Source organism: Megascapheus bottae, chromosome 10, assembly GCF_031878675.1.
Source record: "Megascapheus bottae isolate mThoBot1 chromosome 10, mThoBot2.hap1, whole genome shotgun sequence".
Taxonomy (NCBI): domain Eukaryota; kingdom Metazoa; phylum Chordata; class Mammalia; order Rodentia; family Geomyidae; genus Megascapheus; species Megascapheus bottae.
The window spans coordinates 10,201,759-10,273,847 of NC_143518.1; the positions used below are offsets into that span (position 1 = coordinate 10,201,759).

Genomic DNA, 72,089 nt, shown 5'->3' on the forward strand with positions numbered 1-72,089 from the left:
AATCTAATTATTTTGGGGATGAGGCTTAGGCTTAAGCCAAGACTTGCATGGACTGTGATTTCTTATTAAGAGTTTCTGTATAGCTGATGTTACAGGCTTATACCATCATTCCCAGTTGTTTTCATTGAGTCTCATGATCTTTCGTGTTTGTGTTTACCTGTAAGAACAATTCTTCCAATCATATCCTCCCATGTAATGCTGGGATAATCAGCATGTACCAAGTCACCCAGCAAGTGAAATTTTACCATACTCCAAAGGACATTTGAAATTCAGTAAACTCTATATAAGAATTAATGTTATTTTCTGTAATTTGCTATTTTCCTTCAAGTAATTATTAGTTTTTGTCTGAATTATTGTTTTTACAAATGAACTAGTCTCACATACGGTAATATATGGACTTCTGAATTGATAGTCTTGTTCGTTTGACTATAGTTTCCTTTCTATTAAAAAAAACTATAGATCATTGTGAATTTCTAATATGAATAAGAAGGAAGACAAAAACTCAAGAGTTATCACTGCATACTCACAGTTAAGGATTCATCATAAAGTAAAGAAGAGAGCAAAGCTTTCTCATTAATTTTTCCAAATAAAAGCCTAAAGATGACATAACTTCAGGTACATAAAATCCTCCATATATTTTTTAAATGGCTCATTTGTATTCTCTTGTCTACAATGTGGGCCTTTTCTTGCATCACAAGCAAAGTCTCTGGGAACTCATTTCTTTAGGGCCCAGGGGAAATTTCTGTCAGGTAATAAACTTCAGAGGACAGGAAACAGGACCCAAATAAATCCAAAAGTTCACATGCATTGAAGAATAGAATTAGTGTTAGCTATTAATGTTTAGAGTTGATAACTCATTTGTAGGACTGGTAAACTTAGGGAACATAAATAAATCTTAATGATTGGAAGAATGTTTTGGAATCATCTTTGCAAACCTACCTTAAGACAACATTCTATATTTTAATCATTCACTCAACACACACACACACACACACAGACACACACACACACACACACACACACTCTCACATGCTCACAAAGGGAGCTACGGGGAGGGGGAGAAAGACATATAGATACAGACAGATTATAGTGTTATTTAGTCATGAGAAAAATTTGAAGAATGAAATGGAAATTATTTCATTTAAAATGTCAAAATAGGGTTTGGGCTAGTTTATTAGTGTAAATGTACCTGTGTAGTAAGTCCAATGACCCGAATTTAAATCCTTGTCTTAGAAAATGCAAAATGTCACTCCCCCAAAAGGCCAAATTTTTTATAAAAATACAGGATTTGGGAAGTGGTGCTGTGGCTGAAGTGGTAGGGCAGTAGCCTTGAACTGAAGAGCTCAGGGACAGCAATCAGGCCCCGAGTTCAATCTCCACAACTGAAAAAAAAGGACTTTTCTGCCTGGGCTAGCTTTCAACCGCAATCCTCAAATTTCAGTCCTCTCAAGTAATTAGGACTACAAGCATGAGCCAGTGATGCCCAGCAAATTTTCCATTTTTTCCTTTTTCTCTTTTCTTTTCTTCTTTTTATTCAGTTATAGGACTTGAACTCTTGGCTTGGGCTTTTCAGGTCAAGGCTACTGCCCTAGCCCTTGAGCCACATCACCATGTCTGGTTTTCTAGTGGTTAATTGGAGTTAAGTGTCTCAGGGACTTCAGTGCCCGAGCTGGCTTTGTACTGCAGTAGTCAGATCTCAGCTTCCTGAGTAGCTAGGGTTACAGGCATGAGGCACTTCACCTGGCAATATTTCACTTTTTAAAACATTTTACTTGATATAACTTTGGTTTTGTGAAATAGTCACGCACAGCTATAAACTTTCCATGCACACGATCGCAATTTCTATATTCTAAAGGTTGTACAAGTTTCCATTTTCATCTTTTGAATCCTAGGCATTTATGGATTTTCTCTCTGATTTTTTCAATGGGCCACTTATCATTTTACAAGATATTTTTCAACTCCATGAGTTTGAGTAAATTCGGTTATTTCTTTTGCTCTTCAGATCTAGTTTTATTACATTATGAACTGATAGTAATACAGGAAGCTGTTTGAATTATATTGCTAGACTTGTTTTATGTCTGAATGATCTGTTTTGGGGGGAAAGTTCCATAGGATGCTGAGAATGTATACTCAACATCTGTTGGTTGAAATATTTTATAAATATCTGGCAAGTTCATCTGTTCTATGGTGTCATTAATTTTGGTGTTTCTTTACTGATTTATATTTTCTACCTTCATGACCTATCAATTAGTGAGAGTAGATCATTGAAATCGCCTACAATTGTGTTGGGCTTTATGAATGTTTTTAATTCTAATAGTGATTCATAACATCAATTTGATAGTCTTCTTTTCCTTTCTATTATGTGGACTGATTGTAGAGCAATATTAGTTCCTTAAAGGTCTGTTTGTTGCTGATGTTGTTGTTGTTGTTATTTGGAGACTCCCTATTACTGTTAAATTGTGTTGTTCATATATTTAGAGGATTTTTTTTTGCCAGTCCTGGGCTTGAGCTCAGGGCCTGAGCACTGTCCTTGGCTTTTCTTAAGGCTAGAGCTCTACCACTTGAGCCTCAGCACCACTTCTGGCTTTTTTTCTATGTGTGGGTACAGAGGAATCGAACCGGGGTCTTCGTGCATGCTAGGCAAGCACATTAACCACTAGGCCAAATTCTCGGCCCCTATTTAGAGGATTTTTATTTCCTTCATTCAAATTTAATTAGGTCTTATACATTTAGAATATATGCATTTCTCTAGATATTCTAGATAAGCATTAGAGAATTCCCAATATTTCTCTAAATTTCACTTAATACATACTGATATATTTTCTGATATTTAATTTCATTAATTAGGATCTTTTCTCCTTTTAGCCAATCTTCTTTATCTTTTCCAAAATCAAGCTTTTTGTCTCATCGATCATTTCTGTTGATCCTCTAGTCATTACTTAAAACACTTTGGCTGCATTCATATTTCTTATTTCTTTCTATGAAATTTTGGGTTTGAATTGTTGGAATTAGAGCTTTCTTGAAAATATAGCTTGAAAATCTGAATTCATTAACGCCAAGGTAAAGTAACATAAATGTAAAAAGGGCAAAATATTAGATGTTTACATGTAATCATTTATACTATTAATAAATTATGAAAAGATAGTAATGGCAGGGATTTTTAGTTAGGATTTACTAATATTAACAAATCACATATATTATTTCTTAGTAATGCCACTTTTAACTTTAGCACAAGAAATTTACACGTAGCTAGTAAGGCCCCAAGGGAAATGTCTATGCACAAGTATGTTAAAGTGCAAAGTTATACAGCTATGTGAATACAAGAAGGTATCATAAAGGATGAAGAGAGTGCAATATAGCTGGAAAAGTACATTGATATGCAGAAATGTCTGATAGAGAGTGAGTGAGATTGGTCCTTTTCCTGTTTAGCTCACATTTGGAAGTTAGAATACAGTGAACTGAGGTGCATTGTTGGTAACTCTTCAGTGTTGGGACAGATTCCCTGCCCCTAAAAAAACATTTTAAAGAAAAGAGAGAGATGAACACATATAATATATAATATATAATATATAATATATGAATATACATTATATATGTGTATCAGTTAACACATGAACAATTTGGAATGGTTAGCTCAAATGAGTATGAGCCTGGCATTCCATCTTGGTGGTGTGTAGACTTCAGCTGTCTGTCCATTCACACTAAGTACTAACTAGAGCCAAACACACTATTGATTTTCCAGAAAATATTCATTTCCCAGGCTTACCTGTAACAAGCACTGTGATCCTAGCTACATCAAAGTGTGTGGGGCTTTTAAAGATACATCTGTACATCCCTCCATCTGATAACTTGATAGGATAGATCTTAAGTTGAACATGTCCATTTTCAATGTTCTCCATCAGAAGTGTTGTCCTGTCTTGGTACGCCGGGGCTTGCCCCTCCATATACTCCTTGCCCTTCCTATAGGCATCCACAAAGTCTGACTGACCATGATACCATGTTATATTCATGTTGCTGGCATCCATGGATGGGCTGAGGTAGCAGTGAAGTAAAGCCTCTTGGTCAAGTGAGGCAATGACGGGTGTTTGTGGTCCTTTCACTTGAAATTGTCCTGGAAGTGATTAAGGAAAGAACAGGGTCATTGCTGATATCAATTAGGATTGATTTTGACTATCTGATGGGAGAGGAAGAGCAGCTCCATTATCACAATGGCTTGTGGTTCATTAAAGAGAACAACCAAAATAAGAATGCTCAACTGTATTTTTGCATAGGAGTCAATAGCAACAGATGTTACCAATGTATAACAGTCACGTCATCTAAACACAGTTGACAATCAAGTTCATATAAATCATTTTAAGTCTCTTGACAGCTCTACATTTATGGAGTATTACCTTCATTTCTTCATATTACAGAAGAGAAAATTGAGTCAGAGAGCAAATGCCTAATTTTCCCTGTAATCTATGTGCAAGAAAGCATAATGTAAGAGTTGAGATATCATTTACCAAATGTTTCTTTGCTTTAAAACATAGTAAAATATGATTGCACTGAAAACAGTAGTTTATGCTAGGAAAAATTTGAATTCCATTGTACTATCAGGGAAAAGAAAGAACATACAAGAATTTATATAAAATACTTTACAAATGTATAAAAGACTGTAGCAGAACTGTTATAAATGTAGGTTTTGCATCCTTAATTTGAATAACTGAAACTCAAAATGTTTCAAGATCCCCAAATTTTATGTGGGCTGAAACAATGTTACAAGTGAAAACTGCCAACATCATGACCTCGCCCTGTAAATGACAGTGAAAATGAAAATACAGGACAATATGGTAAATATTTTATTTATAAGATAAGGCTTATATGAAACAAGTTCTGTGTAAAGATATTTTATTGTATTAGGAAAATACTTCAAAATTTGGAAAGATAGGATATCCAAAACATGAAATAAGTGTTTTGGAAAATGGATACTCAAACTTTGAAATCTAAAGAAAACCACTCACTTTGCCTAGAAAAACTAAAAAGAGAACTAGTCTTTCTCCTTCTTTCTTGAGATACTTCCGTAAGATTTTCTCTGTTAAGAAAATTCAGGGCCTGGAGTTTGGCCTAGTGGTAGAGCGCATGCTGAGCATGCACAAAGACCGCGGCTCAATTCCTCAGTACCACATACACAGAAAAAGGCCAAAAGTGGTGCTGAAGCTCAAGTGGTAGAGCTCTAGCCCTATTAAAGTCCACAAGGACAGTGCTCAGGGCTCAAGCCCAGGACTAGCAAAAAATAAAAAAGGAAAAAAATTCATATTTCACTCCTGCAATAGAAATAGCAGTATTTTCCAATTCAATAAAGTGCTTATGTTTATGTATATTGTCTGGAAAGCACATCTCTTTTTTGAGGAGCAATATCTATGCTGCAAATTGTTCCTCTCATCAGCTCAAACTTCACTTTTGACAGTTCTGGGTTTTTGGGAAGAATTCTCCCACAGCCCTTTTCGTTTTAGTTATTTTTTCAGATAGGATATTATCGTTTTACTAGAGACCAGTCTCAGGACGATATCCTTCATCTTCTGCCTCCTTTGCATCTTGAATTGTGGCCATGTGCAGCTCTCTACACAGTAGCCCTCCAACAAACTCATAAAACAAAAGTGGAAATAGTGAATTGAAAGGATAAAGGAAAGAATCTAATTTGGTCTGAAATAAGAGAATCATTCCCAATCTTATCTCTCCTGGTATAATATGGAAGTAAAAAGACAATAAAATAAAATAAAGAAAATAAAAGTAAAAACGTTGAAACCCTGGAAAGATCTTGGAGTCCCAGAGCCCAGAAAACTTATTTTAGTAATGGAACAGCAAGCAACCCTCAGGGAAGCACATACTATTATTTAGGGTCAGATTTACACAGGGCACATAAGACAGTGCAGGATAAATCCAAGAAAAAGTGACTAAAGGTATTACTTTAATGCTTACTTATTTAAAAATCATCAATGTAGGATTGAGGAAGAATGATAAAAGGGGTGACATCATACAAGATGCATTGTAATCCTAAACTGAGTTTTAGAACTGTCACCCCTTTGTACAACTATTTACAGATAGTAAAATTTGATATTGTTATTCCTCCAAAACTATTCTGCCTGCTAATAATTGTTTGCTTTTTGAGGTCATTTGTTGTCCCATATGAATTTTTTGATTGCTTTCTCTGTCTCACTGAGGAGTGAAGATGGGGTTTTGATGTGTGGTACATTGAATTTACAGATTGCCTTGGGAAGCATTTCTAAGAAAGTCTTTCCCGTTCCTTAAGTCACCTTCAGTTTCTGCACAGGCAAGTACGTAGTCAACAAGTTAAGAAGAATCCTGCAGAACTGGAGAAAGTTTTTACAAGCAATATCAGACAATAATGTAATATCCACAATACACAGAGAACTGTAAAAAAAAATCAATCCTCCAATCAAGCCAATTGAAAATTGGGAAATGAGCTAAAGGGTCTTCTCAAAAGAAGCAAAAGATGACCAATAGATACTTGAAGAAGTGTTCAACACATCTGCCTATAAAGGAAATGCAAATCAAACCCAACATTAAGATTCTTCCTCACCTCAGGAAGAATGGCCATTATGAGGAAAGCAGTAAGAGGTGACCCTAATAAACTGTTGATGGGAATATAAATTTGTTGAAGGGAATATAAAATTCCTCCAAAAATTAAACATAGAACAACATATGATTCAGCAAATTACACTCCTGGGCACTTAATCCAAAAGATTACAAATCAGCCCAACCATGGTTATTGTAGCACCATAGCCAAGGTATAGAAGCAGACCTGATGCCCCTCAGTAGATCAATGGATCAAAACAATGTGGTACATGTACACAGTGGAATTTTACTCAATCATTAGAAAGAATGATATTGTGCATTTGCAAAGAAATGTAAAGATGTGGAAACAGGTATACTAATAGCAGTGAGTCTGGCCTAGAGAGAAAAAGGACATATAGTTTCCCACATATGTGTAAACTAGATATAGCTTCTAAACTAGCTTTGTAAGTATGTTGGATAGTATATGTATTAAGTGAAATAGGGTAGATTCAAGGGAATCCTCAAATAGAATAATTCTTCAGAAAAACAAAGTTAAAGATCAGTAAAATGAGACAGCAGGAAGAAAATAGCAGAAAGGGTAGTGTGGGATGAAGAGGAAAAGGGTATAAAAATGAAGAAGGAGAAATGGACTGAAGAATCCTATGTATATCCTAAAAAATTAAGAGGAGTGAGGCAACAGTTGGGCAAATGTATGCTAATATCGAAAGGGCCGACACTGATCAAGACATTTGGCATATATAAACTGTTAAATGGCAACTCCTACGTACTATTACTTAAGATTCAACAGATATAATAAAAAAACGATTTAAAAATGCTTGAAAATTCAGTGTTGGGAGAAAATTTGGAATAAATTATATCTATAAGATAACAATATGACAATATTTATGATGTATTGCGTACTTACAATATTCTAGGCATGTGATATAAATTATGATAAACAATTAATAAATGTATTGTTGACTTTGACATTTTACCCTACATGATTTTATAGCATTCAGGCAGAGATTTTTATCTTTCCTATTCTCTAGCATGTTTCTCAAGTTTTAGTTTTTTCATCTGTTAAAGGACTAAGATGAAATTTATGGCTTTAAAATGTTGTGATTCAAAAAAAGACCATCATTTTCAGGCTGGAATTATCAAACTGAATAAATGGATCTATTGCAAGAATGACTATCATTGGATATTTGAAATATTTCATCTTCACTAAGAAAAGAGAAAAGATAAAGAGAACAGAGGACAGACAAAAGTGAAACTAAGCCTGTGATTCCCAGCTCAGGAATTAGTGAGACTGAGGAGCATTGTGAAGAGCAGAAACCCTTCTGAGCTAGGCTCCCATGTGCAGGGAAAGCCGCTGATTCCTCCCCACTCACCTGAGGCTGCCCAGTGAAGGAGGATGGAGAGCAAGAGGATCCTGATGTTGGGGCTCCAGGGCTGCATCACACACCCCTGCCTTCTCCTGGACCACCTCAGTCACAATTATAGGGCTTGATGAATATATGTTCCCACTCTCCCTAAAGATATGATTCAATCTTCTTTTTCGCTATTATAGACCTAGGATAAAAAAGAAAGAAATATTTTTTCCAGGACTACTGGTTCCATGGAGAACACAAAGAAAACCTGACCTCTAAATTGTTTTTTTTAACCCTAGTTCATATTATGTTATGTCATTCTATCTATTTTATTTGATTGCGTGAGGTGCCAGTGATGAAACATGGCATCTCTTCTGCATGCAAGACATGTGTGCTACATCCCCAGTCCACCTGTGCAATAAGTTCAGATTTTGATAAGGTGTCATGTAAAAATGAGCAAAACTGACCACAAAAGTATATAAACCACATTTACTTAAAAATAATCATTGGATCATTTTGTTGTTCAAGCCTCACCAAGAAATAATTTGTGTGTGTGCATGACTGTGTGTGTGTTTGTGTGTTTGTGTGTTTCTGTATGTACTAGTACTAGGGCTTAAACTCCAGAATAGGATGAACTCTTTGTTTTTTAATTGCCTTTGTTTTTTAATTGCCCTATCTCTTGAAAGTCAGCCCCATTTCTGAAAAAGAGTTCATTTTTACTTTCTTAATTAGAATTTTAATTAGAATTGCATACTACTCATTTACTTTTCCCTGGGTAGATACAGGCAGCCACTTTAATTAACTGTGATATTACATTATTTTTCATTAGGGAAATATAACATAAAGCCATTTGGAAAACACCACATGCTTGTTAGAGTAGGAGAAATAAGAAAAGAGAAAATAAAAGCCCATTTCCATGGTGAGAATGTTAAGGGGTTGATTGACATCATAGCATTCAGATTGCAAGAGGTGTACCCCCATGGACAAACAAATTTCACAGTTTTTTCTAAAAATCTCCTTACTCTAGGATATGAAGAGAAGAAATAACTAATCTCCATGTAAAAACAGCTCAGAATTTAAAAGCAATTTGTTATTACTCTATTGCTCCATGAAAAGAATATGTAGAAATAGATAGGAGTATACCTCAGAAAGGTATTTTACAGAGTCAAAGAGCCAGTGTCAAAAGGTTCCATTCACAGGGCAATGTAGAATACAAACTTGATGGACAGGGGAAGGTGAAGAGTTTATAGAAGGCAGGTGGAGAGGAGCTCCAGAGACAAAACTAGGGGCTGTTTGAGGAGTTGGAACTGTTCTGTATCTTGAGGTGGAAGCCGTTGTGCAATTCTGTGTTTTTTCATATAAATTTATTGTAATTAATAGAAGGGTTACACTATATTTTCCAGATGGAAAGTGCATTACTTCATATACATTGATACCCTTTCACATGTCTTGGTCCCCATTTCCCTCCCCCCACCCCCCTTATCTTGTTTTCCTATCCAATTTCAAATAACCAAATACGCATATATCCAATATATATATGAGGTAAGATACTGCATATCACTAACAATAAAGGAAAATACGTTTCATGCTGTCTGAGGATAATATATTAGTCCTAGAATTGATTGGAACCTAATTGAAAATTGAATGAGTAGAAAATGGAGGATATTTGAGATGAGTGAAACAAAAGTGAAAGCCTTAAAGAAAGGTAGTTTGAATATGACCTTAAGCGGGGGTAATTATGAATACTGACCACAGAACAAACAGTAGCCATGGAGAACCTTCAGAAATATTAGGAATACAGGTCACGGTGTTAAGTATTTAGAAAACAGACAATACAGAAACTCTTCAATTCAGCAATGGTATATAAGGTATTTATATTCAGCTGAATTTTGACAAAGGCACTATAAGCATACATTGTTAATACAAGTCTTTTCTTTTTCTTTATTCATATTTCAAATATCATGTTTAACAAACAAGTTTTCAAGAAAGGAATTTCTATATACAATCACTGGCACACAGATTTTAGAACATAATAAAAATTAAGCTGAAGGTCTGTATGTCATAGATAAATATTAATATATGATCAAACATTATATCTAAACAGTGTATTCAATATATGACAAGATTGGATATGGCTTAACACGATACTGTGATATGTTTGATACACAAGAATGAAATTCTATTTTTCACCATGTCTGAAAGTCAATCTAAAATAGCTGAAAAACATAAATACAGAACTAAAACCAAAGTGAAGACCCTGATGCATCAAGCTACCAATGCACAACATGAAATATTTGAACTCTCCAAATATTAATGGTGAGTGTTCCCTACGGCACTTGATAGAGACATGAAAACATAAGAAACAATCCTGAGAGCCTCAAGTCAGAATGGATTCAGAGAATAGCTACAGCTATACATGTCATGAAAAATAGAAAGAGAGCAAGAACAATAGAGAGAGAGAAAAAGAAAGGGAGGGAGGAAGGTAGGGAGAGAGAGAGAGGGAGAGGGAGAGAGAAAGAGAGAGAGAGAGAGAGAGAGAGAGAGAGAGAGAGAGAGAGAGAGAGAGAGAGAGAGACACAGACAGAGACAGAGACAGAGACAGAGACAGAGACAGAGAAACAGAGAGAGACAGAGACAGAGAGAGAGAGAGATAGAGAGAGACAGAAGGAGGCAGAGAGGGAGGATACAGATAAGAGTGAAACAACCCTACAGAGATATAGGCAAACAACCTGAAGTTCTGCAGGGGGCCACATCTATGTGTAAAATATAAGACAAAAGAAGTGAAGAAGAGGAATGATGTCTGACTGTCACCTTAATGCAGTAATGCTTTGGAATTACTGAAAAAATATCCCACCAATTGTGACTTTATAGAAGTTAGTGTTATTTTTGGCAGTAAAGTTTCTGTAAAGCAACCTTCATGTTCTTGTTCCTCAGACAGTAGATAACTGGATTCAAAGCAGGTGTGAAGATGGAGTAGAAAATGGAGGCTAGGCGTCCCTGAGCTGGGGAGTATTGAGAAGATGACCTGAGGTAACTGAAGCTTCCAGTGCCATAAAACAAAAGGACTGTGGTCAAGTGAGAGGAGCATGTAGAAAAGGCTTTCCACCTGCCATCCACAGAGGGGATCTGGATGATTGTAGAGATGATGAAGACATAGGAGAGGAGCGTGAGGGTGAAGGAGCTCATGATGATGCAGCTGCTGACAGCAAAGCCCACCTGCTCATTGTGGCGATAATCAGTGCAGGAAAGTCTCATGACAGGAGGGATGTCGCAGAAGAAATGTTCAACAACATTGGGTCCACAGAAGGGGAGGGAGAAGGTGTTGACAGTGTGGAAGGCTGAGTAAATGGCCCCACTTAGCCAGGCTGTGACTACTAGTTCACTGCAGTGTTTTTGGTTCATGATGGTCCCATAGAACAGAGGCCTGAGGACAGCCAAGCACCGGTCATAAGCCATGGCTGTGAGTAGAAATCACTCAGTAGAAGCCAGTGTAATAAATATGTATAGCTGAGTCACACATTCAAAAAAGGAGATGACCCCAGAGCCTGTGAGAGAAGTCACCAGTGCCTTGGGGATGGTGACTGAGGTATAGCATGAATCCAGGAATGACAAATTCTTCAGGAAGAAGTACATGGGAGACTGGAGCCTGCTGTCTCTAGACACAGCCATAATAATGGAGAAGTTTCCCAGGAGACAAAACATATAAACAAAGAAGAAAAATAGGATGACCATATATCTCAAGTTTGGGGTATCTGAAAATCCCATGAGGATAAATTGACTCACTCTGGTCAGATTGGACATGTCTCCTCTTTAAAGTATATTCAGATGTAGAGCTCACCACAGCTAAATGGGATATAAAGGGGAAGAACAGTTTAAAATACCTACTTTGTCCAGAAATCCTTATTATCTATCGACTGGATCTATGAGACAATCTTATAAATCAGCCTTCCATGCAAGTTATGTATTTAAATCACTTTGCTAGCTGTGGATAAAATGGTGGTAGTTGGATTATGAGGAACCAGGTCAGGTGAGAAGAGGAGGAAGAGACACACCTTCCCAAGTTCCCTCTCTCTCTCTCTCTCTCCCTCTCTCTCTCTCTCTCTCTCTCTCAATTCTTTCTCCCTCTCCTTCTCCCTCTCCCTCTCCTTATTTGGCCCTTCCTGGGCTTGGGCTCAGCTATGTGCACTGTATTTGGGTTTTCTCAAGGCAAGAGATCTACCACTTGAGCCACAGCACCACTTCTGCCTATTTACTATGTATGTGGTACTGAGGAATCGAAGCCAGGTCTTCCTACATGCTAGGGAAGCACTCTTCCATTAGGCCAAACTCTCATCCCAATGTTTTATTTCTCTTAAATTTTGGATGGCTTTAGGTGAGAAACTGTAGCATGCATTTTTTTTATGTTTTGAAGCAGTTTAATATAATGAATTTTGGTGTCTATTTTGCCCCTGGTTAGAAGTGTAAAAGATAGTCTAAATTATTTCTAGCACATGAATAATTATCACCAAGCAGAGAAGGAAAACCTATTCATATCATTGGCCTTAAGTTTCCAATTACATTTTCTCTGGTTCATTTGCTTATCTTTGCATGCCACTGTGTAGATTGTAAGCAATTATTTACATTGTGACTACATCTTAATTTCAAAAGCATATGGACACATATACTCAGGTCTCTGTCAGAGGTAACATGTCTTTAAAAATTCATATGAAAATATAATTGTTTGGAGATTTAATTGAAAATTCCCTAAAAGCACATTATGTGTGCTCAAAAAGTTCTCGTATTTTTCTTTTTTTCTGTCCTAGTATTCTCTGTAGGCCAGTTTAGGCCATGTTTTCAAAGTCAATACATGATTCTAACAAATGCTTATAAATTAAGTCATATCCTTGAATTTGAGATAAGGTTATAAAAAGAAATATGCATTAATTCACAATTCTTGCAACCACAGTGATATAAAACAATATGTTCTGAGGATGTCATGGAGATAAACAGAATAATGAACTTTTCCTTTTCTATTTTCATTGTTACTAGAAAAAAATACAAAGGCAAATCCTAAGAGGTTTTTTTTATTTTCATTTTTTATTATTATACATATTTGAAAATACATCCTCATACTTACGATCTGAGATACTCAGGAGACTGAGATCTGAGAGTAGTAGTTCAAAACCATCCAATGCAGAAAAGTTTGTAAGACTCTTATCACAAATTAACTATTCAGAAAAAGATTAAAATGGCAGTGTGTCTCAGGTTTTCAAATGCTAGCCTTATACAAAATATACTTAGGGGCACAGAATCCAAACTCCAGGAACTGGGGGGGAAAAACAAGAAAAAAATACACAGATACAGTGATAAAATTAAACCCAAATAGTAAATGTGATATTACTTAACCCATTTTTTCAAAGTCTGTGATTAATTTCAAGAGTTTTTCTAAAAGAAATAGAAGTCATCACAAAATAAATGCCGCATTTCCTATTTTGCAAAGCAGACTCTGTTCGTTTATTTATTTTGTTTTCGTTTTAAATCTCACTCAGCTCTCACCTGGAGGAAAAAAGGCTTACTTTTTGCATCCAAAATATTTAGGCATCCAGAAAAAAGACAGAATCTTCTCAAAGAGCAGGTCAGCATGTCCTGGCAAGAAGTAGACCAAAGGTGTGTGTGCAGCTAGCTGATTCTTATTGCTTGTCTATTAAACACTGGCACTGATTTCCCTGCAAGACCACCTGGGAAAATGAGATATGCGCTTTGATCTCCCTTGGGAACATAATTTTTGCATAATTTTGGTGCTGTCAGTGAAGAGTTTTATTCCAGATATTACTGATGAAACTAGAGTTCCCAGGACCTCCATTGGGTTGAGAGAGAACTTGTTGTGAATGAACAAGTTCTGAGTGAACACAAAGCTGACAGTCAGATTTTCATCTCTGTGCCTTTCTGAGGTATGCAGGTTTATGGATACTTGGCCAAGAAGTAGAACAGCAGTTTCAATCAGACAAAATGTCCACTGACAGTGGACACACAGTTAAGAGCACACTGACCTCTCCACATTCCAAAGAAGGAAAGTAAAGTGAGGGACTGCATTTATCTCCTAATTTACAACAGTCCAGGCATGAGGCCACCACAACTGTGCATTTCATAAAAGATTAGGGTCCTCAGTTCTATTCCATTGGTCTTCAGGCCTGTTCTTGGGTCAGTACCAAGCTGTTTTGAAAATTGTATCTCTGAAATAGAGTCTAAAGTTTGGTATTGAAATTCCTCCTGCACTGTTCTTTCTGCTAAGAAGTGTTTTTGCTATACAGGGTCTTTTATTATTCCATATGAAATTTTGGATTGCCTCTTCTATTTCTTTAAAGAATGACATTGGGATATTGATGGGTATTGCATTGAATTTGTAGATTGCCCTTGGGAAACTCATTTTCACGATGTTGATTCTTCCAATCTAGGAGCATGGGAGGTTTTTCCATTTCCTCAGTTCTGCTTTAATTTCCTTTTTCAGGGTTTTAAAGTTTTCATCAAAAAGGTCCTTTACATTCTTAGTTAAGATAATTCCTAGGTACTTTATTTTCTTTGAGGCTATTGCAAAAGGAGTTGCTTTCCTTATTGTTGCCTCATTCCTCTCACTGTTGGCGTAGAGGAAGGCAGTTGATTTTTCAGGTTTAATTTTATATCCTGATGCACTTCCAAAGTTTTGAATCAGCTCAGGGAGATTGGGAGTGGAGTCTATAGGATTATTTAAATACAGAATCATATCATCTGCAAAGAGGGAAAGTTTTACTTCCTCTTTCCCTATTTGAATCCCCTTAATGCTTGCTTCTTGCCTTATTGCACTGGCTAGGAATTCTAATACTATGTTAAAGAGAAGTGGAGAGAGTGGCCAGGATCAAGAAAACTAATAACAAGAAATGCTGGAGGGGATGTGGCCAGGAGGGATCACTACAACACTGTTGGTGGGAGTGCAAACTCTTTCAACCAGTATGGAAAGCAGTATGTCAGTTCCTCAAAAGACTAAACATAGAACTCCCCTATGATCCAGCAATTCCACTACTAGGCATTTACCCAATGGTCCAGAAACAAGGACATACTAAATCACTAGCACAACAATGTTCATTGCAGCACTATTTACCATGGCAAAGATATGGAATCAAACCAGATGTCCCTCAGTTGATGAGTGAATCAACAAGATGTGGTATTTGTACACAATGGAATTCTATACTACTGTCAGAAAGAATGACATCGCCCCATTTGTAAGGAAATGGAAAGACTTAGAAAAAATCATATTAAGTGAAGTAAGCCAGATTCAAAGGAACTTAGGCTCAATGGTTTCCCTCATTTGTCATAATCAGTAGAAACCTTGGGCTTTCCTAGCAGAGATTTGCAATAGAGAAAAACCTAGATATATAAGTCCATACGGTAGGACACTAAATGAAAGGACCTCTAGGATATAGAAACAAAAGCCATATAATGAGTGATTGTTGTCCTTAATGTACTATGTTATTTCTCATCTCTTTTGCTGTCCTTTGGTTATCTCATAGTGTCACAGTATCTCACTTTGTTATCTGATATATTGGATATATTTCTATTTGGTTATTTGAAATTGGATAGGGAAGGGGGTAAACAAGATGAGGGGTGGGGGTGGGGGAGGGAAATGGGGACCAAGACATGTGAAAGGGTATCAATGTATGTGAATTAATGCATCCTATCTGGCAAATATAATGTAACCCTTCTATTAATTACAATAGAAAATATATGAAAAGAAAAAGATTACGGACTAGATTAGCTTGAAATCTGAGGTCGGTCAGCCACTCAATGCAGCCAAATAATCCTCTGGGTCTCTCTCAAGAAGAATATCTGTCTTCTGGCTAACAAATGTAGGAGGCTTTGTTCCTGCAGGTCTACAGCCACTGGAAGTAGAAGCCAGTCCTAGTACCCAAAAGGTTACCATGGCTTCCCCTCATGCTGCTCATTAGCTCATGTCAGGTAGGGCTTTGTTAACTGGGGTACCACAGTGTGGGATGTTCTGCCTGAGCTTGCCAGCGCCCTATCCTGTCTTGCCTGCCACATCCCTGGTATCCCTGCCTTCATCCCTTTCTCCAGTATTTATTAAGCTTTTCTTCAATGTAAAAGTCCCCTTCTTGTGTAGGGGGAAAACGTGATTCCAGAGCATTTATCTTTGCTAATAGACACATACAATGTGATTAATTACTAAACACTGTCTTCATTCGATAAATTTGACATAACTTATCTCCTATTTTAATTCAGATTTTTAAAAAGAAATTTACTACATCCTACATAGTTTTAAGGATCCTATTACTTAATTTACTAGTATTAGATAATTGAAATCACTGTTATTATCTTCTTATTTAAGGATTATTGTCATCCAGAAAGTTTTTATCATCTGTAATTTTTTTTTTTGGCTAGTCCTGGGCTTGGGCTCAGCACTTGAGCACTGTCCCTGGGTTTTTTCTCAGGGCTAGGCTCTACCACTTGAGCCACAGCACCACTTCTGGCTTTTTGCTACATATGTGGTACCGAGGAATTGAACCCGGGTCTTCGTGCATGCTAGGCAAGCACTCTACCACTAGGCCAAACTCCCGGCCCCATGATCTGTAATTTTTAAATATTGTGATTTACTATTCAGACTATGGTCAATCTCGAAGTTTTTTCTGTCACTTTGTGTAGAATATGTATTTTAATATTAGTAACAGATTTTTATAAATGTAATATAAAAAGAATCAATAGTGTATTTTCCGATATTTTTCAATTTTTTGGTTGCTGGATTTGAGTTATTATCAAATAAGTTAATTAAAAAACTCTGTAATTTTGAATCCATTATTTCTCAAACTTTTTTTCTCCATGGGTGTTTTGAAGTTTTCTTATATTGTGCATACAAATAAAGATTCTATGTACCTTACTGTAGTTTGGCTATAAAAATGCTATAAAAATTCCTTTTTTTCATCAATTTTTATAGTTCTTTTTCTTAACCAGTCTTGGGGACTGAACTCAGGGCCTTGGCACTGTCCTTGGGTTTTCCTCAAGGTTATCGCACTACCAATTAGGCCACAGCAGCAATTCCAGTTTCTCTAGGTATGTGGTACCAAGGTATTGAACTTGGGACTTCATGCATACTAGACAAACACTCTACCACTAGGCCCAATTTGATTGCTCTAAACTTGCTTGTCTGAAATTAATTCAGCTACCATATTTTCTAGTGGTTACTTGTAGCATGCTATAATTACCTTATATTCTACCTTATATATTCTACAAATACCTTTATGTTTAACGTGGATTTCTTTTACATATCATTGCTTTTTTAAGAGTCCTCTGAAAACTTTATGTTGTTCAGTGAGTGTATTTTTGTTTGTAATCAAGGCAATTATATACAGTTCCATTAATTCTACCTTTCTAGCAGTTGCTGGAGCTAAGGGCCTGAGGACTGTCCTTGGACTTTCTCAAGGCTAAAGCTCTACCGCTTGAGCCTTGTCACAAACTGAAGCTTTTTTATGTATGTGATATGGAGGAATCGAACCTGGGTCTTCGGGCATGCTAGGCAAGCACTCTACCACTAGGTCAAACACCCGGTCTGTAATTTTCTTTTCTTTTATCTCCCCTTTTTGACTGCATTGTTTTTCTTATTTATTTTACATGATTCCATTTTTCTAGTCACATTTTCTATAACTTTACTAATTTTAAAATTTTTATTGAGCATATTTCAAAATACTCTGCATTTCAAAATCAATAGCTTCTTATGTTTTAAATATCCATCAATGTTTACAATTATTTCTGTACAATAGTTCCACGTTAATGTTTTTAATATCTTTAAGAGTAATATGGTAGCCTTACAGACTGCAAAGTGGCCTTCAGATGGCCAGTGACCATTTCCTCATGTATAAATTCATGTCGTCTAAACAAATATACAAGGCAGATTAAATGAATTAGGTAAATATACAATAGTCAACCTATAGTTCCTAATGAATTATCAAATAAAGTCATATGTGCATAAACATTTTTTACCGGTCTATTCCAAGCATCTAGACATACGAAGAACAGTACAGTTTGTCATGATGGGTCATTAAGTTTTTCTCAGATAAAAAACTCTGTGATGAGTATTTTGAGGAAACGAAAAATTAAGGGAAGAAAGTAGAGCTGTGCTCAAGTGGTAGAGTGCTAGCCTTGAGCAAAATAGCTCAGGGACAACACCTGGCCCTCAGTTTATATTTCAGGACCAGTACAAAACCAAACAAAAGATCTGAAAGTTATAACACATAATTGGTAGTATAAATATGGATAAGGAGATTAAAACTAGTGATATATTCCTAGGTTTATATACTGGGTTTTAATTTTGTTATTTTATATTTGAACATCCTGACTTAATAACTGCTTAAGTATCCTATAATTCCCTTTAGATAGTTTAAATGTGATATGACATTAAAGCTATTGTTATATCATTTTCTAATTGTACAATTTCAAATTACATCTGTTCTTTTAAATTGGTTCATCTTGACTTGTCTATATGACCACTTCTTTCTTTTTAAATCCTTTTGATTTATTTAATTACTTTTGTTGTCACATTTCATTTTAGGAAGTCATATGGAAGTCTGCATTGATAGAGGCTTATCATAACTTCATTATCCAAAAATACATACTGGTATTGAATAAAGTATCATTCTCTTTGAGTAAACATAATAAAGTATTAATTATCACATAATATATGGTCACTTATCAAGGCTAGGATTCAAAGAGTGTCTCTGATCCTAAAATATTGTCTAAGAGGTGCCTAAATCAGAAGAAATAATAACTATTGAAGACTCCTGCTCTGATTATAGAAGTAGCAGAATTACAAGTCTTGTGGAATTGATCCTTAGGGGAATTTGAATGTCTACTAATAATACATGAGGTAAAATACTGCATAACATTGGGAATAAGGGAAATTACGTTTCATGCTGTCTGAGGATATTATACTAGTCCTAAAATTGATAGGAACATAGTTGAAAATTGAATGAGTAAGAATGGAGGATTTTGAGATGAATGATACAGAAGTGAAAGCCTTAAAGAAAGGTAGTTTAATACTACCTTAAGTAAGAATAATTATGAATACTGACCACAGACCAAACAGTAGCCATAGAGAAACTTTAGAGAGGTTAGAAAAATAGGTCACGGTGTTAAATATTTAGAAAGCAGAAAATACAGAAACTCTTCAAATTTGCAAGTGTATATAAGGTGTTTGTATTCAGCTGACTTTTTTCATATATTTATTATTGTAATTAATAGAAGGGTTACATGATATTTGCCAGATAGAAGGTGCATTAATTCGCATACATTGATACCCTTTCACATGTCTTGGTCCCCATTTCCCTCCCCCCCACCACCACCCCTTATCTTGTTTTCCCCATTCCCTATCCAGTTTCAAATAACCAAATACAAATATAGCCGATATATCAGGTAACAAAGTGAGATACTGTAACAATATGAGATAACCAAGGGACAGCAAAAGAGATGAGAGATAACATAGTACCTTAAGGACAACAATCATTAATTTTATGGCTTTTGTTTCTATATCCTAGAGATCCTTTCATTTAGCGTCATACTATATGGCCTTATGTATCAAGGTTTTGCTCTACTGCAAATCTCTGATAGGAGACCTCAAGGTTTCCACTGATTATGACAAATGAGGGAAACCATTAAGCCTAAGTTCCTTTGATTCTGGCTTACTTCACTTAATATGATTTTTTCTAAGTCTTCCATTTCCTAACAAATGGGGCAATGTCCTTCTTTCTGACAGCAGTATAGAATTCCATTGTGTACAAATACCACATCTTGTTGATCCATTCATCAACTGAGGGACATCTAGGTTGGTTCCATATCTTTGCTATGGTAAATAGTGCTGCAGTGAACATTGCTGTGCTAGTGGATTTAGTATGTCCTTGTTTCTGGATGATTGGGTAAATGTCAAGTAGTAGGTTTGCTGGGTCATAGGGGAGCTCTATGTTTAGTCTTTTTAGGAACTGCTATACAGCTTTCCATAGTGGTTGAACGAGTTTGCACTCCCACCAACCGTGTAGTAGTGATCCCTCCTGGCCACATCCCCTCCAGCATTTGTTGTTATTAGTTTTCTTGATCCTGGCCATTCTAACTAGAGTGAGGTGGAATCTTACAGTTGTTTTGATTTGCATTTCTTTTATGACCAGAGATGTTGAGCATTTCTTCATGTGTCTATAGGCCATTTTTCTTTCTTCTTCTTTAGAGAAGACTCTCTTTAAGTCTTTGGACCATCTTTTAATGGGATGGTTGTTACTTTGAAGATTAGTTTTGGAGTGATTCAATTTTTTGAGCTGTTGATATATTTTAGATATGAGGCCTTTGTCCGTTGCATGATTTGGTGAAGATCTTCTCCCATTCTGTAGGCTTCCTAATTAATTTACTAGCTATGTCCTTTGCCATACAAAAGCTCTGCAGTTTAATGCAGTCCGACTTATCCAGCCTTTCTCTGATTTGTTGTGATTCTTGATCCTTATTAAGAAAGTTTCGACCTGTGCCAAGGAGGCCTAGTGTATATCCTACTGCTTCTTGTAAAGTTTTCAGTGTGTCGGCTTTGACCTCGAGGTCTTTGATCCATTTGGAGTTAATTCTAGTGCAGGGTGACAAAGAAGGATCCAACTTAATTTTCTGCAGGTGCTTAACCAGTTCTGCCAGCACCACTTGTTGAAGAGGCTATCTTTCTTCCATTCTATTTTTTTGGCTCCCTTGTCAAAGATTAGGAAGCCATAGGTCTGTGGTTTAATATCTGGGTGTTCAGTTCTATTCCATTGGTCTTCAGGCCTGTTCTTGTGCCAGTACCAAGCTGTTTTGATAATTATAGCCAAACTCAGTTGACTTTAACAAAGGCATTATAAGCATACATTTTAATAAAAGTCTTTTCTTTTCTTTATTCATTTTTAAAATATCATGTTTAACAAACAAGTATTCTATAAGGGAATTCCTCTATACAATCACTGGCACACAGATTTTAGAACATAGTGAAAATTAAGCTGGGGGTCTGTATGTCATAGATACATATTAATAAAGGTGATGAAACATTACGTCTGTAGAGTATATTCAAATTATGACAAGATTGGATATGACTTAACACAATACTGTGATATGTTTCATGCACAAGAATGAAATTCTATTTTTCACCATGTCTGAAAGTCAATCTAAATTAGCTGAAAGTCTTAAATACAGGACCTAAAACTACAAGTGCAAGCACTGATCCTCCAAGCTACCAATGCACAATAAGATATATTGTAATTCTGCAAATATTAATGGTGAGTGTTCCATACAGCACTTGATAGAGAAAGGAAAAATAAGAAACAAACCTGAGAGCCTCAAATCAAAATGGATTCAAAGAATAGCCACAGGTATGTGTTTCATGAAACATAGAAAAAGAGCAAATAGAGTGAAAGAGTAAGAGAGAGCAAGAGAAAATGTAGGAGAGAGAGGGGGTTGGAGGTAGGGAGGGAGGATAGCGTTAACAGTGAAATAATCCTGCAGAGATATGGGCAAACCTACAGAAGTACTGCAGCAGGCGACATCAGCAGTGTAAAATATCAGAGAAAGGAAGTGAAGAAGAGGAATGATGTCTGTCTCTCACCTTAATGCAGTAATGCTTTGGACTTACTGAAAAAATATCCCACCAACTGTGACTTTCTAGAAATTAGTGTTCTTTTCGGCAGTAAATTTTCTGTAAAGCAACCTTCATGTTCTTGTTCCTCAGACAGTAGATAACTGGATTCAAAGCAGGTGTGAAGATGGAGTAGAAAATGGAGGCTAGGCGTCCCTGAGCTGGGGAGTATTGAGAAGATGACCTGAGGTAACTGAAGCTTCCAGTGCCATAAAACAAAAGGACTGTGGTCAAGTGAGAGGAGCATGTAGAAAAGGCTTTCCACCTGCCATCCACAGAGGGGATCTGGATGATTGTAGAGATGATGAAGACATAGGAGAGGAGCATGAGGGTGAAGGAGCTCATGATGATGCAGCTGCTGACAGCAAAGCCCACCTGCTCATTGTGGCGATAATCAGTGCAGGAAAGTCTCATGACAGGAGGGATGTCGCAGAAGAAATGTTCAACAACATTGGGTCCACAGAAGGGGAGGGAGAAGGTGTTGACAGTGTGGAAGGCTGAGTAAATGGCCCCACTTAGCCAGGCTGTGACTACTAGTTCAGTGCAGTGTTTTTGGTTCATGATGGTCCCATAGAACAGAGGCCTGAGGATAGCCAAGCACCGGTCATAAGCCATCGCTGTGAGAAGAAAGCACTCAGTAGCAGCAAGTGTAAAGAATGCGTACAGCTGAGTCACACATTCAAAAAAGGAGATGACCCCAGAGCCTGTGAAGGAAGTCACCAGTGCCTTGGGGATGGTGACTGAGGTATAGCATGAATCCAGGAATGACAAATTCTTCAGGAAGAAGTATATGGGGAACTGGAGCCTGCTGTCTCTAGACACAGCCATCATAATGGAGAAGTTTCCCAGGAGACAAAACATATAAACAAAGAAGAAAAATAGGATGACCACATATCTCAAGTTTGGGGTATCTGAAAATCCCATGAGGATAAATTGACTCACTCTGGTCAGATTGGACATGTCTCCTCTTTGAAGTATATTCAGATGTAGAGGACACCACAGCTAAATAGGATCGAAGGGGTAGGACAGTTTAAAATACTTTCTTCAGAAAGCCTTATTATCCATCCACGAGCATCAGTGAGACAATCTTATAAATCGGCATTCCCTGCAAGTTAGTTAGTCAAATCTCATTGCTAGCTGTGGATAAAACCAGGCCTAGTGAGAAGAGGAAGAAGAGACACATTCCAAAGTGTTCTTTAGCTCTCTTTTTATTTTTGCCATTCATAGGCTTGGGCTCAGTGCATAAACACTGTCCTTGTGTTTTCTGAAGGCTCGACTTCTACCACTTGTGCCACATCAACAGTTCTTGCTTTGTTCATGTATATGGTACTGAGGAATCGGACCTGTGTCTTCCTGCATGCTAGGCGAGCACTCTGACACTAGGCCAAACTCCAAGCCTAAAGTTTTATTTCTCTTAAATTTTGGATGGCTTCAGATGAGAAAGTCTATCATGCATTTTTTATGTTTTGAAGCCGTTTAATATACTGAATTTTGGTGTATATTTTGCCCCTGGGCAGAAATGTATGTGATATTCTAAATTATTTCAGTCACATGAATGATAATTTTCAGCAAGCAGACAATGAAAACCTGCTCTTACCATTAGCAGTAAGTTGACAATTACATTTTTCTCTGGTTCATTTGCTTAACCTTCCAAGTTACTATATAGATGTTAAGCAATTATTTACATTGTGACTACATCTTAATTTCCAAAGCATCTCTGTCATAGGTAACATGCCTTTAAACAGTCATACTTAAATATAATTATATGGAGATTTAATGGAAAAGTAAATTATGTGCGCTCAATAAGTCCTTGCATTTTTCTTTTTTCTGTTCTAGAATTCTCTCTAGACCAGTTTAGGCCATGATTTCAAAGTCCACACCTGGTTCTAACAAATGCTTATGAATTAAATCATATCCTTGAAGTGGAGTTACAGTTATCAAAAGAAGTATGCATTAATTCACAATTCTTGCAACCATAGTGATGTAAAACAGTATCTTCTGAGGATATCATGGAGAGGAACAGAATAATGAACTGTTTCATTTTCTATTTTCAGCCCTATTAGAAAAAAATAGAAAAACAAATCCTGAAGTTTTTTATTTTTTTTGTATTTTGTATTCTTGTACATAATTGAAAATACATCTGGACACCAGTGGTTCATACCTGTAATCTTAGCTACTCCAGAGACAGAGATCTGAGAATAGCAGTTGAAACCATCCCAAGCAGGAAAGTTTATGAGACTCTTAATGCCAATTAACTATTCAGAAAAAGCTGAAAATGGCAGTGTGGCTCAGGTTTTCAAATGGTAGGCTTGTGCAAAAAAACACTTAGGGGCACAAAGTCCAAACTCCAGGACTGGGGCAAAAAAAGAAGAAAACAAAATACACAGTTGCAGTGATAAAATTAAACCCTCAGAGTAAATGTGATAGTACTCAACCCAATTTATCAAAGTCTGTGCTTAATTTCAAGCAACATTTCTCAAAGTAATAGAGGTCATCACAAAAGAAATGCCGCATTTGCTATTTTGCACAGCAGACTCTGTTTGTCTATTTTTGTTTTTTGTTTTAAATCTCAATCTGCTCTCACCTGGAGGAACAAGGCTTACTTTTTGCATCCAGAACAGATGTGTATGCAGAACAAAGACAGAATCTTCTCAAAGAGCAGGTCAGCATGTCCTGGCAAAAAGTAGACAAAAGGTGTGTGTGCAGCTAGCTGATTCTTATTGCTCGTCTATTAAACACTGGCACTGATTTCCCTGCAAGACCACCTGGGAAAATGAGGCATGTGCTTTGATCTCCCTTGGGAACATAATTTTTGCATAATTTTGATGCTGTTAGTGAAGTGTTTTATTTCAGATATTACTGATGAAAGTAGAGTTCCCAGGACCTCCCTCTAGTTTGAGAGAGAATTTGTTGTGAAAGAACTTGTTCTGAGTGGACACAAAACTGACAGTCAAATTTTCATCTCTGTGCCTTTCTGAGAAATGCAGTGTTATGAATACTTGGCCCAAGAAGTAGAACAGAATTTTTTTTCAGACAAAATGTCCACTGAATCAGTGGCCACATAGTTAAGAGCACACTGACCTCTCCACATTCCAAAGAAGGAAAGTGAAGTGAGGGACTGCATTTATCTCCTAATTTACAACAGTCCAGGCATGAGGCTACCACAACTGTGCATTTCAGAAAAGATTATAGACTAGATTTGCTTGCCATCCGAGGTCCGTCAGCTATTCAAATCAGTCAAATAGTCCTTCTGGGTCCCTCTCAAGAAGAACACAATTTCTGTTGTGCGTTTCTACAGGCTCTTCTGAAAATGGCTGCAATGGAAATGAGAGTTCAACTGCTGCCCAGACCAACTTCAGATCACAAAGAATGGCATTGCCTGGCTCAAAGAATATCTTGTGAGCAACCTGGACTTGAAGTACCTTGTAGAAAATGCCTTCTGACAGCGAAGTTCTGTAAGACTTTGGATAGTGCAGTCCAGTAAGAAGACTCATGATACAGGAGAGGAAAACCAGAGCCAGAACCAGCTAATACCTACAAGAGTCAAAAGGTCTGTCTTTCCATGGGCACAGAAAACAACAATACATAAAGATGATGAAGAATCAAGGGGGCATTTCCCCATATGAATGATCCAATCAACCAATAATAGAGAACAGTTTTCCTAGCATTTGACAAAAGCAATTCTTACTAACAGTCGTAAAACAGTTTAGTGAATTAAAAAAAAAATCTGCTATTCTGAGGAACCCAGTTCAAATCCAGTTCAGGCAGAAAAGTCCTCTGTCTCTAGTCAGCCAAAAGCTAGAAGTGGAAGTGTATTAAGTGGTAAAGCACCAAACTTGAGTGAAAAAAGCAAAGAGATGGATCAGGGCTCTGAGTTATATACCAGTACAGGCACCCATAGAAAAAGGGAGGGTATGTCATAGATTGAAAACCTTATAAACATATTAAGAAGTGTATTAAAATGTGACGTTTCAAAGAATAGCCTTAGAACATACATGACTAGAAAGAAATTTTTCCTCAAACTAAATTTCCATCAAATAGATTCAGATAATCAATCAAAATAAAATTTAACTAGAATTATTTTCAAAGAAGAAACTAAAATTGCATCAACATATACATTATAATAACGGCAATAGGAGGAATAGAAAATATAGAATGTGAGAGTACAGACCCATTTGCATGATAACAGCCATCTTTTAAAATAATAGAAACACTATATCTTTTTTTAAAATAATTTTTATTGTTATTAATAGAAGAGGTACATTATATTCACCAGATAGAAGGTGCATAACTTCACAAACATTGACACCCTTTCTCATGACATGGTCCCTATTTCCCTCCCACCCTCCTCCCGCTTATCTTGATTTTCCCCCATTCCCTATCCAATTTCAAATAACCAATTAAACACAAATGAAATATCAGATAATAAGGTGAAATATTGTAACAATACATGATAACCAAGGGATGGCAAAAGAGATGAGAGATAACATAGTACATTAAGGACAACAGTCACTAATTATATTGCTTTTGTTTCCTTCTCCTGGAGGTCCTTACATTTAGTGTTGTACTATTTGGCTTAATGTCTCTAGATGTTGTTCTATTATAAATCTCTGGTAGGAGAGCCCAAGGTTTCTACTGATTATGACAAATGAGGGAGACTATTGGGCCTATGTTCCTTTGAGTCTGGCTTACTTCAGTTAATATGATTTTTTTCTATGTCTTTCCATTTCCTTACAAATGGAGCAATGTCGTTCTTTCTGACAGCAGCATAGAATTCCGTTGTGTATAAATACCACATCTTGGTGATCCACTCATCAACTGAGGGACATCTGGGTTGGTTCCATATCTTTGCTATGGTAAATAGAAGCACACTTTTTCTTACTATTACAGTTTATCTTGCTATAACAGTTTATGTTTGTATAAATGAAAACAAACCCAAACTGTACATTATTTCCTTTTCCTTTTAAATCAAGCATTTCTGCTTCTTTATGTTGCTTTTTGACCATGAATCCGAGTTTTCTGGACCACAACATTTGAAGCTTTCTACTCTTGGCTTCTAGTTGAACCAGAGAAACCTGTCAAAAATGTCTATTCAAATATATATGTGTGTGTGTGTGTGTGTGTGTGTGTGTGTGTGTGTGCATATGTTTAGTTTTGATAAAAAAACTAAATATATTTGTGGCATAAAGATGGTGCTTATGAAATAAACATACATATTATGGAATGGGTAAACTGAGCTTAACTCAGTAATAGCAACACAAAATTCATTGCTTTCAAGTGTAGAGCACTGAGTTTTCAACTGTAACATTTTATAGTGAATCTCCTACACTTCCTTGTCTAGGTGAATTTTTGTTTCTTCTGTCCAACATTTCCTTGCCTTACCTTCTGGACAGCTAATCATCACTCTTCTAGCTTCTGTATGCATTCCACACTGAAGTAATGTTGGTTGGTAATTTGCATTGTAAGGCATTTTGCTATGTTTTAATTAGTATTACTCACTTCTATGAATATCAGCCTTTACTAAAGTTTCCCTCTCAGAGATCCCTACCTGGCTCATGGTTCTTGACATCCTCATACTATATTCACATACCCAGTTAAGGATTCTTAAAGGATAAGTATCAAAGGAGCATTCATGTGCAAGTTTATGGTTTGGCTTTCAATTTCATTGAATTCAAAATAGCATCTCATTCCAAGCCCCAAAGTAAATGAATAAAATGAATGTTAAGACGTTGCTGGGAAGGTGAAAACAGAACTTGTTTAAGGAGTGAATGCAGGTAGAAAGCAGAAGAGCATTAGAGGTCATATATTTCAGTTGCACTAGCCAGGCATTTTATTAACTCAGAAAATTAAAGTGAGCTGTGAGGAAAGTAGAATAGGAAAGATGTCAAAGTAAAGAATGAAATAGGGGTGCTAAGCACTGAGTTTGAACATGTATACACCTTTCAAGGGTTTAATAACACTTAACTAGGAATTTAGCTCTATGTTAATAATTGTGTACATCTGAACAACTAGTGAGAACACAACTCAAGAATCTCAAACTGTCACTGAACAAGAGCCCATATTTCTTTGCCATAATGTGGAATAATTGAAATATCATTCAATTCCATAATTTGGCTTTCAAAAGATATGCAAAATATTTTTTGTCCTTCATGGGCTTGAGCTTTGGGCCTGAGCACTGTCCCCAAGCTCTTCAGCTTAAGGCTACCCCTAGAGCCACAAATCCACTTCCAGTTTTCTAGTGGTTAATTCGAGGTAAGTGTCTAATGGTCTTTAGTGCCCAGGCTGGCTTTGAACCATGATCCTCAGATCTCAGCCTGTTGAATAGCAAGTATTACAGGTGTGAGCCAACATGCTAAGATGCAAAATAATATTTTATGAAAGAATATATTAACATTGATTTTACATCATACTTCAAATAATGTATTTAACAAACAAGTATTCAAGAAGGGAATCTGTATATACAATCACTGGCACTTAGATTTTAGAACATAATTAAAATTAGGCTGAGAGTTTTTATGTCACAGGTACATATTAATCTATGTAATAAAACATTATGTTTATAGAGTCATAAATATCTATGTCTGTGTAGTTGTATTTATATTTCTAATACCATGTCCATAGCATTGGCTATGCAAATATTGAGTCCTCTCTCTTGTACAGTTTGGATCTAACAGCCACATATTAAGGATATCATGAGCCTTTTGTTCCTTTGATCTTGACTTGTCTCACTCAACATGATTCCTTCTAAATTCATCCACTTCCCTGCGAATGCCATTATTTTATCTTGTCTGTTGGCTATGTAGAATTCATATATGTGTGTGTGTGTGTGTGTGTATGTATATATATATATATATATATATATATATACCACATTTTTATCCATTCATCTGCAGTAGGGCATCTAGATTGTTTAAAAGAAAGATGAAACCATAATTTTATCTTTACTATAAAGATTTTAGCCATTAGAATTGAAAACATAAAGCTTTCTACAAATGATTATAAGCCACACTTGTTGAAATTTCCATTTCTTAGAGTACACTTATATTTCCAGAACAATGTTTTTTGAAACTTTTCACTGCATATTCATCACCATCCAATGGCATGTGAAGAACTTGGACTGCTGAGCTGCCACTCATTCTCACTAACCTCTGTTTGTTCTAATAGACACTAATTTTGAACAAGTAAAAGTGAATTTAGAGTTTATAAATCATCCCAACAGAGTCATTTACTGCTGCTACCTTTTTCTAATGGGACACTTAATAGCTTCACATCACTGAGCTATTCCAGTCTCAGGATTATGTAAACAGCTTGAATTCAGAGAATGTGTCCTCCTCCTCCCCCTGGATGTCATTAATGAATCGCATAGGATAGTGGCTTACTAAAGGAAAAAAATGCAAAAAAGGAATTGCTGGCTGCCATAATGAGGAATTTGGAAAACTTTTGTTAATGAAGTATTTGAACATTAGTCAAGGGACTTGACAAATAATTTCTCTAGGAGCTCATTAGTACTTTGGTCTCCAGAGTGTCCCTTCCTACATTACCTTATAGTAAATCTAAGATATAATGTCCAGAGGTAGACGTTGATTCGGAAGATCTTTAAGGAAACTGTGATGCCAAGAAGTAAGTGTCATCCTGGGTCTGAGGAAACTAGTGGTCCACAGGCCTCTATAGGGAAATTGTTCCACAAGGAGGAAGTGACAGGAGGGCTTCTGCTTCATCACAAGATTAGGACTAGAAAGGGGTGCATGCATAAGCAGACACAAGTTCTAATGCTTGAATCGTAAAATTACTTTCAAATAACTTGAAAATAAATTTTTTATGTTTCTGTTAGAACCCATTGGAATAGAATATTTCCTCTTTGAAAGGGTAGGATAAGGAAATTTTCCTCAGAAATATTCTCATGCATAAACTTCATTGATGATCTGAGTCAGTAATAGACTTTCAAAATTAGTTTTTCCTTGAGGCATAACCTTGTTTTAACATGCCAGACACCGGACTAAGGATTCGTAGCTTCCTTGTGTCTAGCTCATATTTCAAGAGCTCAGAGAGAAATAAACCTTTATTATGGTCTTAATTGTATGTGTATATCTTGTGTGTGTGTGTGTGTGTGTGTGTGTGTGCGGTGTTTATGCAAGTGCATGTGCACATGTAAGCTGGTGGTGTGCATAAACTCAAGGCTTGGGTGCTGTCCCTGAGATTCTTTTCCCAATGTTAGTGCTCTATCACTTGAGCCACAGCTACATTTCGAGGTTTCCTGTTAGTTTACTGGAGACAAGAGTAGTTTCATATCATAATCCTCAAATCTCAACTTCCTGAGTAACAAGGATTATAGACATGAGCCAGAGTACCCGATAATTATATTTAAAAATTATATATGGTTATTTAAGTTGTCATCATGTGTTACTATATTTTACATATTTTACCCCTCTACTTACCCATCAAAATCTATGAATGAAAAACAAATACACTTTACGGTATTTTCAAAGCACTGGATATATCTATATGGTTAGATGAGTAAGTAAGTTAAAGGCAAAACAAAACAAAAGCTATAGAAATCTGAATGAATAAACTAAACTCTAATACAGAAGCTCATGAGAGAACTTAGGAAACAGAGGTATAAATGTAAATGCTTTGTGTAGAAGATAAGGGGGAACACTGGAGAAAAGGTAAAATAAATTTCTAAGGGAAAAGAAGCCAAAGGAGGACACCAGAGAATTGACTGAAAAATACAAAGGCAGGAAGAGGTCCTGGGTTTCTCAGGAGTGTTGGTTCTGCATCTTTCTGGAAGCTTGTGCAGTTTGAAAAGGAACAAATAAATAAGGACAGCCAGGAGCACCTGTGAATGATCTCAGTGACACACTGCTGTGACTCTCAGCAAGCTTCATGTTTTGTTCAACATAGCCTTTTTCACAAGTTAGTCCATTCTCTCTTTTAGAATTTAGAGCTACCATGCATTTATAGCAAATAACTCATTTCCAAGCTACCTTGGATTATTTTTTAAACTATTTGAAATACAGTTCTGAGAAGTAGAATGGAATACAATTTGGATGGCTGGGAGTTTGGCCTAGTGGTAGAGTGTTTGCCTACCATGCATCAAAGCCCTGGTTAGATTCCTTGGTACCACATACAGGGAAACAGCCATAAGTGTATCAAGTGATAGAGCTCTAGCCTTGAGAAAGCCCAAGAACAATTCCCAGGCTCTGAGTTCAAGCCCCAGGACTGGCAAAAAAAATAGGTAAACATGAAGAATAAGTCATGATGGTTTCCATCTTGTCTTCTACTCTTGACCTTCATCTTCTTGGTTGCCGCTCATTCTGTAAAAGACCCTCCTGATTTCTTTCTGATGCCCCCTCCTCACAATTCTCCATCTCTTCTATTCTTCCATACTTCTTCTACAAAATATGAGGACAGACATTTGACATTCATCTTTCTACATTTATTGAATCAAGTCATGACCTTCTGATCCATCAACATTGCTGCAAATGATGGGCTTTCTCTCATGGTTGTATGGTTGTAGAAACATACCATGTTTTCCTCATTCATTCATCAGCTGAAGGGCCACTGGGCTGAGTTCATAGTCTGGATAATGTGAATAGGGCTTCAATAGGCATGGAGTTGCTACACACTCTTTGCTATTAAAATTTCATCTCTCATAGATCTAACACCACTAGAGCAATTAATGGTTCATGTAGTAGTTCTATTTTTAGATTTTAGAGGAAATCCCTTATCTTCCATAATGCTGTACTAATTTAAATTTCTTTTTTATGGAAAAAAGAGCTTTATTGATTGGTTATTCTTTTTTTCATATATTTATTATTGTAATTAAGAGAAGGGTTACATGGTATTTGCCAGATAGATGGTGCATTACTTCACATACATTGATACCCTTTCACATGTCTTGGTCCCCATTTTCCTCCCCTCCCACCCCTCATCTTGTTTTCCCCTTCCCTATCCAATTTAAAATAACCAAATACAAATACAAATACAAATATATCAGGTAAAAAAGTGAGATACTGTAACAATATGAGATAACCAAGGGACAGCAAAAGAGATGAGAGATAACATAGTACCTTAAGAACAACAATCATTCATTATATGGCTTATGTTTCTATATCCTAGAGATCCTTTCATTTAGAGTCCTACAATATGGCCTTTTGTATCAAGGTTTTGCTCTATTGCAAATCTCTGCTACGAGAGCCCAAGATTTCTACTGATTATGACAAATGAGGGAAACCATTGAGCCTAAGTTCCTTTGAGTCTGGTTTACTTCACTTAATATGATTTTTTCTAAGTCTTTTCATTTCCTAACAAATGGGGCAATGTGATTCTTTCTGACAGTTGCATAGAATTCCATTGTATACAAATACCACATCTTGTTGATCCATTCATCAACTGAGGGACATCTAGGTTGGTTCCATATCCTTGCTGCATAGAATTCCATTGTATACAAATACCACATCTTGTTGATCCATTCATCAACCGAGGGACATCTAGGTTGGATCCATATCCTTGCTATGGTAAATAGTGCTGCAATGAACATTGCTGTGCTAGTGATTTAGTATGTCCTTGTTTCTGGATGATTGGGTAAATGTCAAGTAGTGGAATTTCTGGGTTATAGGGGAGCTCTATATTTAGTCTTTTGAGGCACTGCCATACAGCTTTCCATAGTAGTTGAAAGAGTTTGCACTCCCACCAACCGTGTAGTAGTGATCCCTCCTGGCCACATCCCCTCCAGTATCTGTTGTAATTAGTTTTCTTGATCCTGGCCATTCTAACTGGAGTGAGGTGGAATCTTAGAGTTGTTTTGATTTGCATTTCTTTTATGACCAGAGATGTTGAGCATTTCTTTATGGGTCTATAGGCCATTTTTCTTTCTTCTTCAGTGAAGACTCTCTTTAAGTCTTTGGCCCATCTTTTAATGGGATAGTTGTTACTTTGGAGATTAGTTTTGGAGTTATTCAATTTTTTGAGCTGTTGATATATTTTAGATATGAGGTCTTTGTCCGTTGTATGATTTGGTGAAGATCTTCTCCCATTCTGTAGGCTTCATAATTAATTTACTAGCTATGTCCTTTGCCATACAAAAGCTCTGCAGTTTAATGCAGTCCCACTTATCCAGCCTTTCTCTGATTTGTTGTGATCCTTGGTCCTTATTAAGAAAGTTTTGACCTGTGCCAAGGAGGCCTAGTGTATATCCTATTGCTTCTTGTAAAGTTTTCAGTGTGTCGGCTTTGACCTCGAGGTCTTTGATCCATTTGAAGTTAATTCTAGTGCAGGGTGACAAAGAAGGATCCAGCTTTAGTTTTCTGCAGGTGCTTAACCAGTTCTGCCAGCACCACTTGTTGAAGAGGCTATCTTTCTTCCATTCTATTTTTTTTGACTCCCTTGTCAAAGATTAGGTGGCCATAGGTCTGTGGTTTAATATCTGGGTCTTCAGTTCTATTCCATTGGTCTTCAAGCCTGTTCTTGTGCCAGTACCAAGCTGTGTCTATGAAGGGTGTTTTGAAGTCAGGTGTTATGATACCTACAATCTTGCTCATACCTCTTCAGTTGTAAGGTTCTGGGAAAAGAAAACCTCCACATGGTTCAAGCAAAAAAGAATTTATTAAAAGGGGACTTTATTGGGATAAGAGAAGGCAAAAAAAAAGAGAGGGGCTTTGTGGTTGAATGGGTCTATAAAGAAAGCAGGAGCTGTAACCAGAATGGATGCAGAAGTGGTCTCAGAGCCTGGGGAAGTTCTCACTGGCATGATCAGGGCAGTTGAGGAAGTCACCTCAGCAGATGAGGAAATGACCTCAGAGTCTAGGATCCTTTGCTGACTCACAGTCAGGTGATAGACAGGTGAGTTCTAGTTTAGGCAGATGAAGGAGGAAGGAGGGAGGGACTGTTCTGGGGGGCAGATCTAGCACTCAGGAACAGGAACACTATTGCTATTTTGAATCCTTTCGTGTGGCAGTTGTGGAACGCCATGTGCTGGCTCAGAAAGCACAGTCCTCCTGATTTTGGCGAGTAGGTTCCCCTCAAGTGCATGTCTTTGAAACAATTTCTCAGGTAAAGGAGAGAGAATAAGCTTTTCATTGCGATCTACAATTAATTTTAAAGCAGGCATTTCTCACACCTAGCATTCTCAGTCTCCTTCAGCATCTTGACACTAGGACCACACTGCCCTCTGGTGGTCGAAGGATAGTTTTCATTAGATTTAGAAATGCTCACATGTGGACTGGCATGGCTTACTTCTGCATCCACGGACTGAATTTGAAGTATAATGAAGAAAAGTGGACTTCGTTTGGAACGGAGAACTGTTAGGAAAGTTGATTGTGCTAGAGATGTATGAATATGTCTTGGGTTAAATCGATGGTAATCCTCGTGATCATGTAACAAAGAAAAGGGTGTGGTCACTGAAGAAATTCCGATTCTACAAAAGAATGTAATCATTCATGCATATTTATAAAACACTGAAATACAAATCAAACATTACAATATTACTGATATATGTACGTATGTATGTATGTATGTATGTATGTATGTATGTATGTATGTGTGTGTGTATATATACATATATAGGTTCTCTAAGGCTACCAATAAAAATCACAGATGAGCTGTTTTAACCAAGTCTTAGAGAAGTTTTGACAGAATTCTAGAGTGTACATGTTTAAGATCAATCTAGGAGCAGATGTGGCTTTGCTCAGCTCCTTAGTTTTTAGATTACAAGATTCTTGCTGTGTCTTTACATATTTCCTTATGGTGTGCTGTTTGCACCCTAATCTCTCATTAGAACATTATTTCTTTCTAGTAGAGAAAATTTCCTGTGGAACTCATCTAACTTTTATTTTCACTGTTTCTAATTACTATCATTATTGGCTTTGAAATGCTCTTCCATTATGAAATTTCATTCTTACACACTTATTTATTTATTTTTGTGCCTGTACTAAAACTTGAAGTCAGTGCCTAACAATATTCTTTAGCTTTTTCACACTCAAGGCTTTTGTTCTAGTCCTTCAGCCACGGCACCATTTCCTCCTTTTTGTTGGTTAATTGGAAATAAAATCTCCAAAGCCCTGAATGAGCTGGGTTCAAACCCTTATCCTGAGATAGAAACCTCTTGAGTAGCTAGGATTGCTGGCATGAGCAATCAAGTCCTAGTTTATATTTCAACCAAATGCATCACCATTAATTTTTCCCTCTTCCTCCTTTAGTCTCCCCCTCTCTTCTATTTTGACATCCTTTAAAAAATAAATTCCATGTGTAAGAAATAACATACAATTTTTAGTAATATGATCTTTTTTCCTTCATCTTCAGCAAAGGAAACTGACCTCATTTACTTTTATTCTAATGACTGATTATATAAACATATATATATATATATATATATAATTTTCTTTATGTCATCTACAAATACCTAGACTGATTCCATGGCTTTACTGTTGTGAGTTTTGCTACATTTGAGGAAGGATGTACAGGTATCTCTGTGATTCCTTTGCATATTGGAACATATGTTACTTTCATATATAATGAGTTTTAAGAAACTCCATGCTGATTTCCATAGTAGCTAAACTAATTTACAGTCACAACACAATGTAGAGAGAAAAGAAAAGAGACTTAGGGAAAATATATGGGATAATAATACGAAATAATGTGGGAGGAGGGTGGAAAAAAATGGTAGATAAAAACTATTCTCTGTTCTGATTCAATTGAAGAGTCAGTGAAAAAGAACATTTTCTGAAAAACAAGAGAAAGAGCATCAGAAATCCGGAAAGAGGTGGCATGATAGCTGATAAGAACAGAGAAAGGGAAATGTACGTGATAAGAGCAGAAGAGTCTCAAGCTTCACTGCTAGCTTTCCAGGGGAAGGGGAAATCAGAGGCAATCACAAGATAAGCTCGGAATCAAGGAGGTAATCACAAGTTAAGTTCCAGGAGACAGACTGATGATTCTAGTAACAGCATAAGTTCATGCTTCCTGCATGATTTTATGAAACAGTTACAATGTAGAAAAAACTAACTTTGGTAAAGACATTTTGTCCTCTCTTTTATCTCTAAGCTAAATTGAGTTGCCATCTTGAGAAGTAGTGTATTGGGATTGAGCTTCACTGCTGGGCTTGAAGAAACAATGCAGCTTCAGGAAGTCTTGTGACACTCTACCTCATTGGATGGGAGATATCTCCAAGTAGAAGTCAGGGAGAGGGAAGGAAGTGTCAGTTGCACCCCTGCTGAGGAGTGGGAGCAGCAGGGTGTTTGGGCAATGACAGGCGTGGTATGAGAGAGCCTATCACCCTGGCCAGAAGAGAGTTCCATCCTCTGTTATGTTGAAACAGAGCACTGAGCTCATGACGGGTATTGCAGTGATAATATAAACCCTACCAAATGGATATACATATGTACTGACTGCCAACTAGGGTCTTGGGGCTCTGAGTTGTGTTTATATTTTAAAGAACATCATTTGGAGTAAATCTGGGGTAAGAAGCACTGAGGATCTGGGAGAATTTTACAAATACAAAGCAATAGTAGTTACTAAAAACATCTTTCCCAAATTACAATGGAAAAAGCCAGAAGTAGTATTTTTTGGGAACCAGCTAACCCAACAATCGTTGCTTCTCCCTCTCATACTCAGTATTAGTTTTCCTTACATTGTCCTCAGATATATGTAACTCAAAACTAACTTTTCCCAACCATTATAAACACATAATTATGTGACTTTCAAATAGAAACTATATCCTTTAAAATATGTCTTTCCAAATTCACCATGGAGGCTCATGTTTATAATCCCTATTTTGGAGTTTGAGATTAAAACCATTAGAGACTGAGCGTACACTGGCTAAAAATCAGCAGGTTTTTATCTCCACAAGAAAGCATGGTATGGCCGGGAGTTTGGCCTAGTGGTTAAAGTGCTTGCCTAGCATGCAACAAGACCTGGGTTTGATTCCTCGGTACCACATATAGAAAAAAAAAGCCTGAAGTGGTGCTGAGGCTCAAGTGGTAGAGCTCTAGCCTTGAGAAAGTCCAAGGATAGTGCTCAGGCCCTGAGCTCAAGCCCAGGACTGGCAAAAAAAAAAAAAAAAAGAGCATGGTATGGACCGTGATGCCAGTTCTGCGGGAGGCATTAGGTAAGAAGCCAATCTGGGCAAACATGTGAGATTATACTGGAACAATAACTGAAGTAAATAAAGTATTTCAGGATATGGGTCAAGCAGTAGAACATTTGTATTGTATGAGTGTGATACTATATCAATGCTCAGTATCTGAACAATAAAACTTTCCTCCATATATAAAAAAAATACAACAGTTATATTGGTCAAATATGGACTACCTATTTCAATCCTTTTTTCTTTTTTGTAGTCAAAGACTTCTTTGTTTTTTTTTTTTTTTTTTTTTTTTGCCAGTCCTGGGCTTGAGCTCAGGGCCTGAGCACTGTCTTTGGACTTTCTCAAGGCTAGAGCTCTACTACTTGAGCCTCAGCACCACTTCCGGCTTTTTTTTCTATGTATGTGGTACCGAGGAATCGAACCCCGGTCTTCATGCATGCTAGGCAAGCACTTTAACCACTAGGCCAAACTCCTGGCCCCAGAGACTTCTCTTATACAAGCATCAGTACAACATTTCTTCTTTCATTGTATTCCTCTGAAACAATCCATATGGTTTGGTTTGTAGGAATTTCTTTAAGCAATGACAAAATTATTTTCTGTGAATACTTAGCTTAACATCAACATATAATAGCACTGGTAAACATAAACCAAGACCTATAGTTTCTCAGATTTTAATATTAAACACATGACTTCTTAATGTTGAAACTACTGGCAATCAAAATGGTGTCAGCGTTACTTAATGAAAAGTTGGTTTTTGACATATTCTCAAGTGAAATAAATTCTTGTGCCTGTAATTCAGTCTATGATTTTTCTGTGTTTGGGCCCCAGAGCCTCTCAGGTTCTTAGGAAGACAAGGCTCAAACTTCCCCAGGCAGAAAGTTAGAGTCCATTCTCTCTTCAGCACACATGCCTGTCATTTATGGCAAAAATCAGGGTTGGTGATTCTTAGCAGGGCCCAGTGCATAAGAATCAATGGAGGAGAAGCTCAGTCTCCTGTTGGTTTTACACACACACACACACACACACACACACACACACACACACACACACACACACACTGTTTAGGATACTAGGTTTTTAATAGATAATTCAGTTCCACCCATTATTTTGGAGTTAACCTCATTAGGACTGATATATTGAGCCATGACCAGGACACTGGGTCACTCTGGAAAACAATGCTGCCCTTTTTTTATGGAGTGGACACTGTATATCCCTGAAGGGCAGGAGGAAAGATGATGAGAAGGGAGGGAGGGAAAGAGGAAAGGAAGAAGAGCAAGGGGGTGGAAGAGCAGAGAGGGTAGAGACTTGGCAGCCAGAATTCAAGTGCTGACTAAAATTATCAGTGATTTACTTTTTGTCTTATGCTAGGCCGGGTTTGGAATCCTTTCAATCTAGAGAATTTGAAACTATAGAAAGTCAAATGGGGGTGACCAGGTGTTGGAGTAAGGGGTAACAGAATTGTGGAACAGAAGGGATCCTTTAAAAAGTCTGAAGATTTCACAGTGTGAATGTTCCTACCAAACCACGAAATTAAGTTTTAAATGGCTAAGATGAAAGGTTTTCTGTGATTTATATGGTTATTTTTACCACAATGAAAAACTCATACATTTACACCATGAGAAAAGGAAGAATCTAGTCATAGTATAGATCTAGTCAGAAGTTTTCTCAGGGACAAACCTTGCTTGGTTTTATATGGCTTTGTGTGGGGGACATAGGGAGTCTGGGAATCAGCTTTCAAGTCAGAGGTTTCTGGCTCCTCCCTAAGCCTTTGAAAAGGAGTGATTGGCATGGGGATGGACGCAATCCTCAGTCCTTTCTCCCTTGTATCAGTAATTGGAGGTCGGGTCTTTCCTGGCGGTGGCTGTAGGTTTGGGACCCAGCTGGGAAGCTGATCCTCGGCAATATTCAGGTGAGATTGGAGCCCAGAGATGAGCCTGAGTAGGACCTATCTTGCCAAGGCTTGGCTGTCCAGCCAGGAAGCCGTTACCGGGCAACGGAGGGACGCGGTTGGTTGCCAGGAGTCACAGAAGACGCTAGGAGCACTGGAGCCCTCCAACCGTGCATAGGCCATGGCGGGACACCAGAAGGAGAAGGTGGTCATAGATGAAGTTCACCAGAACCAGTTCTTGAGGGAACTGTACCTCAAGGAGCTGCGAACTCAGAAGCTCTACACCAGTTACCATGTGTACCCCAAGAGCAAGGGTGAGGAGAGCGTGGGGGGGGGGGGAAGGGGGGGAGGAGGAGTCCAGGCAGGGACAGGCTGGAGGAGGAGCCCGGGCTGTGCAGGCTGAACCATAGAGCAGAGGCCAGGGATCGATTAAAACATACTCATGTTGTGATTACAGATGCAAGGTGTATACTGAAGGGGAATGGATCATTTCGTTTTGGGCGTGATTATATTTTGCAGTTTTGTTTTGTCATTTAGGTCTTTTATTAACCGAAGTTTTTGGGTTTTTTGCGTGTTTATTTTAAAAACTTCTAGTTTTATCCCTTTCATTCAAGCTCCCCACCCCCACCCCCCACCTCCATTCTAGGTCATGAATGTCCCTGAGTTTTTTTGCTAGTGCTCTACCATTTGAGTCACAACACTTCCAGCGTTTGTTTTCCTTTGTTTGTTTGTTTGTTTTTCCTGGAGGGGGCTGGTGTAGTTAATTGGAGACAGGACTGGACTTCCCTGCCCAGGCTAGCTTTGAATTATAATCCTCACATTTCAGTCTCCTGAGTAGCTTAGATTACAAGCATCAGACACCAATGCACCAGTGCTCAGCTCAGACTTTGGGGGAGGGGGTTATGAGAGGGAGATAATTACATAAGTTTTTGGTAGACCAAGAACAGTAGACTTAGGCTCAGGGCAGCCCTTCCCACACAAATGCACAGCCCCTGTTCTCTCATTGTTCTATAACACTGTCCCATAACACCAGCATCTCTTCTCCATAAATGCCACTGTGCCTCATCACCATTTCCTGGTTGATTGCCCTGAACCAACCAGCAGGTAATGCAAACTTCCTCTGCAACATCTTCTCCCACCTGTCTGCTTCTCTGGGGTCTAATTTCAGAAAAAAGGAACCCCAGACAATCTCTTCTGTAGTAAGAAGCCTGAGTGTTATCCTTCCATCTCTCTCCCCCTTCTGGAAGTACTATGGATCAACAAGTCCTTACTCTTAACATTTCTCCCACCTAAACTTTCATGCTTTCTCCACCACACATGGAGGCTTCTCCACCTCTGCTCAGTTGGAGCTACCTTCTAAATAAGCACCTGAATCTTCTCTTCAACATCCTCACTCCCAAAGCCTCACATGGGCCATAATCATTCCTGCATGGCTGGTCTAATGGATTCCTTTCTTCCAATCCAGCAACTCTATTCCCTCATTTCCATGTGACTCTGCATTCCCTCTGTAAGAACTTTCAGCAGCTTCTGAGGATTTTTGAATCCAAGTACAAGACTCCCTTGCATCTGGCTCTTGATGGCTTTACTCAACTTCGTTCCCAACATCCAGCACACTAGCCAGCAGGTGGCAGATTCATGAGTATTGTTACACTGATACCTGGTCCACAGTGAGTCTTTAGGACTGGGGAATATATCCTAATGTGAACCATGCTGCTGTTTTTCTCTAGTTCACACGATTACCAGAAAGCCCATGTCATGGCATGATAACTTGGAGGAACCTGAAGACAGTAAGTACTGGGGTTTGAGAATGCCACAGATGAACCAAAGAGAGGTCGACAGGCTGCTAGACTTCCTGGGCTGTGTTACCACAATGCAGGAATGGAGCTTCTCAACTTGATCCAGACTCATGCTAAGCAGGCTCACCTGAGTGATGCATTCTAACATAAAACTAAACAATTAATTGTCAAAACACCAAAATTTTCCTAATGGCCTTAATCCTCCATTCATTCATTTATTCGAATATTCAGATGTTACACAGGTTCTGAAAGCATTCTAATTTTAAATTCTGGTGCTTCCACTCATTGATTTTATGACTTACAGCCTATTTCATAAGATGCTGTTCTTAGAACAGTATCTTCCATAGGTTGCTCAGTAAATGTTGACTATTGTCATTATTGTACAATGAAAGTCAATGGGATGGGATTAGATGGGAAGATCTCAGGATCTAATGAGGGAGACAAAAACAGAAGTGTAAGTACCTATCAAGTAAATTGAGCTGCAGATGGGTTGCCAGTGGTATAGAAAGCACGTGTCTCCACCAGGCAGTAGAGTTCTGGCAACTGTTCTTGGAAGTGTTGATCATAGACTGAGATGGAAAAAGGTATGGAAAGATGATCTGCATTATATGAAAGTCATAGAAATGAGAACCATTTGCATGGTCTGAGAACCATACCCAATGTGGCTTTCGTTCTTGCTGCATGCTGTGTGTTCTGCTGCTGCCCCCTCTCAGCTGGCTCTGCTGCACATCAGGAGTCCCTGAATCAGCTCCCTGTCTGACATAGCTGCTCTCACTGGTCAAGCCTCTGCCTCATCCTCTCTGCTCCATGTGGATCACTGCTGCTCTTGTTTTCTATGTGCACCTGGGTATCATGTCCCTTACCCCTTTATCTAGAACACAAGTTCTAGAACAGGAGATTCCACTTTTGATTTGTGTAGTCCTGTACACACAGTTCCTAAAATAGGGTGTGTTCAATGTGTTCACTGGAAAATGAATAGCTAATGTGAGCCTTCTGTTTCTGGGTCCTGGTAAACCTCTGAGGAAAGTGTTAGGCCTCTACAACATGATGTGGCCACAGTCAAGTATACAGCCTTAGTCTCCCTTCTAACTTGTGTCTTTTTTCCAGCCAATTTTCTGCATCACATTCACTATGCTGCTCAGGGACCAAAGAAGAAATACACAGAGCCACAGACTGAAGCTCAAGAAATTGGATGGAACTCAGAGCCTTTGGTAAGCCTGACTCCTTCATTTACTGTCCCTATTCATCATCCTGTTCATTTCAGATAATTGACATCAGATGACACTGATGACATAATAAGATAGCATTATCCCAGTCTGTCTTTCAGAAGGGAAACATTACAGCCAGATATTGGGGAACTATAGAAGGCATTTTGATAGAGTTCAGAATGATGTGGCTAGGGACGTAAAATCTCATTTGGCCTCTTACTTGGGCAGTCCTTTAACAGGACCTCACCCTTTTCAGGCAGTGACTTCAACCTCCCTACAAGGACATTTGAGAAGCCACATTTAGTGAGCATACCTGGTAACCCTGCAAATAATGTGTGCTGAAAATAGATACACAGTGGAGCTTGTAGATTTATGAGTCAAAATGCTCACTTTTTTTTCAGAATACTCACTTTTATTTATGTCTACCTCAACAAAATCAACAAATCTGCATTGAACACCTATCATGTGCTGAATGCTAGGGTAAAATCCAAGACTGTATTAAGTAGCACCTTCCTATTAGGAGCTTAGTCTCTAGAAAAGATGCTTCTCCAGTAAAGCCTCCAGCTTAGGCTGTTAAAAGGAGATTACTTTATATATTCCTCCTTCAGTTTTAGGACTTCTGATGTAGATGTTGAGATCTCCATGACGCAGGGTTTGTAAGATAAAAAGAACTGACTGCTTATGTCAGGAGAGCAGGGATTCAAGCTTAGGTTCATCTAACTCAAACCCAGGTCTTCTCCCATCCTGACAGGCTTTTCTAATTCCATATCCTCTTCTTTAGGTCAGCCCAGAACACCACGACCGCAGACTGAACCACTTCAGGTTCTACAATGACATCACTCTATACAAGGCTAAACTGTGGAGCTTGGGAGAAAATGATAGCCGCAAGTAGCCATCCACTAGTATAGTCAGTCCTTGTGCTGCATTCCCAGCATGTTCACTATTTATCACATTAAACATTCATTTTGTTAAAATCAAAATCACATCATTTTACTTTATAATAGAGTAAAACTTTGCAAGTTCTAACACTGGGAAACATTCTGGACTAAAAATGGTTCACGAGTCCTAGTCCATTACATGGAAAGTCTATCTTTACATCCCGGGGAAAGGAAGTTCACTGGAGAGAAGTTAAGGAGATCCATAGGCAATCCAGTTGGCTACAGCTGCGTGCCCCTTATTCCCATCATGCTTTGCACAATTGGCAAGTTTAGTTTGAGGTTTATCTATTTGAACATGACAGGGTTAACATATGGGTTACGCTGTAGTTTCCTACATAGGAAGAACCCTTTCAACCAAAACTAAAATGTATAGAATCAATTTTAGGGCAAACTGAACACTTGTAAGCCTATGTCTACATGCCTATGTACACCTGACCATATAAAGTAATATTTATCAAAAATAAACTCTAGAAAATGGAATCAAGGATTTTGTTGCTGTTTTTGTTTTAGTTTGTCTTATTTATCTGTCTTTGCAAGGTTAAGGAGGGGCACAGAAATGGAGTGACAAAGGGTGAACAAATACAGCAGTGGTACTCACTAGACACTACACTGAAAATGAACTGTACGACTTGTGGATGCGGGGGGAGGGGAATGTGAACCTGGGAGAGAGCAAGGGAAGTGGTGATGTTATCCAAAAAGAAATGAACTCAGTAGATGACATGTAACTGAAACCCATCTGTACATCACCTTTACAATAACAATAAAACCATTTATTCATATCCTTACCTTATAAACCACTGTGAAAATTTGGGGTAAAGATGTCATGTCATAGTGCTTAAAGCACTACTCTGGCTTCCCAAAGACCAATAGAGGATGTGAAGATATTTCAAAAAATAGGTCTGTGCTAGCTTCCTGTGGCTCGTGTCTGTAACTCAAACTACTTAGGAAGCTGAGATTGTGAGGATTGTGGCTCAAGGCTAGCACAGGCGATACCTTTGCGAGACCCCCCATCTTAGCAAAGAGCTGGACACAGTGGTACATGCCTTTTGGGGAGGGCGGAGGAAGATTAAAAATATCAAAATCCAGGTATGATTCCATAATAGAAGATTCATTTCCAAAACAGAAGCAAGTCTTATAAATAAAAATTCTATTTTATTTATTTATCTATTTATTTATGGTGTTCAGGATCAAAGATGAGCCTGCACCTATCAGGAAGATGCTTTCCAGCTAGATTAGCTGAAATTTTACAGCCCAAGAATAAAGGATAGGAAGTGATATATGATCTATGATGTCTTCATGCCCCTATATAAAATGCAAACTAGATGACATATCTGTGAGCACTGAGCCAGGTTCAGGGCTCTGAGGCAATGGGTGTAAAGGAGTGAACTACAGGCAGGCATTGCTAAGGAGTCTGAGGGTCTGCAAGGTAGTGTGCGAGTTCATACACATACATCACCCAAAAGGAGGCTAGATTTTTATTTTGGGGATAACACAGGATTCAGCAGTACTAAATAGTAAAGGAGTGAGGGGTAGACTGAATGTGAAAAATACAATTCTGCAAAGAGAAGCTGAGCCTCTAGCCTGTGTGCCACCCATGCACCGGGGAATTCTTTGTAAAAATACAGGGTATGGAAATAAGAGCTTTATCATGTATGATTGTTGTTCTTAATTTACTATATTATTTCTCTTCTCTTTTGTTGCCCTTTGGCTAATCTCATATTGTTACTGTATCTGATTTTGTTACCTGGAATATTATATATATATATATATATCTTTATTTGTTTACTTGAAATAAGAAAGGGAAGGGGAAAACAAGATGATTGGGAGGGGGTGGGGAAGGAATATGGGGACAAAAACATGAGAAGAGGTATCAATGTTTGAAAAGTAATGCACCTTCTGGTGAATATGACTATACATTACCATAAAAAATAAATTAAAAAAATAAAGTAGCTATAATGAGTCCCATATAGTGTTTTCGGTGGAAAAAGCCAGGGAACACTATCTCCCATCAATGCCTCAGCTTTTATTCTGAGCCTTCTGCTGAGTGAGCCCCTGGTTCATGTTGTGGCCATCTTAAAATTCTGCTGAGCCTTCACAGCTGATGCATGACCTCAAGGACTAGACATGAGAATAATTAGAAATTAATAACTTTCTCTTTACTAATGAAAATAATATGGAAAATCATGATAATCCCAATCTTTCTTGCTAAATACAAACACTTTTCTTACATACCATTACTGTTTCCAGATGTTTCCTACATGTAGATTGAATGTGTTTCCCAGTTAAGGTGCAAAATCCTGGGTTAATTATAAATGAATTAAATTGGCTATACAATACTATCAGATCTACTAGGTCCTATCTACTGGAATATATGAGAGATAGGAAACATGCAAAGAACATCATGAATAAAGCTTCTACCTCTGCTTGGAGAGATTATCATAAATTGCTACTAAGAGACTGTTTATCCTTCCATAACTTTCACCACTTCTCAGTTTCTCAGACTCTATTTCTTTAAGATCTATAGCAGATTCATCCTTCTGCATTTTGACCATGTTAGAGATTTTTATGAAATTTAATTTAAAAGTGATGGTCTTAGAGGAATTCTGGTGTCTCATGCCTGTAATCATAGTTACTAAGGAAGCTGAAATGTGAGATTCTAATTCAAAGCAGGAAAGTCTGTGAGACTCTTAATTCCAATGGCAAAAGAAAAAAAAATCCAGAAATGGAGCTGTGGCTCAAGTAGAGTGCTATCATTAAGTTAAAAAAAAGCCTCTGGGACAGCACCCCAGTTCAAGTCCCAGGACTGACACCAAAACTTTTTTTTTAAGTGATGAACTTATTAAATGAAGGAAATTTCAGGGTAGGTAATTCTTCAGGCTATGTTATAGGTACTGCTGCCTTTCTTTCATCAGACTTATAGTGAGAATTGGTAGCAAAAACATAGCCAAAAGGTTTGAAAAACTTGCTGTTTCTCCAGAAATTAATTTTGCATAAATTTAAGCCAGGGATGACTGCTTAGAAGATCATGACCATTAGATGGAAGTTAGGTAAGTTACACTGGGACAAAAGAGAACATGCTTTCAGGACATCTCAGGAACTGGCTGGATACCACCCATCACAGGCTCAAAGGTGGAAGTGTTTTCATTCATTCAAAACACTTCTTTGACAGAGCTTTAAGGTGCATCCTGCTGATACAAGGATGCCTAGGGAAGTGTTTTTCCCATGCTCAGTTTTCCAGGTTCTTTAAGGCTATGGAAGCTTCTGGCTACTCATTAAGATGGCAGCAGACTGTGACTTCATCCCTGATACTGGTTTTGCAGGTATGAAGAATTAATGTCACTGGGTCATGGAAGTTTCTATCCAGTCATAATGATGTATGAACAAGGTCAGAGTAACATATGAAGTTATGAGTACAAAGCTGAAGACAATATGGGCAACCCCAGGAAGTTGGAGATGCTGGAAACATTTAATGTCTGCAAAGGAAATCCATAGGCAGCCATCTGGGATTGCCAGGAGAGAGGCCAGCTGGGCTACAAAGGAAAAGGCCAAAGGGCAGGGTTGACAAAAGCCTTAAGAATTCATAACAGCCCCGTGATGTTGAACATTGCCACAAGATTAAGTATTTTCCCTCTGGGTTTTAGCTTTCATTCTACTCCTCCCTTTCCTATGGCTATTCTCCACTTTGATGTATGAATGTTTTCTCTGTTTTATGGTATGTAAGAAGTCTATAACTTGATTTTTAAATTCATAGATGTTGCTGGTCGTCGGTGGCTCATTCCTCTAATCTTAGCTCCTCAGGAGGATGAGATCTGGTGGTAGAGTGCAAGTGGTAGAGTGCTAGCCTTGAGCAGAAAAAAGAGCAGGGACAACATCCAGGCTTGGTGTTCATATCCCAGTACTGGAACTTAAAATCAATTTACAAATGCTCATAACTAAATATTTGTCAGGAGAATGGACTGACTGTTCATATTTCTAAGAATTGTTCTAAGAATGTATACTTTAGATGCATTGATTAAAAGACAAAGCCTCTGGAGAGACAGAATGAAGAATAATTCTGTTTAATTATAGCTTTTGGGGTATCAAGGAATGCTTGAGACCGTGGCATCTACCTATAATCCTAGCTACTCAGGTGGCAGAGATCTGAGAATTGCAGTTCAAAGCCATCCCAGGGAAGGAAAATCTCTTGAGATTGTTGCCTTCAATTAACCATCATAAAAGAGAGAAGTGGAGCTGTGGCTTAAGTAATACTTGAGTACTCACTTTGAACAACAAAGCTCAGGCACAAAACCCAGGTCCTAAGTTAAGTCCCAAGACCAGCATATTGATGTGAGCGTGCACAAGTGGACACACACAGGCAGGCATACACACACACACACACACACACACACACACACACACACACACACAATTCAAAAGACTTAAAGTATTTTGAAATTTAATTATGCCAATTAGAGGTACATTTATGATGGAAGCACTCTGGTGCACACTCAAACTTAGATATAAAAATATTCATGTGACTATTACAAATTAAAACAATAGGCAAATTGAAAATAACTCAGAATTCCAGTGAATTCATGGAGAAGAATACTCCTTCAATATTAAGTTACTTTTGAACTAGGAGATCAAATCAGAGACTGAGAATGTACCTTAAAACAAGCTGTCAGGTTTGTATAAACAAACTGACCCATATATGAGGCACACATATGGAGGTTGTCATAAGTGCATGTACATACTCACAAAACCTGTATACTCTTTGCATGTGAGGATCATTATTTATACATGTTTTTTATTACATTACTGCTGTTATGGACAGGAATATTTTTATGCTTTTTCATATTTTTCCAGCACATATATGTTGCTTTAATATGCAAACAGAATAATTGAGTTTCTTCATGAAAAGATGATCAAAACATAACTGGCAGAACATACAGAAATTTTTATATTGTTATTTCAGTATCTGTTGTAATTCAATGAGAAGGACAACTATAAAGTAAGACAAAATAGATTAGGTCATATTTTCTAATTATAGGCAATTAATAAAAAATTGTGTGCATGTGCTATTACTGAGTTTTAAACTCAGGGCTTCTGAACGCCTTTCGGGTTTTTTTTGGCCAGTCCTGGGCTTGAACTCAGGGCCTGACCACTGTCCTTGGACTTTCTCAAGGCTAGAGCTCTACCACTTGAGCCTCAGCACCACTTCTGGCTTTTTTCTATGTACGTGGTACCAAGGAATTGAACTCGGGTCCTCGTGCCTGCTAGGCAAGCACTGTACCACTAGGCTAAACTCCAGGCCCAACTCTTTTTTTATTTTATTTCATTTTACATTATTTTTTAAATTAATTTATTTATTTTTATTAAAAATTTATTAACATTGATTTTTACATCATATTTCAAATGACATGTTTAACAAACAAGTGTTCAAGAAGGGAATCTCACCAACCTAGATGTCCCTCAGTTGATGAGTGGATCAACAAGTTGTGGTATTTGTACACAATGGAATTCTATGCTGCTGTCAGAAAAAAACGACATCAACCCATTTGTTAGGAAATGGAAAGACTTAGAAAAAGATCATATTAAGTGAAGTAAGCCAGACTCAAAGGAACTTAGGCTCAATGGTTTCCCTCATTTGTCATAATCAGTAGAAACCTTGGGCTCTACTAGCAGAGATCTGGAATACAGCAAAACCTTGATACATGAGGCCATATAGTATGAAGCTAATTGAAAGGACTTCCAGGATATTGAAACAAAAGCCATATAATGAATGATTGTTGTCCTTAATATACTATATTATCTCTCATCTCCTTTGCTGTCCCTTGGGTATCTCATATTGTTGTAGTAGCTCACTTTGTTATCTGATATATTGAATTTATATGTATTTGGTTATTTGAAATTTGATAGGGAAGAGTGCCGGGGCCAACTGGCAGCAAACCAGGGTTCGCAGATTGGGGTTCCTGAAATAGGGGACAAGGGCTAGGAAGAAAAAGAAGAGAGACAGACACACCAGGTCCGGGATCTCCGCAGTCCTGGCAAAGACTGCCCAGACTGCCGCGTTTATTTTCCACTCCTGCTTCTTCCCTCCTCCTGACCCAGGGAACCTCCAGGTGTTACATTCATATGGTAATTCTCAGGTCATTTACATAGAATAGGGCCAGAAAGCAATAAGACAATAAAGCCATCGTCTGATGCAAGTCAAGGTACAGTTTGATTCCACTCTGGCTCCCAACAGAAGAAGGGAAAACAAAGTGGGGGGGTGGGGGGGAGGGTAATGGGTACCAAGACATGTGAAAGGATATCAATGTATGTGAATTAATGCACCTTCTATCTGGCAAATATCATGTAACCCTCATTAATTACAATAAAAAAAGAAAAAATAATAAATTTTCAATACACTTCTAATAAATTTCAAATACTTGAACTGAAAAAAAAAGAAGGGAATCTATATATACAATCACTGGCACTTAGTTTTTCGAACATAATCAAAATTAGGCTAAGGGTTTTTATACCACAGATACATATTAATTTATGAAAGAAAATATATCTATAGAGTCATAGGTTTTTATATCTATGTAGTTTTGTTTATATTTCCGAAACCATGCATTGGGTATGCAAATATTGAGTCCTCTCTCATGTACTGTTTGGATCTAATAGCCACATATTAAGGATACCATGCCCCTTTTGTTCCTTTGGTCTTGACTTGTCTCACTCAACATGCTAACCTCTAGATTCATCCACTTCCCTGTGAATGCCATTATTTTATCTTGTCTGTTGGCTATGTAGAGTTCCATTGTGTATATATACCACATTTTCTGTATCCATTCATCTGCAGTAGGGCATCAGGATTGTTTCCATCGCGTGGCTATTGTGAATAGTGCAGAGATGAACATAGCTGAGCAGGTGTCCTTATCATATCTTGGGTTAATTTTACTTTATTTTTAAGTGTTTGTACACAAAGGATTTGCCATTCCCAATCTGGTGTATGAATACAATGAATTTTGATCAGTGTCACACATTTCATCCTTTTCCTTCATCCTTCACATTCCCACCCCCAGAATAATCATTCTTAAACTATCAAGAGAACATAAAACATAACAGAATCAACGGTTTTATTTTTACTTAAAAATGTAACTTTGTATATTTGTCAAAGCATTTCTTCATTAGATAGAGCAACCTGAGATTTCTAATGAAATGCTCAGGAATGCAGTGTTTGACAAATTGGAACTCCTCCAAAAACATCCTTTTCTTAAAGCCCATGTGACATTACCTTTGATTCTCTTACACCATCACCTCTATCAGCACACTTCTCATTAGCTGTGACAAGTGTTTTCTCCTGAGATGGTAGATGGTAAGGGGATGATTCTATCCAGGCACTCACTTGGACCTTGTAGAAAAACTATTTAAACTCTCACCTCTTCTCATTCTGGGCCCTTCCTCTTTCATTGGGGATCCAAACCTAGAAAAGACACACAAATTTCTGCATTCTTTAATGGTGGGATTCCCTTCTGATTTGGGGGCTGTGAACAACTGTTTGTCTTCGATTGCTGAACATTTCCCCATAAAGGCTAGAAGGAAACAATATTATTCATTTCTAGAAGGCCAGAGAATTTGTAATTTGCCCTGTAACACAGTTTGGAGCATTTCTGATATGCATTTATTTATACTTTGACAATATTTCCTTCTTTGCAGTACAAAGCGGTAGCTTTCTAAGTCATGCAGTGTGACTCTGAGCAGAATCCAACATAAATTTCTAAGGATACCTTAAATCTGTGATTTGGTAATGTCAAATTCTTAAATTCAAATTTGAGACTTGTGCATGCTAGATCTTTGCAAGTAATACTGTGATAACATCACAGACACAACAGTCATAGCTGGTTTCTGTTTCAGATCATCATAGATGTAGATTGCTGTGTGCATTTTCCTGTCCAGGTGAACTAGAAGAGGAATTAACATCCCTGCTCATTCTCCAATTCATCATTTAATAAAGTCTGGTACTCTGCAGGTAAGCTTTTGATTTCACTGAATGTTATGCAGCCTTCCACATTTTTTCAGTGTACCCTCAGTTCTAAATGGAGGATACAGAGGATTCAGCTTTAAGTAAGTGACATAAATCTTCTTTAGTTGGGATGTGGCTTATGGTAAAATATGGCATGTAGACATTTTTATGTCAGTGACATATATTCTTTTTCCTAATGTCTACTAAGGGATATATGTAGCTTGATATTTAAACAGCTAGCGTTCAGATTGCCTGGCTCAGAAAAGATACAACAATTGTGACAAAAATGATTATTTTAAAGTTTTTTGACATCTTAATTATTAAATTAATAATTTGAGATATTAGCTAAAAATGCAAGATTCTAGATTGACATTATACAGTGTAGCAAACATCTGGTAGCTTCTCTTCTAAACTTATACTTCATGTTTAATCCATTCACACTTCCCTTTATGAAAGACTAAGTGTGTTGAAAATGTTCAATAACTTCATAGATGACAGATCAAATACTGATGAATTCCATGGCTTTTCTCTTGATGGTATTACTTCAAAAATTATTTGTATGAGGGGTTGGGGATTTAGCTCAGGGGAAGAGCCCTTGCCTGGCAACTGAAAGGCCCTGAGTTCAGTCCCCAGCTCTGGAAAAAAAAATCATTTGTATGATTAAAACTGCATGCTGCCTGGGTACTAGTGGTTCATGCTGTAATTCTAGCTATTGAGGAGTCTAAGGGCTGCGGATTGAGGTTCAAGGTTAGTGTGAAACCTGAATCTCCAATTAACCACTGAAAAGCTAGAAATAGAGCTATGGTTCAAGTTTAGAGTAGGAGCTTTGAGGGAAAAAAAAAAAGCAAAAAAAAAACAACAACAAAAAAAAAAACCAAAAAAACAAAAAAACAAGGAAAGTGTGTTGGCCCTGCGTTCAAGCTTCAGGATCAGCACAAAACAAACCAAAACCAGACAGAAAATCCCCACAGATACCATAAATGGTCTGATTGAATTTACATTCTATGTTTGCTCTAAACAAGACTTGCAGAGTTGGATCTAAGAAAATTGAGGCATGATTATTTGTAATTCTGGAGCTGCAATGTTTCAGATGCAAATTAAATTCAGCATTCCTACCTACCTTCTGGGTCCTAAATCTCCCACCCCAGATAAATAGTGCATCGAGAACCAGATAGGCTTGTTAAATTATACTGATTATTGAAAATATCAGGTTGAAAAGGTGGCAATAAATGGAGCAGCAAAAAATAACCTATTTCTCAGGTATATTTGTCTCTATATCATTTAACCAAATTCTAGTGAATTAGATCAGTTCAACATTTGTAAGGTATAGACTACATGAAATATACATTCTTCATCTTAGTTTCTAAAGTACTGGTTGTGAACCAGGCTTCACATTGGCCATTGCCTTTTTGTTTGCTTTTACTGTGAGTATAAGAACACTGAGAGCTGCTGCTTGTTTTAAACACACAGAAATGACTCAAGGCAATGCTCACAAATCCTCTAACTTCAAGTTAAGGGGCTTTCTTTTAGGATAAAAGGTGTAAAACTTGTAAATGCATTCATCAAACCTCCCTACCAGTGATTCACAGTAAGTTTTCAATGTGTAATATATCAAGACATGGAATAAACTGCCATAGGAAACAGCAGGTTTCTCCAGTTGTAAGGGTTACTTTGATTCTTTTTAAGTCCAGGTAGAAAGGATAAGAGGTTCTAAGGGGGTGATGTGGGTCTTTTTAAGTCACTCCAAAAATCATAAGCATTTTATTATGCTTCTTTCAATTTGAGTTTAATCATTTTACCTTAGAGATTTCAGTATACAAAGACTATCTAGACACACATTTGTATTTTTGTTTCAAAATTACACAACTTTGGCTTGACAACCTCACAAGTAAATATTACTGAAACTTGTAATGTGTAAATAATGAATCAACATTGAGATGTGTCTGAAATAAAGTCTTCTTTACTGGAAAAAATAATGATTAATTTGCTACAACTGACATGGATTTTTTAACTTATATTTCTATTATGTTTAAGTAGTTGTACAAAGGAGTTAGCATCCAACAAATCAATTTATGAATATGATGTTTCTTGATTGATGTCACCCCTTTCATTATACTCCTTCCTTAGCAACCCAACTTTTCCCCTCTATTTTCTTCATTTCCTAAGGTATACATTTAATACCCTTCTCACCCCTTTCTCTCTCCATTCATCTACTTCTCTCCTGTTAACCTTCCCCTAAAACTTTCAAGTACCAATTCCCTAGTATTCATTTTATTGGACTGTGATCTAGTTTTTCTGAAGAATTATACTTTGAATCTTCCCCTGAAAACATAAATTTCAGTTACATTTATGCACACTTGCATACAACCCTATATATGTTTTCTTGTACCTTTGTAAATATGAATCATTTGTACCTGTGGAATTGACTTCACATAATGTACTGCATTTGCAGTATGTGTTTGCAATTAAGTGACAGAAGCAAATATTTTGCAAATAATTTATAGATGAATTCATACAAGAATTGGGAAAGTAGTGATAGCCCAGAGAAAAAGGAAGATTTTGTGGTTATGTAGTATCATTGAGGGTTAATATAAAGGAAAAAAATGGGATGGAGATATAACTCAGAGGTAGTTTTCCTTTATGAATAAAACCCTGGGTTTGGTATTTGTAATTATGTAAACAATATAAGATGGGGAAGGAGATTACATAGGTAAAAGTTTAATCTTTGCTAACAGTTTCCGGGACCTAGGTTGTTGCATTAAAAAACAGTGTGTATTCTTCCATTTGGCAGAAACTCCACCAGTGGTCACATTAAAATCATATGTAATTTGCATAAAAATGACAGTTCATTCTATTAGTGGTTGGTTGAAGGATGGTCTTAGAGTCCTGAACAATAAATTTCATTTTAACTCCAATTTAGAGCAAAATGGGAGAGATTTGCCAACAATACAAATTTAACTAAACTTGTATTTCTTTTTTATATATTTTATTGTAATTAATAGAAGGGTTACATGATATTTGCCAGATAGAAGGTGCATTAATTCCCATACATTGATACCCTTTCACATGTCTTGGTCCCCATTTCCCTCCCCCCAACTCCCACCCTTCATCTTGTTTTACCCCATTCCCTATCCAATTTCAAATAATCAAATATAAATATATCTGATATATCAGGTAACGAAGTGAGATACTGTAACAATATGAGATAACCAAGGGACAGCAAAAGAGATGAGAGATAACATAGTACCTTAAGAACAACAATCATTCATTTTATGGCTTATGTTTCTATATCCTAGAGATCCTTTCATTCAGCGTCCTACTATATATTTCTTACAAAGGAGGAGATATTTGCAGATATCAGGGTGAAATTAATGTGTGCTTACTATGTATGTATATATGTATGCATGAATCATTGTGAAGCCCATTGTAATTTAAATAAGTCTAGAAAATAAATTTACCCAATAATATAATTCATATTTTCAATTTACTCTCAAAATTTGGAGGTTGTGAATATCCATGTTCCTCTAAGACATATGCATTTTTGCAGGCCTAATTATAATGAATACAATTTTCAGGGAATTTCTGTGAAGTGAAACTTCTTTCAAGTGATATTTGAAGAAACATACAGAATCTTAACTACTGAAACTATTACTTTGGATTGTTCATAAATACATCTGAAGATTGAGAGGTATTTGCAATTCAGATGCATAGATTTTAGTTGAATATGTAAGTTGCTTAAATCATTTGAAAATAGAATATCTTTATAAGGCATTTCCATAAGTTCTCATTGCACAAAACATTTTCACCTGTGACTACCAATTTCTTTGTTTATTCATTAACTTTAAGTAGTTGTACAAAGGAATTTCAATTTGACATATCAATTAAGAGTAAAATGCATCTTGTAAAAGTATCATCTCCTCATAATCCTTATCCCATTTAACTCAACCCTGCCCATGCCTTTAATGTGTAAAACAACTTTGAATATTTTATTAACTTAACATAATCTAAAGATATGACTCCAATATTTAGAGAAGAGGTTCTTGTGTCAAAGAATATCCTGACCGCGTAAAGAGTTTAGTTCTTGTAATTTTATTTCACTGTACGCCTATTTTATCACTTTAAATTTACATTTTTAAATGAGATCCCAGATTCATTTTATATATTTTCTGGTTATATTGTTGCATGCATCATGATATAGTTTGTGCTTAACAGAAACTGAAATATATATTCTCCTCATTATCCTACCCTACAGTGGATGGGCAGATAATAAATTCAATCAAGTGTTTTGTTTAGAATCAGAGTTTGCATTCAGGGGGCTGTGTCTTTGATGAGTTAGACCTTTTATGTACAAAGAGGAAGATAAGGCAAGTGAACTTCAATGAATTCCATGTCTATAAGAATAGCTAGCTAGGAAAAAGATAGGACAGCAGATATTTTAAATATATATTTACAAGTGACCATGAACAAACTGCAGAGAAAGGTACTTACCTGTGCAAAATAACTTTTCTTTTGTAACTGAAAAATGGATAGACATTAAACACAGAATATTGGACATATGAAGGAGCAGGATATGACTAATATTGATGCTATTTTCATAAATCAGACAGCATTTTCTCTTCACATACATATTTGAATGGACCCCAAGCAAAAACAGAAAGGGCAAAGGCTAATGAAGCAGATTGTAAAGGGAGATTCATGGAACCTGACACCAATAAAATTAAATTAGAATTATAAAACAAAATGAACTATGATAACATTGTTTTCACTCTTTAAGACATTGTAACATTTATCACTTACACTTTGTCTCTTTTTTTTTTTTTTGCCAATCCTGGGCTTGAGCTCAGGACCTGAGCACTGTCCTTGGACTTTCTCAAGGCCAGAGCTCTACCACTTGAGCCTCAGCACCACTTCTGGCTTTTTTCTATGTATGTGGTACCGAGGAATCGAACCCGGGTCTTCGTGCATGCACTCTACCACTAGGCCAAACTCCCAGCCTCACACTTCCTCTTTATTATGAATTAATTACATATAGAAAAATGTTAACAGAATAAAATATATGGCACATTTTACATCACGGCTATAGTAAATATTGTATTGTTCTGGCCATGAATGAGAACTCAGAATGAATTGAGACCTGTTGGCCCAAACTTTCAGTAATAGACTGTGGACGATTGACATATACTCAACTGAGAGGGAGGCTTTAGAGTTACTTAATTTCTAGTTTCACTCTGTCCATCAAAGGGTGGATAGATACTAACACTTAGCACAGGGGAAGAAAATTAATTCTTCAAAATGTCATTATCATTTTTAACCATACAGCATTATGAATGATTGATTCAGATGCTCAGTTACATGTTCAGAGGATCATTAGATTAATTTGCTGAATGTAATTGTTAAATGTTTTATACATATACTTAGCCATAAAACCTATAAAAGATCATCCTTGATTTCCACAGTTTGTTGTGTTTTTTCTTTTATAATCCTTAATTATATGAGAAATAATTACAGCGCTTTTATTAAAAACAGAATATAACCTTAAAAAAAGAATGTGTTGACTAGAGCTCAATGTGGTTTGTATTGCTGGGTTCCTCTGAATCCTAATTGCTAATGATATGAATACTATGTCCTATCATGTTAAAATTAAAACTTCTTTCTTAGAAAGAAACAACATAATTTTGAACTGTTATTTCTTCTCATATCAGACAATCTTTTCAGGTCTCAATTTGCAAGATTTTTTTGCAATGCCCATGTCCTGCACAACTTGTCTGCAAAGTGGATGACCTAACCATAATCATGTTGTCATAATACACATAATGACCCATGGTCCAAATGGGGGATTACTCACACTTCTTAACAGAAAACTCAAAGCCAGGATCAGAGAAGTTTGGAAGATGGTGACATAATGACACTTTAAAAAAGATAACATTTGCGGGCTGGAAGTTTGGTCTAGTGGTAGAGTGCTTGCCTAGCATGCACAAAGACCCAGGTTCAATTCTTCGGTGCCACATATGTAGCAAAAAGCCAGAAGCAGTGCTGTGGCTCAAGTGGTAGAGCCCTAGCCTTGAGAAAATCCAAGGACAGTGCTCAGGCCCTGAGCCCAAGCCCAGGACTGGCAAAAAAAAGAAAGAAAGAAAGAAAGAAAAATGTACATTTGCAGGATGCAGTGGCTCACTCCTGTAGGCCTAGCTACTCAGGAGCCTGAGATCTGAGGATCACCCTTTAAAGCCAGCCCAAGCACTAAGAAGTCCATGAGACCCTTACCTCCAATTAACCACCAGAAAACTGGAACTGGTGGTTTGGCTCAAGGGGTAGTATGGTGGCCTTGAGCTGAAGAGTTGAGGGACAGTCCCAGAGTTCAAGTACCAAAACCAGAAAAAAAAAAAGTTGCATTTAAGAATTACACCAAGTTCAGGGCCAGAAGCATAGCCTAGTGATTCAGTGCTCACCTAGCAAAGCACGAAGCCCTGGATTCGATTCCTTGGTACCAGATACTCAGAAAAATCCAGAAGTGGTGCTGTGGCTCAAGTGGCAGGACCTGAGTTCAAGCCCAGGGCTGGCAAAAAAGGAAGAATAAAGAATTATACCAACTTAAATAATATGGTACACACCGAGAGCTTTATTTTACAGTATATGCACTTAGTAAGTATAATTACGAGCATTCCTGCAGTTTGGTAGCATGTGCTATATATTCAATGAGTCATTGATTAATAGCAATAAACTTTATTTAAACTCTGCATAGATGAGCAATATTGTATAGAATGTTTCATTTTCAAAATACAATCACAAACTACTTTATGCTCAAGAGTTAATGCACATACTATTATTTTCATTCCTTGAGAATATCATCCTTTTGTTTGGTGGATTCTAAGTTGTGTCCCCACCATCAGAAGATCAATGGAAAGGCAAAACCTATCTTCTACAGACTTCACTTTCATGGGGCTGTTCAACAGGGAAGGAACCTCAAACCTTCTTCTCTTCGCCATAATCTCTGTCATCTTCTTCACTGCCTTGGTGGCCAATGGGATCATGATTTTCCTGATCAACACTGATCTGCACCTCCACACCCCCATGTACTTCCTCCTCAGCCATCTCTCCTTTATCGACATGATGTACATCTCCACCATTGTGCCCAAGATGCTGATTGACTATCTCCTGGGGCAGAGGAACATTTCCTTTGTGGGATGCACAGCCCAACATTTCCTCTATCTTACCCTGGTAGGAGCTGAGTTCTTCTTGCTGGGCCTCATGGCCTATGATCGCTATGTGGCCATCTGCAACCCACTGAGATACCCTGTCCTCATGAGTCGCAAGATCTGCTGGATGATAATAGCAGGGTCCTGGTTTGGAGGCTCTCTGGATGGCTTTCTCCTCACCCCCATCACTATGAGCTTTCCTTTTTGTGGTTCTCGGGAGATTAACCATTTCTTCTGTGAGGCCCCTGCCGTGCTGAAGTTGGCCTGTGCAGACACAGCCCTCTACGAGACAGTGATGTATGTGTGCTGTGTTGTCATGCTACTGATTCCTTTCTCAGTGGTGATTGCTTCCTATGCCCGGATCCTGACCACTGTCTATAACATGAGTTCTGTAGAGGGGAGGAAGAAGGCGTTTGCCACTTGTTCATCTCACATGACTGTGGTGACTTTGTTTTATGGGGCTGCCATGTACACCTACATGGTGCCACACACTTACCATGCACCAACCCAGGACAAGGTCTTCTCAGTGTTTTACACCATCCTCACTCCCATGCTAAACCCTCTCATCTACAGCCTCAGAAACAAGGATGTTGCTGGAGCGCTCAGGAGAACACTGGGGAGGTTCAAGGATTCCCAACAAATGTCAGAAAGGGTTTTTTAAAAGGTGACTTTTTCCCATCAAGTTGAGAAGCAGGAAACTTACTTCAGTAGCAATATTCTCATTGAAGAATTCAACTGGAAAGGATTCAACTGTACTGAAAGGAGAATTTCTCCTCGAAGTTGTGACCTCTCAATATCCCTTGTTTCATTTCCTTCCCCCTTCCTTATATCTTACTGTCTTCTCACTTTGTTCCCATGTGTTTAAAATAAATACTCAATGATTTCCCAGAGAACAACTCTGAATTTATTGCCTGGGAAATTTACCTTTTAGAGTTACAATAATTTAAATGGCATGGACTGTGTCCAGGAGAGCAGGAACGAAGATGAGAATTGGAGGGTTTGGGAGTTCTCCCTCTAATGGTAGCTCACTATCTGTGGATAGAGAAAATCCTTTTTTCTCAGACTTTCAGGAAGAGAAATGGTACATCTAACTGTCTTCCCATTTAACAGGTAGTATCTAGTCACAGCAGGTAGATTTCTCAAGTAGTTGTCTTAGTTGTACTCATTAAAATGATTGTTACTTTAAGTAGAAATTCAGTATTTAAATTTTGTTTGCTTGCAACACATCAGTAATTATTTTTGTTATTCCTGAATTTCAGGGCCTGGGCACTATCCTTGGGCTTTCTCTACCATTTAGGCTTTCTCGACCATTTGAGACACAGAACTACTTCTGTGTATGCAGTACTGAGGAATCAACCCAGAGCTTCATGCATTCTAGGCAGACACTCTACCATTAGACCACACTCCCCACACTGATAAAAAAATATTTTAAAGATAAGTTACAGCTGTTGAATAAAAAGTAAAAGGTACATCCCAGAGAAAATGAATCAGAACACCACTGAACACTGGAGAAACATACAAGTGTATGGATCAGGAAGATACTAAAAAGCACAATAAATTGCATTTAGTCTGTAGACCACAAACAAAACCACACTAAAGTTACCAGCACAATCATGTTCACTGAATAATTGTTTACCATAGCTGAGCTATGGTATCAACCCACATGCCCCTCAGTGGCTGAATGGATCAAGAAAATTGTGGTATATGTACACATGGAATTCTATACTTTCATTAGAAAAAAAAATGATATGGTACCATTTGTAAGCCATCTCCAGCAAAAGATACATTTCATGGCTTCCCTCATTTGTTGTAACTAGAATGTGTCTATAAATTTACAAACATATTGGATGGTAAAACACTTACATTGTGTTCTAATTACACGTAAGGACTGTGAGCATCGAGTAAGAGACTTCTGTAACATTTTTTTCTGTGCTGTCGAGAGCAGAATTCCAAGGAATGGACTTAGTAGAAACTCATTTCTCCCACATGTTGTTCATGCATCGCATCGATCCATTCTTTCTAGTTTCAAGCATGAAAAAGCAGCTGTATACACTCAGTGGAGAAAGACTATGAAAAGAAAAATAATGTAAACAAACTGGAAAGCAAGTAAACAAAAATAACCCAGATCCTTACCACATTATATATGATAGCAATGACCAAAACTAACCATAAAGACATACTTTGCCCAGCACATACAATCATTATTGGTATCCTAAATACACATGCATAATGTTAACCGGGACACACAGTAACAGATAATATGGAGGTTACCAAAAACTCAGTGTAATGGATAAGTACATTATTACATAATCAAACAATAAGATGTTTAAGTACTCTTAGTAAAAATTGCATTGATCTCATCAACATTATGCTATAATAAAGAAGAAAGTAATAGAATGAATACATGCATAAAATATATGATCAGAAGAACTCAGGCATACTTTTGGAGGTTCAGTGGTTATGAACACTGGATAGTTCTGATAGTACAATTTAATTGTACAAAGGGGTTACAGTTACATGTAAGGTAGTGAGGATATATCTTGTTGAACATTGTTACTGGATCCCGTGGTTTTTTCCCACTTTCCTTCCCCTTAGTCCCCCAACAAAGTTGTAAAAATTTACTTTCAGAAGATTGTCTTGTGAGTATCACTGTTGCATTGATTCAACCTTTGTCCTTTCTCTCACTATTTTATTTTTCCTCCTTCCTTTCCTATTTTATATATATATATATATATATATATATACCAGGTACAAAAATGAAATAGTCAATTTTGTACATTCAGTACAGTTCTGTATATATACTATGCTCCAATAAAATTTAAAATATAACCCATTATATAGTAAAATCTATACAAGAAATAGAAATGCACAGTGGCATACCACCAGATAAGGAGGGTCTTTCTTGAGTGCAATGATACAGAACTTAAAATTGGAACAAAATATCACTGAAGGATTATAAGCAAAGAGAAACTGATCACAGAAATCATATGGGGAATATTATTCCCTTTTCTTTGTGGTGAATGCACAGTTGGGGAAGACATGGAAACAGGGAGACATCAGAAATAGGTGTGAGCCACCAAGTCCAGCCATAAATTTATTTATGCTGGTAGACAATGTTAAGTTTTATTCTGTCATGCTAGCAAAAGAAAGCAGGAACACAACCCGATTGTTGTGAATTGAGAAGCGGCTTTGGAGATATGTGTGCAGGTTGGGTTGAATTTTTCATTTCAAGAAGCTGTGAAATTTAGTACAGAGTCCTCAATACATATGAATCTCCCCAATAGAACGTTCCATTAGGTCCACAAGGAAAATGGTTCCTTCCTTCATTCTCCCCCACCTAGGTAAATGGCTGGCCATCGGAATGAGTCCCAGGCTGAGGTGGTGGCTGAGGCCACCTTCTTCCAGCCCTTTGGTGGGGCCACACCTCCTGCCTGCCCTCTCCCTAGTCAATCTTCATTATGACTCCCCCCCTACACACACACACACACACACACACACACACACACACACACACACACACACTTGCAGTCTTTCCCTTGCCCCTTACACTTTCCTCTCCTTCCTTTTCCCTTGCATCTCCAGTATGCCTTCATTTGTGCACACCAGACATATGCTTCCCCCCACCCCATAAACTCTGTCCCACAGAACCATGTAGCAGTCCCCTTTCACTGAAGCTTACACATTCTGTAAGTCTAGTGCTGAGAGAGTCTTTTCTTTCACTGATACATACCAGGATTTTAAACTCAGTGTCTCTTACTTGCCAGGCAGACTCCCTATCCCTTTTTTGAATTGGTTATTTTCAAGATAAGGTCTTGTTTGTCTGAACATGCATACAGACTATGATTCTGCTGCTTTTCTTTTCCCACAATAGCTGTCTTGATAGGCACATATCAGTGAAACCACTGATTGAGCAGTCTCCTCCTGGGAGATTATCTTCAGATTTTTCTTGTCCCTATTTTACATTCCAAAGTACCTAGAACTATAGGTAACTTCCCCTGTCTCCTGGCTAGGAATAGTTTGATAGATTAAAAATTTGTGTGTATTTTCATGGGTGTGTTGTACTGAAGATTGAACTCAACCTAACTAAGACTAGGAAAGAACTCTAACGGGGCTACATTCGAAACCCCTTTAAAATACCTCTGAAATTATATTGGGAGATTGATTTCAGACAGATTTTAAGTATCTTTCCTTTTGATTGTTCATTTGAAGATTTTGGAAATAATATTTGAATAAGAATTAAAAAACATTAAGCATTTTCAAAAAGCTCTTTGTTATCTCGTGTCTATGATGTGGGACTTCTTATGTCTTAAACACAAGGTGGGGCTTATGCATAGGAATAAGAATTTTCATTTGCAAGTATTAAGTTCGAAACACCCAGTGAATATTGAAGTGAAAATGTCAGGTGAGGAGCTAAAATTTTTTGTCCAGCTATCATTTGGATATTAGATGTGTATTGAGCTGCATTAAGATGCCTGATATGAGAGCAGGGAGAAAGAGACGATTTTCCAGACATAAAAAGGAGTGGTAGACAATAGGCTATGGGATATTTGATCATGGAAAACATGAAAATAAAGGGAAGGAAAAGGTTGAGAATAACATCCACATAATGTGATATGATAGAAGCCTAGAAAAGGGTTTTCCAAACAGAAAGGAGAAGTCCAGATATGTGAAATCCTAGTTTGAGGATTGTGGTATAGAATCACATGTTTGGATATTTTTGTCACATTTTTTTTCCACCAAAGGGATTGAACTCAGGTCCTGGGCACTGTCCCTGAGCTATTTTTGCTTAAAGCTAACTCTCTACCACTTTGTGCCACAGCTCCACTTTAGTTTGCTGGTGGTTAAGTGGAGGTAAGAGTTACATGGGCATTCCTGCCTCAGCTGGCTTCCAAATGTAATCCTCAGATTTCAGCCTCCTAAGTAGCTAGGATTAAAGGTGTGAGCCACCAGTGTGCAGCTTTGTATCTTTCACAGAGGTTGCAGTGGAAGGAGTTCATATGAGGTTCCTAGAAGTAACCAGTATGATTTTTCAGGGATTGTACAGTGTTGGAATTATTGATAAGAATGTTTGATTTTTTCAAACAGTTAAATGATAGCAAAATGGTTTCAGTTTTTCAGAATGTCTTCTTGAGCTTTCACAGCAATTTGTCAGGGTTTCTTTCCTCTTCCTATAAGAGAATTGTTTCTAGCCACATAATCATGAATTATAATCTTTCTCAAATTATATGGGTACATAAACATCAAAAACAATTCCAGTCTCTCTCATCCACTCTTCCAGCATAAGGTAGGTGTGAAATACAAGAAAGAACTAGCAACTCAGAGAAAAGAGTGCAAAGCAGAGCCCAGATCCTATTCAGAATATTAGAAAAATCCATAGCTTTTAAAATAACTCAAATAATTTATTGTTTTATTTTTTATGTTTTAAATGCTTTGCAATGCTGAGCGTTTTAAAACACATTATAAGCTATAAGAAAAAAGGCATGCTAGTTAAATGCAAACTGAATACTTAACTTTTGCTGCTCAATGCCAAATGTATCTTTATATTAAAATGTACTATTAGCAATGTAATACTTCCTCAGGAAGGCCTATTTTTTCTTTTATCTCAGTGGTGAATAAATGCATAAAGATTTGAACTTTAGAATAGGAAAGAAACTTTCAAAGCAATGCCGTGATCAAAACAGCAGAGCATTGGTGATTTAATTTGAGCTACGATGATCTATGGCTTGATTTATAAGAGAAAAATCTAATTATTATAATTTGTTATAAATTGAAAGGTTGTGACTTTTTTCTCAATTAAAAAATACTTGGGTAAAAGTTTTTATTTGTGTGTGTGAGTGTGTGTGTGAACTGTTTAATTGTCATTCAGAGCCAAAGATCCCCTTGGGATGACTAAGGTGATGTCAGAATTTCTTCCAAGTGGGAGTCCTGGGAAGCAAGTACTGGAGGTACCATGGCAGTTCTCTGATATAAGCCACTGGCCTTTGTTTTCAGGAGCCTGGAGCATGTAAGTGCTGTCAACTTCTGTATATCTTTATTAGCACTTAATGACTGAGCCTGGCACATCTCGTGGGTCTTCCATATATTTGCAATTCTTTATCTATTTTAAAGTCTTGGAAAGGGAACTTATGCTAATAAGATATCTTGACTCCAAGCTTAAGCCCTATGTTTTATGCTTTCTGTTCATAGCCACCACCTATCTGTCTTCTCTCCTGTCCTTCTGTGAAGAAAGTCCTCAGGTTCAGTATGCTTCTTTCCCATATTTGTTACATTAAAAAGAAATGATAAACAGCTACATTTTCTGCTTCATTAATGTAAGACTTTTCCATGAACAGTAAAAATCAGGTTCCTCATGTTTGGAAGAACTACTGTGGAAGGTAAGTAACTCTGAGTTTATATCCACGAATGACATAGTGCTTTAAACAGGAGATTGTATTTGGTGGACAGTGGGTTCAAACCAAGGAAATAACTTGATAATATTTAGAATGATATATCTCTGCATTAAAATTAGAGGTGTTAACCAACTGAAGCCACTGTAGTAAATCTTAAACGTTGAGCTTATTTCTTCTATCAGCTGAAGGGATGGATTCCATACTACATACAGTACAAGTGATAATCTGCTCTGGAAAACTGTAGATTTGTTTAAAACTAAAAATTAAACAGAGATTTCATTGTTGGGACAATGTATTCAAGTATGCAATTTAAAAATGATCATGGGACATAGGTTTATTTTATTTGCTTTCAGTACTCCACATCTTTTTATGGAATTCTTAAACATCTGTAAATATGGTTTAGTTATTAAAATTTACCTGTGCTTGCTTTGTCAAATTTGATATTTAATAATTACTGGAGGTAGCTAAGAAAAGTGCTTGCTTTGTCAAATTTGATATTTAATAATTACTGGAGGTAGCTAAGAAAAGTTATCAGACATAGGAAAGCTCATGAATGATGAAGATAAACTCTATCACAGCTCAACCTCTGATTAATCTTCGTAGCACTACATAACAATATGGTATAGAAGTGGGAATGGAAGGTAGGAAGAGCCAGAGGAAGTTTTCTTGTGGCATAATCGAGGGGTGATCAAGATATTGGTCATCTTTTAGGAGAGTTCATTTGTTTTTATCAGAATTTCTCTGACCTTTTAATTCTTTCCAAGAGATTTTATTTTAGAGGATGTATTTTATTACACAAATAGAAGTGAGACTTTGGGAACATGCACAATGCCAAATTACACTCAGAATTAAATGGCTTTTAGTAGGTGTCACGGTTTATCACTGCTTTTTTAGGGGACAGTTCATGCTCCTGTAAAAGAGCCCTTTTGTACTTTCAGACATCTTAGGATCACCAAGGTTTGCCCCAGTTCTTATCACATAGCACCTTTGGGCAGGAAGACAACAACGTCTAAAAGAGTGAAAAAAAGAGAAAACTGACTCTTTGATATTGGATCTGCAGTAATTGGAAAGTACCATTATGGAAATCCCCAGGTGAGATTCCAACACTTACATCTTGCTGTTAGTACAATTCTGATTAGAATTGACCTAACATTTACCTACTGTACCAGGTGTATTCAAGCAGTGTGGGCAAAAACTGATTTCACTCTGATGATGTGCTTCACATCATCTGAGGAACGCTGAACCTCACTGAGATGGTCACTGTAGTCAACAATCACATGTAATTTCTTGATTCTGTGAAAAACTAGAAATTTAAGCCTCAAGTATATTATACATTTGATCTTACAAAAAAGCCAATATTTTCTCAATTTTTAATGAATATCTAAATAAATTTTACATATGCTAAGCAATAGTATATTTTAAAACTACCAAACTAAAATAAAATAGAATTATATATGAATCACCTGTCTCTGTCAGGAATAACTTTTTCCTAAGGAATCTCCCTATACAGAATGGCTAAGTGTTTTAAATTCCTAACTAATTAAAAAAATTGGCCTGAAAACAAAATGAAATTACAATGATAATACTCTGGGTAAAATAGTTACATGCAAAATAGTCAACAACAAATATATGTTCATTTTGTTATTTCTAATACACAAAAGGGCAAATGCCATGAACAAATTTCAAAATAAGCAGCAAAAAGAGAAAATGTATTCTTAAAAGCATGCTCATTTTATTTCAGTTAAAATTATACAAACAAAATGTATATGCTTCTGCTAAGTGCTGCTGTAAGCACAGTTGAGAGCCATTGCTGCTCAGAGCCACTGATTAAGTTAATGGGTTTCTAAAGCCCAATAATTTCTCCAATGGACTATCCCATAAAATTAAACACACAATACTGTACATTATAAATGAATTTAGAAACCACATGTATGTCAACCAACGGAGAAACAATTTTGTAAGTGTTTATCAGAATATTCAACCGTAGCAACGTTGTGAATACATACTGTATAGTTACTGAGAATGGTATTTTTTTACAACTGAATTTTTTTCATATGTTTTATTGTAATTAATAGAAGGGTTACATTATATTCACCAGATAGAAGGAGCATTACTTCACAAATATCGATACCCTTTCTCATGTCTTGGTCCCCATTTCCCTTCCCCCACCCCTGCCCCTCATCTTGTTTTCCTCCCTACTCTATCCAACTTCAAATAACCAAATACACATATATACAATATATCAGATAGCAAGGTGAAATACTGTAACAATATGTGAGTGGTATTTTAAAGGCTACTGAGTTTAAATAAAGTTGAAGGCTTATTAACACTTGAAATTATGTATAAGGTTTAGCTCAGTAGTAGAGTATTAGCACATTCGAGTTCCTGGGTTGATCCCTAGCATGGCCAAAAGAGAAAACAAATACAATGCATAGATAAAATAATAATATTTATATGAAGACCTAGAGCATTTTCAAGGTTTTACTTATTTTCCATACCTTCTTTACTGTTATTACTTTTTTGTTGTTGTTTGACTGGTCTCTATTATGTGTATCGTATGAAAGCAAAATCTTTAAGTTTTGAGAGCCTCAATATTATGGATCCCTTCAAATCTCTTTTTCCCTATCTGAACAATGTCTGGTGATCTCCAGAGTCTCATTAATAAGTTTCAGTGCTAACAAAATTTATAATTTACAGTAAAGTCTAGGGATACTCTGGTCCTCATAGATTAGCGTGTGTGTGTGTTTGCCCCCTTGTACCTCTTGGGCTTGACTGTTCCCTTGGGGCCAATAGCAGTTTCTGTGCTTAGTGTCCAATGGCCATCTACCATGGCCCCGAACTTAGAATCCCTCCAACAAGGGACAGACTGAGCAGAGATTTTCTCATTTGCAACATGTGGCTCACATCTGAATATCTGATGTTAATTTCCCCGGTAAGTAAATGGGACAGAACAGAAAATTAAGTTCTGAGATTGATTAGATAAAAATATCTCACTATTTAGCCGGGAGCAGTGGCTTTCACCTGTAATCCTAGCTGAGATCTGAGGAGCAAGGTTCAAAGCCAGCCTGGGCACAAAAGGACCTGAGACTCTTATCTCCAATTAACTTTTAGAAAACGGGAAGTGGGTCTTGGCTCAAGGGTAGAGTGGTAGCCTTGAGCTGATGAGCTCAGGGACAGTGCCCAGGCCGAGTTCAAGCCCCATGACCCCCTCCAAAAAAATTATATATATATCCTGATTGCCTATGACCACACCACAATATTTTAAACAAATAAAGATTTTCAACTTGAACATTCCAAGATACACATCTCTGTTTTATATGAAACCTACAGAGCTACGGTATGGAGCAACTATTCCATGTATGAGGACTTTGTCCTCCTGGGTTTATTCAGCAATACCAGATTTCCCTGGCTTCTCTTTGCCCTCATTCTCCTGGTCTTTGTGATCTCCATAGCCAGCAACGCTATCATGATTATTCTGATCCACGTGGACTCCCGCCTCCACACCCCCATGTACTTCCTGCTCAGCCAACTTTCCATCATGGACATTCTGTACATTTCCACCATTGTGCCAAAGATGCTGCTCGATCAGGTGACAGGCCAGAGGGCTATTTCCTTTGCGGGCTGCACTGCTCAGCACTTCCTCTATTTGACATTAGCAGGCGCTGAGTTCTTCCTCCTGGGACTCATGTCTTATGACCGCTACATAGCCATCTGCAACCCTCTACGCTACTCTGAACTTATGAGCCACAAGATCTGCCTGTTAATTGTGGTGGCAGCCTGGTTGGGAGGATCTGTGGATGGGTTCTTACTCACCCCAGTCACCATGCAATTCCCCTTCTGTGCCTCTAGGGAAATCAATCACTTTTTCTGTGAGGTCCCTGCCCTTCTGAAACTCTCCTGTGTGGACACATCCGTTTATGAGACAGCCATGTATGTCTGTTGCATCCTAATGCTCCTCATCCCCTTCTCAGTCATCTCTGCATCCTACACCAGGATTCTCATCACTGTTTACAGGATGAATGAGGCAGAAGGAAGGCAGAAGGCTGTGGCCACCTGCTCTTCGCACATGTTAGTGGTCAGCCTCTTTTATGGAGCGGCCATGTACACATATGTACTACCTCACTCCTACCACACCCCCGAGCAAGACAAAGCTGTGTCTGCCTTCTACACCATCCTCACTCCAGTGCTAAACCCACTCATCTACAGTCTCAGGAACAAAGATGTCACAGGAGCTGTGAAGAAGGCTCTGGAGAGGTGCCTGTCCTCAAAAAAGGTCACAACTTTCTAATGAGATTTCATTTACTGCTGAAGACTGAAAATATCAATATAAACACCTTTAAATATCAATATCATCGTCTTTAAATTTAAATCTCTCTGGAAAAAATAAAAATGGCACACATACCAGCAATTATGGGGCTTTCTTGGTGTATAAACAGAGGAAAATTTGAGAAATTTTGTCTTGGTTTTTGTTTTTGTGCATGTCCTAGGGCTTGAACTCAAGGCCTGGGCACTGAGATTTTGTGCTTAAGGTTAACACTCTATCACTTGAGGCACAGCTCAAAAGTATCATGGACTTTTTTGCCCCAGCTGGCTTTAAACTGCCATCCTCAGATCTCAGGCTCCCAGGTAGCTGGATTACAGGTTTGAACCACTCCACCCAGCTTGGTCATTTAAACAAAGAAAAAAAGATTTGACAATTTAGAATGGTTTTTACCTATTCATAGTAGAACATGTGCTGCAGTAAGAGTTGTGTTTAGCTTTTTTTCTGGTACACTCAATCACAGAAAAAGAAAAGTTTGTGCTCAGCTAATTCTCTGACTTCTTACCAATCACCCATTATGAGAAACCAATAACTCAACTATGGTCAATATCATATTTCAAATATTATTTCAATATAGAACTGATTTTCCTAAAATTATGTTATTTATACAAACATTTGATGACATAAAGCCATTATGATCTGTTGGAGCAGATTTTTTTTGTAGGTCATGGGGCTTAAACTCAGTCTGGGTACTGTCTCTGAGCTCTTCAGTTCAAAGCTACCACCCTACCCATGGAGCCACAGCTCCACTTCCAGTTTTCTAGTGATTAATTGGAGATAAGAGTCTCATGTTCTTGAGGGCCCAGGCTGGCTTTGAACTGAGATCCTCAGATCTCAGCCTCCTGAGTATCTGGGATTACAGATGTGAACCAGTGACCGGCTTGGAACAGATGTTTTGTTAGGGGAAAATTTTTTTAGTGTATGGAGGGGTTATAGTTTCATAAAGTAAGAAGTGCTTTTCTTTTTTGACAATGTTAAATCTTCCTTCACTCTTTCAGTTTTTCTGCTCCCATCCTGCCTACAAGTTGTATAGTTCCTTTTCAATAGTATTTAGGGATTACCACTGCTGTATTTGTTCACCTTTTGTCCTTCCATTTCTGAGCCCCCTTAATCTCCTGATGACGGATAAATGAACAAACAAGAAAAAAAGAAAACAAAGAAAAACAACAACAAAGAAAATATTTCTCATTTCCACTTCTTGAAGTTTATTTCAATAAATATTATTTTATATAATCAGAGGCACAAGAACATTGCACCTTTGTGTGGAACAGGTGGTTTTGACTATGCCACATTTCTCAAATGAATTCTACCAACACAGTTTAACACAAAATCTTCCCCATGTCAAATTTTTGTCTCATGAGCACTTTGAGAATTTGCCATCTTTTTTCTCTTATGATGTTCTGCTAAAAGCATTTTAGAACAATGAACTTCCTCTGAAAGCATGTCATTGCACGGAATTTGAAATAGGGGTGGCTTCTACATTTCATACATCTCATTATTTTGGCATCCTAATGATATAATTCTATAGAAACAATAATTGAGAAATTATTTTACATCTCTTTCTCCATATTTAAAATTTATTGGTATCCTATTCTATTTTCTGTTTGAATTTTCACAAAGAAATAACAGTATTCTTTTGAGAGTAAAGTGTTGATTCATTCTTTTGGGAAAATAATGCATATCAATTCTGTTTTCTATTTTAACTAAGTTGGTCTTATGTAATCATTGAGTTTTGTATTAATTATGAATATTTTGACAATGTAAAGTACATTTACATGTTTTTCCAAGCCTTTTCATATTTTACTAAATTCATTCTAAGTCCTCAGACTTTCCATTTTCATATTTTAAATCTCAAACATAGCAACCCTATCTTGCACAAAAAAGGAAACAGCATGATAAAGATGTATGATAAAATATATCTACCTTTAAGTTAATTTTTTAAGTTTGTTAGTATTTGGAAATTTAAGTGGGTATAGAAAATTCATCTTGGAATTCACAGTGTTTCAGAATATCCAAGACTATTTCTCCCTGAAAAAGGAAAGTACATGCATATTGTTCTGCACCTTTCAATTCTGTTTTAATTTTACATTTCCAATGATGATGGAAAATGGAAGATGGCATTGTTTCTACTCCATATGTGTCTTGTGTTCTCAATGGCATTCAGCTTGTAACTAAAATTTGAAGTCAATGCTCTGTTTCTACAGTGTCTTGATAGCCTGTGAATCCTTCATCTAGCTCTCTACCATAATTGGCTTATTTTCTCCACATGACATGGAAACAATGAACAAGACATGATCAAAAAATGGTGACATGAGGTAGAAATCATGACTAGGTTTCTCAAATTGATTTTCCATAAAAAAAATACTTTCTGTGTTTACGAGTTTCACATTTTCATTCTTCTAATGACAGATATTTTCTATGACAAACAGATTATACAGATTAGCTTAACTTCCTATTTTTCTTTGAGTGAGGTCTACGGTTTGAACTAAGGTCCTGAGCATTGTCTCTGAGTTTTGTTTTTATCATTGTTTTTCTTTTTTGTTATTGTTGTTGTGATGGTGGTGGTATTCTACCACTTAAGCCACAGCTCCAATTATGGATATTTGGTAATTAATTGGAAATAAGTTTCATGAGCTTTTGTTTCCTGGTTTGGTTTCAGACTGCAGTCCTGAGATTTCAGCCTCATGTGTAACTAGAATTAAAGTTACAAGCCACAGGCACTTGGCTGAGTTCAACTTATACAACTTTTCTTTCTTACTATGTCAAACTTGGGTTATTCTAACACGATGCTCATTTCAGGGAGATTTTTGGAACAAACCTGCAATAGTTGTTGCACAAGCAATTTTCATTTAAAAATTAGCTCTCTGTCAGAAGGCTAACGCCTGTGTGCCTTGACATTACCCTCAAAGTAGAATGTGAAAGGACAGAAAATTTCAAGAAATATTGGCATGTATCTTTTTCTTTCAAAAATGTGGCATAAAATTTTAAGAGCCTATAAAATTTTGTCAGTATAAGCGCATATTTTTTTTTTTACAAAAGAGAGTATAAATGCCAAAGGGTATTTTCAGAGAGTGGGTGCTAAAAGTATTTAAATATCCAACTTTTGAAACTACTTTGAGATTGCAGAAACTGAACCATGTCTATTTTTACTTGTATACAAAATGTTATTTCTAAAAAGGTCTAAACATCAAAAGAAGTAAAGAAGATAATAAAAGAAAAATGATAAACCTATGAAGTGGGGTGAGAAGTCACAAAGTACCTACATAAATACCTATCGATTGCTTCTATTTTTTTAAGAACATTTAGGTTGACCCTACACAGAAATATGTTGACATATGAATTGGAAACATATTCACATCAATGAAACATTCACTGACCTATGTGATTTACTTGAGAAAATTTGTTGATAATAATATTAAAAGGCTGGTTGAATTGGTTTAGCAGAACTTCTCAGCCATTTCCATGGCATGTATATAAAACAAATTACACTCACATTGTGCTATGATAAGTGGAAATGTCTGATATAGCAATGAAAATATAAATATCTGGTTGAAAAATATTGATGGCTTGATACACTACACACTAGAGATTAATCTATTTCAATCAGTTTAATAGTTAAGGGACTTGTATATTACTGGGTAATCTATATGATATTTTTCTAGATAGAATTAGGTATTGGGCCAGGAGTTTGGCCTAGTGGTTGAGGGCTTT

The 72,089-nt window shown here is 37.2% G+C and overlaps 4 protein-coding genes and 1 pseudogene across 4 annotated transcripts; 3 read left to right on the forward strand and 2 right to left on the reverse strand.

Moving 5' to 3' along the window:
• Positions 1-10,805: 10,805 nt before the first annotated feature.
• LOC150057564 (olfactory receptor 10A7-like) lies at positions 10,806-11,726 on the reverse strand (annotated as a pseudogene).
• Positions 11,727-21,606: 9,880 nt separating this feature from the next.
• LOC150057565 (olfactory receptor 10A7-like) lies at positions 21,607-22,533 on the reverse strand. Its single transcript, XM_090339747.1, has one exon. The coding sequence runs from the start codon at positions 22,531-22,533 to the stop codon at positions 21,607-21,609; it is 927 nt and encodes a 308-aa protein (XP_090195873.1).
• A 16,123-nt stretch (positions 22,534-38,656) lies between these two features.
• Positions 38,657-42,965, forward strand: Cfap144 (cilia and flagella associated protein 144). Its single transcript, XM_090339749.1, has 4 exons — positions 38,657-38,857; positions 40,271-40,330; positions 41,447-41,550; positions 42,329-42,965. The coding sequence occupies exons 1-4, from the start codon at positions 38,725-38,727 to the stop codon at positions 42,437-42,439; spliced, it is 408 nt and encodes a 135-aa protein (XP_090195875.1). The 5' UTR covers positions 38,657-38,724; the 3' UTR covers positions 42,440-42,965.
• A 14,398-nt stretch (positions 42,966-57,363) lies between these two features.
• Positions 57,364-58,329, forward strand: Or2t1 (olfactory receptor family 2 subfamily T member 1). Its single transcript, XM_090339750.1, has one exon. The coding sequence runs from the start codon at positions 57,370-57,372 to the stop codon at positions 58,327-58,329; it is 960 nt and encodes a 319-aa protein (XP_090195876.1). The 5' UTR covers positions 57,364-57,369.
• A 9,071-nt stretch (positions 58,330-67,400) lies between these two features.
• On the forward strand, positions 67,401-68,345 carry LOC150057568 (olfactory receptor 2T27). Its single transcript, XM_090339751.1, has one exon. It carries the CDS (start codon positions 67,413-67,415, stop codon positions 68,343-68,345), a length of 933 nt encoding a protein of 310 aa, XP_090195877.1. The 5' UTR covers positions 67,401-67,412.
• The last annotated feature ends 3,744 nt before the right edge of the window (positions 68,346-72,089 follow it).

Bases quoted from the DNA above. Each gene is read 5' to 3' on its own strand.
- LOC150057565 (XM_090339747.1), bottom strand. From the start codon at position 22,533: ATGTCCAATCTGACCAGAGTGAGTCAATTTATCCTCATGGGATTTTCA.
- Cfap144 (XM_090339749.1), top strand. From the start codon at position 38,725: ATGGCGGGACACCAGAAGGAGAAGGTGGTCATAGATGAAGTTCACCAG. The intron at 38,858-40,270 runs GTGAGGAGAGCG...GTTTTTCTCTAG, and splicing joins TGTGTACCCCAAGAGCAAGG to TTCACACGATTACCAGAAAG. The intron at 40,331-41,446 runs GTAAGTACTGGG...TCTTTTTTCCAG, and splicing joins CTTGGAGGAACCTGAAGACA to CCAATTTTCTGCATCACATT.
- Or2t1 (XM_090339750.1), top strand. From the start codon at position 57,370: ATGGAAAGGCAAAACCTATCTTCTACAGACTTCACTTTCATGGGGCTG.
- LOC150057568 (XM_090339751.1), top strand. From the start codon at position 67,413: ATGTATGAGGACTTTGTCCTCCTGGGTTTATTCAGCAATACCAGATTT.